General features: G+C 41.9%; 4 protein-coding genes across 4 annotated transcripts in view; 3 read left to right on the top strand and 1 right to left on the bottom strand.

Annotated features, from left to right (window-relative positions):
* Positions 1 to 6,606: 6,606 nt before the first annotated feature.
* On the top strand, positions 6,607 to 17,791 carry rgmb (repulsive guidance molecule BMP co-receptor b). The gene is made up of 3 exons (XM_030061123.1): positions 6,607 to 7,150; positions 12,853 to 13,412; positions 15,655 to 17,791. The coding sequence occupies exons 1-3, from the start codon at positions 7,033 to 7,035 to the stop codon at positions 16,390 to 16,392; spliced, it is 1,416 nt and encodes a 471-aa protein (XP_029916983.1). The 5' UTR covers positions 6,607 to 7,032; the 3' UTR covers positions 16,393 to 17,791.
* Positions 17,792 to 21,358: 3,567 nt separating this feature from the next.
* Positions 21,359 to 32,650, top strand: erap2 (endoplasmic reticulum aminopeptidase 2). Its single transcript, XM_030059614.1, has 22 exons — positions 21,359 to 21,392; positions 21,725 to 21,841; positions 24,030 to 24,436; positions 24,551 to 24,737; positions 25,351 to 25,520; positions 25,653 to 25,791; positions 25,895 to 26,029; positions 26,136 to 26,256; positions 26,397 to 26,551; positions 26,705 to 26,818; positions 27,493 to 27,624; positions 28,163 to 28,294; positions 28,422 to 28,490; positions 28,602 to 28,777; positions 28,907 to 28,986; positions 29,760 to 29,943; positions 30,102 to 30,258; positions 30,388 to 30,572; positions 30,901 to 31,062; positions 31,408 to 31,548; positions 32,007 to 32,088; positions 32,327 to 32,650. Exons 3-22 carry the CDS (start codon positions 24,276 to 24,278, stop codon positions 32,471 to 32,473), a joined length of 2,829 nt encoding a protein of 942 aa, XP_029915474.1. The 5' UTR covers positions 21,359 to 21,392; positions 21,725 to 21,841; positions 24,030 to 24,275; the 3' UTR covers positions 32,474 to 32,650.
* A 1,909-nt stretch (positions 32,651 to 34,559) lies between these two features.
* lnpep (leucyl/cystinyl aminopeptidase) lies at positions 34,560 to 54,328 on the top strand. Its single transcript, XM_030059613.1, has 22 exons — positions 34,560 to 35,010; positions 38,258 to 38,352; positions 39,565 to 39,767; positions 40,468 to 40,579; positions 40,741 to 40,998; positions 41,913 to 42,103; positions 42,364 to 42,502; positions 43,082 to 43,216; positions 43,505 to 43,625; positions 43,821 to 43,972; positions 44,074 to 44,187; positions 44,285 to 44,416; positions 44,606 to 44,737; positions 46,205 to 46,365; positions 46,447 to 46,535; positions 46,642 to 46,825; positions 46,966 to 47,122; positions 48,149 to 48,333; positions 49,731 to 49,892; positions 50,776 to 50,916; positions 51,068 to 51,149; positions 51,794 to 54,328. The coding sequence occupies exons 1-22, from the start codon at positions 34,983 to 34,985 to the stop codon at positions 51,923 to 51,925; spliced, it is 3,105 nt and encodes a 1,034-aa protein (XP_029915473.1). The 5' UTR covers positions 34,560 to 34,982; the 3' UTR covers positions 51,926 to 54,328.
* An 11,647-nt stretch (positions 54,329 to 65,975) lies between these two features.
* slc14a2 (solute carrier family 14 member 2) overlaps positions 65,976 to 67,008 on the bottom strand; it is a 7,731-nt gene continuing 6,698 nt past the window's right edge. The window contains exons 9-10 of the mRNA XM_030060305.1: positions 66,827 to 66,876; positions 65,976 to 66,736 (exon numbers count right to left, since the gene is read on the bottom strand). Coding sequence (XP_029916165.1) covers positions 66,317 to 66,736; positions 66,827 to 66,876 — 470 coding nt within the window. The 3' untranslated portion in view covers positions 65,976 to 66,316. The remainder of the gene's footprint in view (positions 66,737 to 66,826; positions 66,877 to 67,008) is intronic.

Here is a 67,008-nt window from a genome sequence, read left to right as displayed (position 1 = left end):
AGAGGGGCTGGTGAGCTTCCTTGCTTGCCCCTCTCCTGCTCTCTCTCTTCCTCCATCTGTATATCTGTCAGGTTGCGGGCTGCTGGAATGCAAGGGGCTCACCTGTGTTTGGGCTTCTTCCACACAGACAGGTATGAGCATATGGCTACGGTGTATGAGTGATTTATAGATGCTCATACCTGTTCTGCATGTGTGTGTGTGTGTGTGTGTGTGTGTGTGTGTGTGTATGTGTATGTGCGTGTGTGTGTGTGCTGAGAGGATTGTGTTTACCACTGGAGGATCCGGATACCACAGCAGGAGATGGATCGCTGACCATCTGTAGCCTCAAGGCTCAAAATATCTCGGAAGCTTCAGTGTGTGTATCTTGGAGTGTGAGTGTGTGTGTGTGTATGTGTGTGCGTGAATTGACAGAGCATGAGGGTGTAAATATAACAAAATACAGTACATAAACACAGTAACCTGCTTGTGCGTGTGTTTGTGTGTGTATGTGTGTGTGTGTGTGTGTGTGTGTGTGTGTGTGTGTGTGTGCAGGTGGAAGCGCAGAAAGAAGAGAAACGCTAGATACGGGAGATGATTAGACAAGGAGCTGCTTTGATGGTCAGATGTACAGATTTGAAACTGAGTCACATTTTGGTTGAGTTTATGCATTCATTCATAAATTGTTCCAAATAGAACGCAACCATAAAAGAAGTCTCTTATCCCGAAATGAGTCAGAATCACAAGGCGTGCGCTCTTTTAACTGCATGTTTGCGCTCAAACTGGGCGACAAAATGGGTTTCACTGCACAGCGAGCTGGAGGCGAGAGGACAGAAGTTTAATAGCACGTCTTTGTCTCACAGCTGCCAAACATCCACCCTGACCCAAACCAAACTCCAACCCCATGATCCTCATCTGCCCTATTACATCCTTCAGCTGTTTTCCTCTCGCTGCTGTGTGTGTTTTCCAGAATTAAAACAGAGGCTTCGTTGTCAGTGTGCCCGCTGTCTGATGCAGCTGTGTGCACTTCAGATGTTTTTTTTTTTTTTTTTTTTACACAAAGGATGAAATGATAGAAGAAGGAAACTGAATGAGGAGGGTGAAGACGGTAAAGAGATGGGGAAAATAACAAAACGACAAATGCAATAATTTGACAAATCAAATGCATCTTGTTTTCAGTGGTGGTAGCAGTGCGTGTATATTATGTGTGTACCCTACCAATACAGTTAATTTGTGTTGTCAAAAATGTACTGCATGTTTGTATTACCAGAAAGGAGTCTTACCCATTCTCCACACAGATCCAATTTTTACCCCATCCATCATTTGCAACTAATTCGTTCCACTTTTGTCCCTGCATCTGACTGTTTTTTGTTTCATCGTCTGTTTCATTCCTTATTATCAAAGCACTGACCTGGTTGTTTCACACAGTAAAGCAGAAAATGCTGTAAATACTTTTGTAAAAGCTGTTTTTTCCCCTATTAAATCTCTCAAGCATCTGCACCTCCAGAATAAAGTGTTTTGTTTTTGTAATACAAAAGCTGTCCTCTGAGTTGTCTTGTTACATTCAACATGTTTTTTTTTCCCCAGCGCTGTCACTCACACAGAAACAAAACAGAAGTAATTTCATAGATATATCAAACACAATCAGTCGTAACGCTAGCTGTCTTTGGGAAGAAGGGGGGGGGGGGGGGGGGGGGGGGGGGGGGGGGGGGCAGGGTGAGAGAGAAAAAAGAGAGAAAGAGGAGTGGGAGGAATTCAATTGGAGAATAATATGCTGGCATCTTCTCATTTCTCTCTTCTGCATCTGTTTTAAAATGCACGCGATAATTATTTGGTCTTAGACGAGTGTCAGTCAGTGCTCATCAAGGGACAGGTTTTAGAAAAACTACGAGCGGTAAAGGAGCACGTAAGCAGGGGAAGGTGAGAGGGATCAGTGAGATAAATTGCCTGGTTTGTGTTCAAGGAAGCCTCTGAGATCCCAGATTGGGCTAAATTCCTCCCAAACATTCAAACAGATAAACCGGCCCCAGATAAGCGCTCCCTCTCTCTCTCCCACTCTGACACTTTTTGCATAGAGGCACCTGTGTCCTGCAGCCCGCTTCAATCTCTCTCTTTGTTACAGTGAACTGAATGTGCAGACATGGGAGGTCTGATAAGGTGAACTTAGGTAAAACAAGAGTTTGGCCGGGGAAAGAAGCAGAGCTATCAAACAGGCTATTATAGGATTGGGTTTCCACTCGCATTACACCAGTCTTTGATACGTGGATTTTATCTTTTATGTTATCGGCTCACATCAGGAATATAAACACACACACACACACACACACTGCACACCTGCAGTCCCTCCTCACCCTTTCCACCCGCCTTTGAGTCAAGAATAGGGTGTGTGTGTGTGGTTGTCTTTGTGGTCTGGTGGCAGCCGTTGTAACAGACTGCCAAAGTGCGTGAATGTGTGTGTGTGTGTGTGTGTGTGTGTGTGTGTGTGTGTGTGTGTGTGTGTATGATTCATTGCAACACCTTGCCTCTTCTGAGCCTTTGACATGTTTGCAACAATGCACACCTAAAAGACACTCAGTGCTTCTCCAATCTGACCAATCTGGCAGAGATAGCAGGCCTGTGTGTAAAGTGTGCGCATAGACACAAACACACACTCACACACACAAACATGTGCAGGTGTGTGGAGTTGCGAGAGAAAATCTGTTGAATGACGGCCTGTTTGGACGGGGAGGAGGTGCTGGAGAGAGGTAGAAGTGGAGAATGGAGGCAGAGGTGTGGAGGTGAAGACAAGCTGGACGTTTCGAAACAGGCTGCCTTTGTGCCTGAGGCACAGTGTGTGAATGCGTGTGCAACTAGGCAGAGCAGCCCTGGTGAGAGTGTCAATGTGTGTGTGTGTGTGTGTGTGTGTGTGTGTGAGAGAGAGAGAGAGAGAGAGAAAGAACGAGAGGGAAAGAGAGAGAGAGAGAGTTTCATCGTCCTCTGCTCCCAGGTCTCAGCTGTGGTGTAATTGATTAAATGAATTAGTATGAAATATAGAATTAAACTGGTTAAATAGGGTCATATGTTATCTAGGTTGTGTGTGTGTGCCGATGCAGGCGGATGTGTGATTAGAATGAAATATGACATTAGTCGTGATGAATAGCACCATATGTACTGATGTAATTGAATTAAACACTCTGTGCGTCGAGTGATGGCATAAATGAAATGTTCCTCCAGAAAGCCACGTCCTGCAGAAGGAGGGTGGCAGGTTGGGAGGTTGGTCTCCTAGGCCACCTGATCATTGCTTCTTTTTGTTTATTTCCAATATTAAAATCCATGATGAAGAGCAGCTAAGCTCCACGTGTACTTGCACGAGCCTGCTGCAAGCATCAGAACACTGCAAACGACTAATGTTTGCTTGCAAAACGTACATATGGTAGTCTGCCTTTATAGACACGAACCAGACACATATTGCATAAATGCATATGTGAGCATTACAATAAAATGTCTGAGGGGATTTTCTCACTCATGGGCACACACATACATGCACACATACAGACACATGCTCACAGACTTCCTCATTGGTGAGATCAGAGCCCACTGGCACAAACAGGAAGCTAATATAATCTAATATCAGAGTCTGTTTGAGTAGCACACATCATCTCCTCTGGCCACACTTACTCTCAAATGCTCATGAGCTTTATAGTGTGTCAGTGTATGTGTATGTGTGGATATGTGTGTGTGTGTGTTTATTTTACTGACACAATCAGTGGGGAACGAATGCTTATGACCAAACCTACAGCCGGTACTGAAGTGAGTGTACATAGTTGAATCATGCTGGAGTTAAACGACCCAGCTATGACACATTCAGCACATAAAATATCAGCCACAGAGAAGCTCTGTTTTGCTGCATAGCCGTCAAGCTTATGGACACACACACACTCACGCTGAGTAGTGTACACATACACACACAAACAAGTTAAACCGGGGTGGCACAGTCTGGCAGAATGCAGCCACACACACGTACAAACAGCCGCTGCACACACATGCTGAACATGCTGATTCCTCCAAAAACATACAAAGGATTAAGGCACATGGTGTACAATATGCATATTAAGTAATAACGGGTCTAGAGCTGTGCATGCCGCAACGCTTGAGTTGAAACATTTTCTCCTAGATATTTATTTGCAAAAGAAAGTTTAAATAAGCATCTTTGCAAGAAAATGGTTGTGAAGGAACATTTCCTGAATGATAGAGCTTTTTCATTTTGCATTTTTTTTTTTTTTATGTAAGTGGCTCTTTTTTGTGTCTCATAGACCCTGTAAGACTATAACGATTTTGTATGCCAAAGTGCTGTTAAATTAATTTATCTGTCACTGCTGTCAGGACACTTGAAGGATGCTCTTAGACTGTTGTCATCAATCTTCAAATGTGAAATGTATTCTAATGTTGTGAAGTGATATCATTAACTTCTTTGGTGCACCCACTTTTGCTGAGCCTGTGCTATTTACATCAGTTGGTAATTCAATGCATGTCAAAGAACGTCTTTTGACAAGCTTCAGGGAACAGGTATAAACTTTGTCACATTCACTTGTAGGTTTTACAGGTGAAAAAAATGCTGTTGGTGAAAAAACTGGTATTTGATATTGGCATTTTATTGTACATTTTTCCCTGCGTCAGACTGCTGAACGTTAGCATAAAGCATCAGTAAAGAAAGGAGCCCTTGCTCTTTGATTCTGAGGGAATGACACTATAGCCTGTTTTTAGTATTGTTGTACATAGATTAACTTTTTTTTTTCTGAAATGCCATTGTAGTTGCACTTGTGCATTTGGTCCCATTTCCACCATAATCAGAGTGATGCATCACCACCCAAAACTCGGTGGGCCCAGGACCGTAAAATATGTTGCCAATAGGCGCAAACAGTGTTGAAGAGTTTTGGTGGATTATTCCTTTTACTTGTAGTCAATATGATGAGCAAGTTTCATGTTCAGTGTTCCACACCTCGGTATGCGTCAGTGCTACTTTCTGCACTTGGCAGTTTTGCACTACACCGTGTTGACTGTTCAGATTACAGTGAGCACTTTGATGTTTCATTCATGGAGGCTTTCATCAAAAACCATCCAGCAAGAAATGAAACATGGAGCTAACCACTTGATACTGGATACCCTCCTCTATCTTGGCCCAAACACATAAAAAATGCACTCCTACAAACCATCCTGTGTGGCTCATTGGGTAAATGCATCAAAGAGTTTATAAAAAGGCTCTATAGATTTAAATCTAGAGTTTAGCACTGGAAAAAAAAAGGAAGTTACAAGGAAAACCTCTGGAGTCAGAAGGGTTTGCAAGTCAGCATAAACTCACGATTTAGATTATGTTAGAGGATGGTATTTACTTGAGCATAAAAAGTTCAGGGTAGAAAAATGTATTCTGCATCCAAAAGGCTCAGTTTACACTTGCGAGATTTCCTCTACACGTTTATGGATGCTTTGGCTTGTCTGTGTTCAACTCCAGGAGGTAGTCTTGTAAATTTACAGAACATTGCCCCTTTTTATTTATAGTTTAGTAGATAGGAGATGTCAGGGACACCCAGGATCCCATCTTAACGGCAGTGTCATTCAGTCAAACATCTCAATAATTACTGTGGTTTCCCTCGACGTTTCTATTGATCTGCTCAGCACGAAGATTGACGACGTGATGCGGTTGATATTATTTTCTCCGAGGGCACAGACCTTCTTTCTTTGAGGATTTATAGCAGTTAGGAAATGAATGATGAGTCTTGTTTGCATCTGCCCATTTGATTCTCTCTCTCTTTCTCTCTGTGTGTGTGTGTGTGTGTCTCTCTCTCTCTCACACACACACACACAGAGGAGACACAGGCACTGGCATATGGTTTACCTAAATTATCTATTTTCGCAATTACCTGCGAACGGGCGCGGTTATTGCAATCATAATAAGACCATGTAAAACTAATTTTACTTATCGACAATTTGTCCTTTAAGTAAACTGCCGCATCGTGTTCCCCCACATAATCTTGCTCCGGCTGCAGCGTATAGTGTGTAATTTGTTTTATTTATCATGTGGAAGTGATGACAACCGTGTCACTGATGAAAAAGAACTATAGCAGTCCTGTAATTAGTTTCAGAAAGGCGGTGTTGCTACAAATGTCACAGCAGCACAGCGTGATAAGACTGCGAGTGTTATAATGATACTATAGGAGGTTATAAAAAATACTTTAAACTCCTATAGCTTCGCTGCAAACTTAGACTTTTTAGAAATTTGCCTCGTGTTATCAGTTTTCGCTGTTGTCAGATAAAATGATTTAGAAACACAAGATCTGACGTTATTCTCTTGAACAGTGATCTAATGGCATTTTACAACTTTTATCTCTGGCCTCTTCATTACGGAGCAACTCTCTCTCTCTCCCTCTCTCTCTCTCTCTCTCTCTCTCTCTCTCTCTCTCTCTCTCTCTCTCTCTCTCTCTCTCTCTCTCTGTAGTCTGGTAGGCGGGTTTTCCGCCAGCAGGGTTTGGTTGATTCTCTATTGATTTGTTGGAGGGGCAGAGGAGGAGGAGGAGAAAGTGAAGGGGGAGGAGTGGAGGAGAAACCCAGGCCTGGACAGAGAGAGAGAGGGGGAGAGAGAGAGAGGGAGATGTGAGTGTGCGTGTTTGGGACGAGAGGGGGAGAACAGGGTTTGATCCTAAGCGAGGCAAAAGTACGACCATTGAGAGAGTGCAAGTATACAGCCTAACACATGGGGTGTGGATTTGAATAGAGGGAAAGTAAAAGTGTCGTCGGCGTGACTTTGTTCTGGTTACTTTGTTTTTCCTCTCTCCTCTCTTTGCCATTCCCCCTCCGCCCTGCATTCCGCGGAGCAGCTGCGTTTTAATGCCCCTGCGCACCCAAGGAGGAGAGGAAGGGGAGAAGAGTGAAGAAGAGGCAGAAGAAGAAGAAAAAGAACAAGAAGAAGAGGGGGAGAAGAAGAGGAGGAGGAAGAAGACGAAGTGACGGGCCTGGACACCATCCGTGCTCGCCCTTTGGAGGTCTGTCCACTCTCCCCTCCTTGGCCCTGCATGGACGGGGATGGGGAGAGCCGGATGCTGTTGCCGCGGGGCTGAGCGCCTCGCCTCCCCGTCTTTGGTGCGCCGTTTCCGGCCACTGCTGCTGCTGATCGTCGCTCTCTGCTACGGTGCCCACATAGGTAACTCACTTTTCTACTTCTCGCTTGCAACTGTTATCACGCCTGTCGCCGCTAAACCTCAACTCAGTCGGGATGTTACGCACTTTCTCATCCTGTTGTGGCACTAGCAGCGCGGCGCGGCACGACATCTATATCAAGAGTAACATTTATTTTGGTTCAGTTGCTTTTGGTTGTGATCAGAGCGGCTTTATTTGCAGCGAAGTGTTTCCAAGCAGTGTTTGGGCCCAGTGCTGCCTGACAATAGCTCTCTCTCCAGCGGCAGTGCAGTAGTCTGAGCACGGATCGAGTTTCTCCTCCTCTCTCCTGGGCCGTCATTCTCCTGTCTGCCCCTTAATGGCTCATGGAGGAGGGGAAGAGAAGGGTGACTGCCTCTCATCCGCATGTCCATTTATAACTGATTCCAGCTTTATTCAGGGCAGTATCCGCGTCTGATTAGGATTTGTTGGGAAAGCACAGAATCTATATCAGCCCCTCTCAGTGCAGTTTTATTTATTAAAAGTTAGACAGCTAAGATAAAACCACCTAAACTATTTATGGAATAGGGTCTATCTATCTTTTAGACTGACATATAATATGTAAATTAATAGTATGCAACAAAAAATGTGTCAAGCTGATCCAGGTTACACAGTAGGCTTTCTTTCAGGAAAGAGTACAAAATAGTGTTTTTCCATAAAAAAAAAAGAAAAGAAAAAAAAAATAGTTTTTATTTTTATTAGAGGTTGTTTGCCTCTTGGTTATTAAATGGAGCTGAGCAGAGTGAAAAGACATGCACCCCAAATCGAAGCCAGGTGTCAGACAGAAAAGCAGCATGGACGAAAAGTGCAGTCCGCTTGGTGAAAGCTGCTCCCAAGGTGTATGGATTGATTAACACCAATTCAAATGTGATATTTCGAGCACACTGCTATTCATCAGACTATGTGCGTACTTTTCTTCAGTGGCCAAACGGATGTTTTGCTTTACCAACCTCTTTATTTACCACATTACTGGTCGGCCGCACAGGAATTCAACCAAGTTTGGTAAAGACACATTTTTCTCCTGGTGGGAGCTATAAGATGCTGCTGCTTGCTTTTCTCTCCACATCCCCTTGCTAGACCCCCTCTTTTGCCATGTCAGTGTGTTGTGTGGGTGTGGGTGTGTGTAGGAGGCCAGTTGTGTTGTGGCTGCTGTCTGTTGGGCAGTCACACCTCCTGTAATTAGTTTAACACGGCCCAGGCAGCGGGACAAAACGGCCTCAGCGTGCACCCTGGTGGGAATGGAGAGACCCACTTCACATTAAAGACCCTTTTGGCACCTTCTGCAGCACATGTTTCACCTGGAAAGAATGCCCGTTATGTAGCTAGACAGATTGTTTAATTTCTGTTATAACTATTGAATTGCGGTGTCTATTGCAGAATTGCAGTGTCATTCCTATTTCTGTGCCCTGGTCCATGTTTCTGAGTTGACAAGAAGGCAGTGTACCCCTGTCTGAATTGCTGACTATTGTTCGCAGTCCTGAGTGTTAAGTCGACAGAGAAGGAGAGCATAGCGAGCTCCTGTGATGCTTTGTATCTGTATGCTTGGAGGGCTGTTTGTGTGATTTGAGCTCGGTGTGTGAGAGAGTGCACAACAAGGTGATCAATAAGCACTTCAGAAGCCATTCCCCCGCTTGAGAGACGATCTCTCTAGATCCTTTTCTGATTTCTCTGGATAACAGGAGTTGGAGGTTGGGATAGGGAGACAAAGCATCACCAGTCGAACTAATCCAAGCTCGAGAGAATCCGCTTGTGGATCTTTGACCTCTGTCTGATGAAGCCTCAGGAGTACCATGTGGGGAACAGAGGCTGAGAAATGACCGGGGGTGAGGGTATTGGCCTGGGAGTTGGTCGGGGCTGAGAATCTTAAGAAGAGAGACCACAAGAGGGCTCGTGGTTGGAGCTGAGGGCTGAAAGCAGAATGCTGCTGATGGAGAGAATGAAACTAACTGGGGAAAAATCTGACAACAGATGAGGCTTGGGAGGAAAGAAAGGTAGGGATGAGACTATACAGGCCAGGGGGTGGGTTGAAGTGTAAATATGGGGTGAAGAAACAGGTTAATATTGAGGGAGGCCATGGAGGTGCTGGGATGGGCTTTGCTGAGGGTTTTATTGTGTCTGTATTGGATGCGTACACCGGTGGATGAAACAATCCAGGCACTGGATGTGTTGAATGGGCCTTATGCATTAGTTGTTCCCAGTAACATTTAATTCTCCTCTTTATTCTGTTCTTAAGAAAATTTCCCCTCATCTCAACTCTTGTCACCACAAATTACTTATTTATATGCATAGATTGAATTGTCTTGCAGAGCTATGCATGCTTAGCACTCGTGCTTACGAAAGCAGCTTTGCAAGATTATGGAAAGCTTTGAAGAATAGAAATAACAAAATGGTATTTTGGTAACAATTCGATACGTTACTGATCCTCTCGGGGGAACTCTCTTTTCACTCGCCGCTCTCCACGGGGGGGCTTAAGATCAGGGTCAGACACAGAGCAGCACCATGCAAACCGCTGGGGGATTCAGTATCTCGCCCGAGGAAACTTCTGCAGGGCAGGCGCTTGCCGACACAGCAGTTTGAACCTCCAGTCCTCCAGCTGAAGGGCGGGCTCCCCACTCACGACGCCACCCTGCTGGGAAGTGTTGATGAATGAAGGCTTTTGTGTGTCTTTCAGAGTTACTCATGATTCCGATACCCTGTCAAAGAGAATAAACCTGGCCCGATTAGATTGGGACTGGTATTTAGGTGCTGTGGAGAGATAGGAGGTAAAGAGAGAGGCTGTTGGTGCAGCAGTCACAGAGACAATGTGTCCTCAGTCCTCAGACTGTCTGTACAGTAGCAGCAGACTTTCGCCAGGGCTGCGTTTGTGTGAGAGCTGGCATGGGAGGTAGACTGTGTGTGTGTGTGTGTGTGTGTATCTGAGGGTTGGTGTCAGTATTTAACAGGCAGGAGAGAGATTCTAAAGCAGAGTGTGAGTGGGGGTCCATACCCCTCACCCTGCTTTCTAATATTCAGGACACTACTGCCCCCAGTTGGCAGGACTGGATCCCTTCATGCCAGAGACCCAGTAAAAATGAAAAAGAGGAGTGGGACATACACCCACCTGGGTACAAAGGTGTGTGCATGTGTCAGTGGGTGTTATTTTGCAAGTGTGAGGTGCCAGTGTGACATTAAGGGGATCTGTTGATGTGTGTGCTGACTGTGTGGGTGTCTTTCTGGGTTGCTTGGCCATTAGGAAATCCTGCCACCATCGGAAGATCTCTGACTGTGTGTGTGTGTGTGTGTGTGTGTGTGTGTGTGTGTGTGTTTAACGGAGGCACAACCAGCATTCTTTCTAAGATAGCTATTTGTGTGTTTGTGTGTGTGTGTGTGTGTGTGTGTGTGTGTGTGTGTGTGTGTGTGCGTGTGCGTGTATGCGTGCGTGTGTGCGTACGTGCGTGCACAGCTGCCCATACACTGCAGAGCCTCTCTCCGGCCTAATCTAATAGGAGCACACTGTGACTGATGCATTAGGTCTGGCCTCTAATCTCTCTCTCTCTCTCAGTTTCTCTCTCTCTCTCTCTTTCTCTCTCTCTCTCTGATGATCTATCATGTAAAAGGCTGGTTCGGGCCTTGTTGCTTTCAGAATCAATGTATCAATAGATAAAACATCGTAGACAGTTCTGGTCTGAGCTTTTTGAGCTTCAGTGGAGACGGAGAAGAAAAAAGGGAGAGACTGATCAATCCGTTTTTGTTGAGCAATATAACATGAGAACACCTTCTGCTTCATTGCCTGAGGCCATGGCAGAGTTTGTAAACAGAGACATAAAATAACAGGAAACAAAATAAATCCAATGTTAAGACATATTTAATTAAGTTGCCTGGACATAAATCTTTGACTCTGGATTTTATCCATTATATTTATCTTATAGGTTTTTCTGTGTCTCACCCTTTTCCATGTGTTGGACGGTTTAGGTGATCACATGCTAAACAACGTAGTATTTCATAATTACTCCCTACAACTTTTTGTTAATTCCCTTGGCGACGTGACAAATGTTATCTCCCTCTTCGTGGGAAAATATTCTTTATCTTTGTCCCTCTGGGTGCCCTTTGTCCTGATTTATTACACTCACAAAGCGGCACCGCTGATTGATCAACACTTCCAAATAGCGGCATGGTCTCTTAAAATTTTATTAGGTCTGATTGTAACCTTCCAGTAGTGCTGTGTGTTTAAGATCAAAGCCTTCTTCGCGCGCAAGCCTTAGTGATCTTTTGTGTGTCGGCATGCACAAATGTGTTTATTTGTGTGTGTGTGTGTGAGTGTGTGTGTGTGTGTGTGTGTGTGTGTGAGAGAGAGAGAGAGATAAAGAGGGAGAGAGTGGGAGAGAGAAATGCATATTAACTGTCCTTGTGTGAGTAAATCCAGCTCTGTTCAAACACTGCAAAAAAAAAAAAAAAAAAAAAAAAGCACCATCTTAGCAAGTTGTATTCAGTGTTAAAATCTGCCAGTGGGATGAGATTATCCCATTTGATGCCAAAGCACTTTCACTTCTTTCAGGGATTTTTTCAGGGTACAAATATAAATATGTTGAAAAACAAGGCACTGGTGTCAATAAAATGACAATTGATTTAGGATAATACTGGGAAAAAAAAAGTTTATTTAGATTTGGAAACAAGTGGGATCATCTCATTCCACTGGCAGATTTTTTTTCACTTGTTTTAAGAAAAAATAGATTCAGTGGCGCTCTTGTAGCTCACCTGCAAAGAGCATGTACTACTTGCTAAGGCTCAGTCCTGATTGCAGCCCCTTGAGTTCAAATCTGACCTCAGGCCATTTGCTGCATCTCATCTCCTCTCTCTCTCCTGCCTTTCCTGTGTGTCTCTACTGTGACTGTCAAAAAAAGCAGAAATGCCAAAAATACTAAGGAAAACATAGATTTTAACACTTAAAATGAGACTAAAGCACCTATTAAGGTGGTGTTTTTCTTTGCAGCGGACCTTAAAATGAGACCAAAGGACTTAATAAGAGGGTATTTTTCTTTGCAGTGGACCTAAATTACCAGAATTGTTCCTTTAGGGTGGTTTTAGCTTGCCACCCAACAGGGTCCCATTAGTCCTATTAGAGATGGACTGATTATCGGGTTGATATCTGGTATTTTGAGATAATTGGCGTTGGCTGGTATCTGTGCTCATGAGGCCGATAAACAAAAAATATCTGCAGACACATCTGCAGGCAGCCAGTCAGTGTGGATGCTGTGGAACAATGTCAGCCCCCTCTATAATTTTTTTTTTACAAAGCTTAGTTTTTTTGATTACCTGTGGACGTTTGTTTCGTTGATACATTTTTAAACATAATATAAGTACACTGATAGCAGTTAGAGTGCAGCTCTACCTCAGCAAACAGATAATGCAGACAATAACATGAGTGTTAAAGAAATGTTGATTTAGGTTCAGCAATTTTGTGTTTCATTTGTTATTATTAAATTGTTGTTTTTTATCAGATGCAAAAAACAAACAAAAAAGAACAAACATGATGTCAGCACTGTAAGTCATCAGTCCCTGCTCTCGAATTATTGGTATTGGCCATTGAAAAAGCCATATTGGTTGGTTGACCAATAATTCCTGCTGTAATAATATTACCGGACTGTATTTCTGTACATGCACTGGTGCTGACTGTGTGTGTGTGTGTGTGTGTGTGTTTGTGCTCCGCAGGTCAGTGTCAGGTGGCCACCCCTCAGTGCCGTATCCAGAAGTGCACCACAGACTTTGTCTCCCTCACGTCCCACCTGACGCCCTCTGTGGATGGCTTTGACACCGAGTTTTGCAAGGCTTTACGGGCGTACTCGGCCTGCACCCAGAGGACAGCCAAGTCCTGCCGGGGCAACCTGGTCTTCCACTCCGCCGTTCTGGGCATCTCCGACCTCATGAGCCAGAGGAACTGTTCCCGAGACGGGCCCACGTCCTCCACGGACCCTGAGGTCCACCACGAGCCCTGCAACTACCACAGCCGCACCCAGCATGCCCACACACACTCCCACGCGCACACACACTCCCACGCGCACACACACTCCCACAATCCGGGCCACAGCCACGTGCGGCCTGCGTACTTATTCTGCGGGCTGTTCGGGGACCCCCACCTGAGGACATTTAAGGACAGCTTCCAGACCTGTAAGGTGGAGGGGGCGTGGCCTCTCATCGATAACGACTACTTATCGGTGCAGGTCACTAATGTTCCCGTGGTAATTGGCTCCAGCGCCACGGCAACTAATAAGGTGAGGAGAGAGCTGTGAAAAAAGGGAAAGAGGAATTGGATTTTGGTGGAGGGGAGGGGGGATGGGGGTCTAATTTTTTGTATTTAAGGCAGTTAGGCTTTCTTAAGTGAGAGCAGCTGGTATAATCTAGTGTAATCTAGTTCATTTGTGTGAGTGTGTGTGTGTGTGTGTGTGTGTGCGTGTGTGTGTGTGTTTGAGAGACACATTTTCAATAATGACCTCAAAGTTGCTTTTCTGTGCCTCAGAGTAACAAATCTTATCAGTGTGCGGCTGGTAAACACCCTTGCTCCCACTCCCTTCTCTCTCTCTCTCTCTCTCTCTCTCTTTCTCTCTGGCTCGCTTGCTCGCTCAGACTCACAGGTGTGAGGCAAACAGCCTGATCTTGTGACTGTCTCTTGTGACTGAGGCAGTGTTGGAAACCTAACTTGGTTAATGGCTGCATATAGCCTGACCTCTAATAACATGGAATGAGATGTGTGAAAGGAGCCACTGTTTACATGTGTGTGTTTACGTGTGTGCGTTTATGTGTGCATGCGCGTGCGTCATAAGTGGCACCCCTTGCGCTTCACAGTAACCAGCTTAAAGCACTTTGCGTGTTAAAGGTCCTTATCCCTTTACTGAGAGAAATGCGCACACACATACACACAAACACACACACACACACACACACACACACACACACACACTCACACACAAATCACCAAGTGGATGATGTACCACACAAGATGATCCCTGTTGTGTTAAAAAAGCTATGTTGATGTTTCCCCCAGTGATCTGCTTTCCGTACCTTAGTCAATAGCTTTAATTATTAACACACATACACATGCATGCACCCACTTAAACATGCACACACACCCACAGACACACACACAGACATACACACACACGTACACACACATTAAGCAAATAGTATGATTGCTGCCCTGTGGAACTGAAGGTTTGACCTTGTGTCAGAGGTGGGGCAGGTTATTAGTCATGATTATTAAGGACGCACACACACGCACATACACACTAACACACATACACACACACACACACACACACATACACACACACGCACACACACACATTAAAAGCCCTCCAGGCTTAATGGCCTGCCAGGCCTCATTCCTCACGGCTGTCATGTGAACAAAGCAGCCATTCACCGGAACTATGATGCTAGTGCTAACCGTAACGCTCACACCACACCCTTTATCCACCATTGCCTCCATTCACCGCTAGAGCCCTGGGTGTTTTTATGCATGCATGTGTGTGTGTGTGAGTGTGTCGGCATGTTTGTATAGCTGTGCCAAATTACAACTTGTTAAAAGTCATTTGGTCATTTCTCAAATGTAGTTCAGCGAGAGTCAATTACTGGTGTAATGGCCGAATGTTAATGCATGTGTTGGTGTGTGTGTATGTCTGTGTGGGTGTGAAAGAGAGATAGCCTTTAGCTCGTTTCCTCAAGAAACATAGGGCTATGTGCTTCTTCCATATCCGCCCTAGTAAACAAAGATAAAGATATTTTGCCACTTACTTCCAGTGCAGTCTATCCAGCCGATGGTTTCTGGGTGATTTGGCAGGGTTTCCAGTCAGCTGCAGTCTTCCCCATCTCCTAGCACCCCAGTGCAATAGGGCTGGATGGCCCTATTTGTTTGTATATGTTTATTTGTGGAGCTCAAACTGTCAAAAATCTACATGTGAAAAACTCAACAGCACCAGACCTTTCCAAAAACAACAACATGAATACCAGGCATACTCCACAGCCCTCCAGGGCAAAGAGTTTAGTTGGGAACTATTTCCTGTTGAACACCACCGACGAGCTTTCTATCTGCCTCTTATTTGTACTCGTTGAGAGTGGAGAAATACATTTTGCAGGTGTTCTGCAGCAGGAAATATTTCCTAACAAAACTCTTCTCCCCTGAGCTGGGGATTATGCCAAGTATCAGTGCCATTGTTTTTAGAAAGAGTTGTTGCTGCTGAGTCTTTGCAGATTTTTGCTCCACACAACACTGACCATCCAGTCCCATTGTGTTGGGGCGAGATCAGAAATCTTGGCAAACAGAAAATATGTGCATGGATAGAGTGCACCATGGGTAAGTGGAAAATAACTGGTTTTACATTGTGGGTTAACTGCTTCTTTGATTTTGTAACATTGAGGTGCATTTGAATTCTTGTTTTATGAGACAGTGATTCAAGATTCAAAGAAATAACTTAAAGCTTAAAATGCCACTGCACCTCTCCCTGTGTTCCCGCTCCATAGATCACCATTATCTTCAAGCCCTATGAGGGCTGCACAGACCAGAGGGTCTACCAGGCCGTCACAGACGACCTCCCTGCTGCCTTTGTTGATGGCACCGTGAGCAGCGGGGACCCCAGCCACCCTTCCACTGGTGCAGATGGTGGCACGGGGAAAGTCCGAGCACTGTGGATCTCTGAGCGGAGCCCGGGCCGCCACGTGGAGCTGCACGCCGGCTACATCGGCGTGACAGTGATTGTCCGCCAGCTGGGCCGCTACCTGACCCTGGCAGTGCGGATCCCAGAGGAGCTGGCCCAGGCCTACGATGCCACCCAGGACCTGCAGCTCTGCCTGAACGGCTGCCCCAGTGGAGAACGCATTGACCGGGGGGGCCATTTGCCCTTGCCTCTGTCCCCTCCTGCGCTGGGCCTGCAGCTGCAGCAGCCACGGCGGCCCAGCCAGTCCTACGCTGCCCCCCAGGGTTTCGGGGTGGAAGGGGCACGGGAACGCTGCCGAGAACAGCTGGAGGTACAGGACATTTACTTTCACTCCTGCGTGTTTGATCTCCTGACCACCGGGGACGCGAACTTCACTGCGGCAGCATACAGCGCCCAGAAGGACATGGAGAGCCTGCACCCTCACCGGGACAAATGGAGGATCTACCCCCGCGGCTCGGCCACCGCCGCCTCACACTCTGACTCTCATCCTATCAAACGCCTTGCTCTCCTCCTGCTTTGTGCACTCAGCTCGGCGCTGATATAGAGCGTGTGCAATTGATGCTTGCTTGTGTGAGTGTGAGTTTTTGTTTGGGAAAATGTGTGTGTGTGTGTTTGTGTGAGTGTGCGTGTGTGTGCAATCACACCCACGCAAGACTTATGTGAGTGTTTTGCTGAGCACTGATATGGATTCCCCTCCTCAGCATCCTCTGGAGGTTATCTGCCTCTCTCATGCGCAGAGGAAACAGCAGGCTGGGCAGTGACGGAGCACTAGAAGGCTTTCTGTTGCCACCAACAGACTGCAGAGACCGCAGCAACACTAATGGCGTCTTCCAGCGAGGGCCAACACGGCAGAATCAGCCCTCTGTGGAGTAACACCGGAAACACGATGACACCTCAGTCTTTCCTCATCTGCGGACAAGACACCATTGACAGTGACACAAACGTTCCTACGTGGGTGGACGGGTGTGTATCACACCACATGGATATACGCTCCAGATTGTAAATAGTGTGTTTGTCTTCAGTGCACAGTGTCATGGCGTAGGGTTTGATTTTTTTGTGCTGTTTGTTGTGATCTTTTTATACCTCAGACAGAGGATGTTTGTTTTAACAGAAGCACTTTATTTAGATTTTGTTTTTATTTTATTATTTGTAAAAATCCACATCAGTGTTTTTTTCTTCTCGGTCACAGCCCTTTACCCACCAGACTATTTAATATTTCTTTTTGACTCCTGTCTCTACAAGTTCACGGAACTCAGTGGGCTGGCGTTTTTGCTGAAAAGGCATCTTTCTGACAGTAGCTGAGTCAGCTCAGCCTCTGATTTGAAGTCAGTAAATGTGAGTTTTTTCTCTGTTGAATGTATTCTGAATGTTGTCCCAGCAACTGTCACCAATACTGTTTTGTTGCAGTTTGATTTTTGTTGTTTTTCCTCAGCCCTGAATGAACTTTGTGTGTGTGTGTGTGTGTGTGTGTGTGTGTGTGTGTGTGTGTGTGTGTGTGTGTGTGTTTGTGCGTGCGTGTGTGTATGTGTGTGTGTGTGTATTCTTTTCACCAGTTTGTGTCTGTAACAAGCTTGAGTGTGTTGTTATTTCTTCTGAGCTCCATGTAAGAGGCATTTCCGCCTCTTTGCCAAGAAGCTATGAGTGGCTCAGCTTGTTTTTAATGCTCAGCTGTTTTTTTTTTCTTCTTTTTTTTTTTTTTTTTTGAGCCAAAGACAGACATATAGTGGAGGCCATGTCAGGATGGTTTTCATGTACAAAGAGAATCATATCTCCCCACCAAACCAGCACCCACCCTCCCTCACAGTCTCCCTCTCCCCTTTTTGTAAACGTGCTACTGTAGAGTCTGTTTTACCCCTACTGCTAGAGCTGAGGAGCTGCTCCTCCACTGGGAAACATGTAAGAGACTGGAGTGTAGGCAAAACACTGCAAATGGCTGAAAAAAACCCAACAAAAAACAACTGCACAGTGTCTGCCGGGATATGTGCTTATTAAACAACACAGCAGTGTGCTATGGGAAATGTGGAAACACAACAACTTGTTAAGACTGTGAGCCTTTACAACCTGTAACATATGTGCTCCATTCAGTAAACCTAAGCTCAGTTTCTGGCATTGTGATCTCTTAAGTAATGTGTGAGTGTCCGTTTGGTGAAGAGTGACTGGTCAATGTTGAAATACTTAACTTATTTATAAATGTAGTGTCCTGTAGAGGAAATTAAACTCCATATTCTTGCTGTTGGATAATAATAAAAAAAAAAAAAAAGTCAGATGTGATTGTACTGCCACCTAGTGGTATTCTGTTGCTATTGTCAGTGTTTTACTCAAACTATGGAGGTGCGCTAAAAGAAAAAAAAATACATGGAGGAAAAAACTGTGTGCAAGTGTTTTACTTAAAACAACAACAACATCAACAATAAAGGAAAAAAAACAAACCAAACATATTCCCCGTTTTTTCATTTCACATTTAACAGGAACATAAACTGATAAAACAGGAATACAAAAATACAAACTTCTGCATATGTAAACAATGTTTAACTGTGGTTGCCCTCACAATGTTTCTAGTCTCAGTGGCTGGTCAGTGAAATAATTCAGAATGAAAGACAAGTAATAACCTGGAAACATGTACAGTAAACAAATGCATGTACACAGCATACACACTCTCACACTCACTCATCTGTCTGAGGTTAGGGTTTGATCAGATACCAGGTTTGGCCTCACAAAACCACAGCCAGTTTTCAACTGCCACAGCCGACAGCACCTGGGATGTCGAGGAGAAACAGTTGCCAGGAGTGCGCCAAAACATTTGACTGTATATCTCACGTCTCCTGTGATCCTGACAGGAGCTCATACCCCATTTAATGCATGAAACCTTCATATTCAAAGCTTGTTTTAATGATCCTGAGGAAGCTGACCACAAGGATGGAGGGTCTTCAACAGCCTCCAGTGGAAAAATCCTCTCCATGTAGAGACCAGACAAGAATGACCTCCTCTTAATCTCCTCCTGTCTGGGATTGTTGTGTCTTCAAGGTCACAAGGTGCAGCAGCAACTCTTCAGATTCAACGTCTGGAAGGTCAAATATGCTGTTAAGTGCTTTAAAATAACCACTACAGTGTACTACAAATAATAACCCTCAAATTATTCCAACTGGGATGTCTATCAGTTATGAATCTAAAAATGTAACCATCAGTCTACAATTATTAATTACATCTGAAGTACTATGTTTAATGTTACAATGCTATAACTTTGATGCAGTTTGATACACAGACTGATTCTCTTACCACTTGATAACAACATAAGTGGTCATCAGAGTGTTGAAAGCCAGGGTCTTGAAAAGAAGCAGCCTCATGGCCAGGATAATGACCTGGTCAGTGCACAAGCCACGATCTGGAGATGAAACCATACAAACCAACATCTGTGAAGACCAAAGTTATGAATGGAGGAATTTTTAAACAGTCTTTTAAACAATCATTTTTTTTTTTTTTTTTACCTCCTGCTATTTCATTTCCATAGCAGATGTTATCTTCATCGTCATCTGAAATGATAAAAAAAAATAGTCAAATGTTTGATGAGTTGTGTAAAAAGGTTTACTTCACCTGAGAGTAGACACTATCCCCTTGAGCTCTGATTTTCCTTAAAAAATTCCCTCAGATAGATTGAAAGTTTAAAAAAAATTCTATACCGTACAGTTCTGTCACATACATATTCAGTATCCACTTGTTCCAATGTTTCAATCAAATTATTACATGTGTCAGGGAAATATTCAACCCTGACATTGTTTCTTATAGCTGTGCCGTTACATCAGATCTTCTTGTTCATCATTTTATGATTTTTCCCTATGATCTTTGATATCTTTTGAAACCCTGACTAGAATTTAAAATAGGGTTGTGTAGGTTTGAACAAAGTTGTGCGATATGTGTTTGTAATTCTAACACACCAGTGGGGTTTATAAACAACCCTGAGCCCCAGCTCTACCTGAGAAGGTGGCGTGATGCGTCCTGATGACCCTGGGGTGCTGTCGGTGTCTCACAAAGCAACTGTATGATGGCCAGTCACTGGTCGCCACTGTAATTATAGCTACGGCACTGTGGCTGCTATCCCGTCTGTCTCTGGCAACGCTGTAGGGGGCACTGGGCAGGTAGCCATCTGCCGACGACCTCCAGCTGACCTCTAGATACCCTCTTCTGAGGTCACTGACCACACAGACCAGCAGCGTCCAGCCCAGCCGCTCTCCTGACAGGTGGACGGGAGGGGCCAGAGATGCCAGCACATTACCCTCCACCCCTCCTGTGCAAGGACAGCGGGACAGCGATACAGTGTCATGATGCAAAACAGAGAAAATGAGAAGGAAAATGAGACGGTGCTGTTTTGTGACAGTCTGAGTGGAGGCCATACTCTGTCTCAAACACTGAAATGAAATAATGTACAGAAAAAGTCGTCCAGGTTTCACACCAATTATCCCACACAATTATCCCACACATACGAACAAGTGTAAAAAAAAAAAAAAAAAAAAAAATCCCCATCATTTGTCCTTGCACATGCTGTTGTCATGTGAAAACCAAGTCCAACATGCACACACTCCCACACATACACATGCATATAGTTTCTTACATAACATCTTTTCAGCTCTAACTTATCTCTTTCTATCCCCCTTTTTCTTTCATTTCATGTATGTGATCTGTTTTGCTTTATTATTAGTATTAGTGTTAGTATTATTATCATTATTAAAACCTAAACTCTAATCTCCAGCCATGGTGATTTTTATGTTTTAATTTCATACTCCTCAATGGGTTGGGGGAAAATCCACTACCCCCAGTTTTATCAGGCCTTTTCATAATCTGCTGGATAAATTCAAACATTCATGTTGATCAAATTAAAACTTTTACTTTAGTGTTAGATTAGCTGTAGTTACATTAATTGTACTCTTATTTGTTTGCTGTCTTTGTAGGTTCTCTCGTTTGCTTAAATTGAGTTTAAATGCTTCTTGGTTCAGACTACTGCCCAGAAACAACCCAAATGATCAGCTCTTACCTGTCCATAAATAGATGATTGGAAGGTAGAAGAGACCCCGGGCCTTGGATGGCTCCGTCATGTCAGTCAGACTGCGATGGTGGGAAATACAGTGTGAGGAGTGAGGAGCATTCCTCTGTGATCACTGCCTTGTGTGTGTGCCTGTGTGTGGGGTGGTGTGTGTACGTGTGTGTGTGTGTGTGTGTGAGAGAGAGAGAGAGGAAGGCATGCTTTTGGGCTATGCCCTGGCACCAAATACGGGAGCACTGCATTGTGGGGAATTATCAACTCCCAGTCATGTGACCTTTCACCCACCATGGAATCTCCCCTGAGAGAGAGAGAGAGAGAGAGAGAGAGAGAGAGAGAGAGAGAGAGAGAGAGAGAGAGAGAGAGAGAGAGAGAGAGAGAGAGAGAGTCTCAGCCTCAGAGTTAGTTACCTATCTTGATATATCGGGGAGGCAACCACCCAGAACAGGGCAGTGAAATGTGGACGGTGAAACGTTGAGGAGACACAGCTGCCTACGGCTGTTAGATCTGAGGTGAGAAACTGATCATATCAACACACACACACAAACATCGACAATATTCTTGTGGGGCACACCTGCACACACACACACACACACACACACACACACACACACACACACGATAGGGAAATTGTTTTGTTGACAACTTCCTGTAATGTTTGCATTATCAGTGTTGGCTGCAGTGTAAACCAATACACTGTTACTAGGTAAACTTCCAATGATATTCTTTAACAACAGCAAGTTAACCAATCAGACGACAGAATCTCTCTCTCTGTCTCTGTCTCTGTCTCTGTCTCTGTCTCTCTCTCTCTCTCTCTCTCTCTCTCTCTAACACACACACACAGGAACACACACACACACACACCAGCAGTTTTCTGAGCATGACAAATGGGCGGGAACTTGAAGAGAAAGTGAAACTCAGCAGTGGAGACACGAGGAGAGGATGACAAAGCTAAACTGAGGTAAAACAAAACAACTTTCTTGGCATTTCTTTTCACAATCTGTGCTCGAAACACAACACAAGACAAACTAACAGGAATACCTGCACTCGTGCTGCCCTGCAGTGGATGAAGTTACTGGTGAAACTGTTGCTTGTTGAGACCAGCACATTAAGCAACATGGTGGTCATGTTGGTGCAGTGTGCATCCCCATTTGAACTGTAGCTGTGCTGCTGCAGCTGTTATCACGTTACAGTAATAGCTCACCTTGTTTTGTCCGCATGGAAAATCATGGGGTGAACTTGTTACATGTCTGAGTTTCCTTCAGGGCGAGATTTGTTTATGCCTGGAATAGCACCTGAACTATCACCTAATTTGCGTTCAATCATTCACTCTTAAAAGAAACTGCACACAAGTCAAGGATTCATTAGATATTCATGTGGTTCAGGACAGTCAAATCAATATTTGTAAGGTTGAAAACCTGTTCTCTAGCTCGAAACTAGAGAACAGAGACTCAAGCTGCTATAAAGTGATACTAATACATGAAAGTTTCTGTGGACCAAGAGCATGTGTGTTTGACCTATTTTGCTAAATTGAGCTCTACAGTACTGCTGTCAGCTCAGATACATTATGCATGATTTTTATGATCTCTCCCAATTCATTTTCTGTGGAACAGCTCCAGAGTCAACACGTGATGTTCTGTGCTAGGGGTTTAGGTCTCGTCTCTGGTGTCTTCACTGTTTGTAGAGCTTGCCGTGCTCATATCTAACTCGCCTGTGTCCTTCAGCTGCATTTCAGAGTCACAGTAGGCCTCGCCAGAGCTGCCTGCTCGCTCCAAACACAGATTTATGTATGAGGAAGATGCAGCCTCTGCTGAGTTTGGAACCACCTCTAGCTAATCCACAATACATGTCTGTTGTTACACTGGTATTTTTTGGATATGAAGGTCAGCTCCACCAATCAGAAATCACACTAACATTCATCTTGCACTCAGCTCTGTTCTAGTTTGTGTGGTTCAGACAGAGAAACATCAAAGAGGTTCCTGTTTGAATATTATTGTTCAAGAAAAACAAAAAATTCATTGAGGTGTATAACTCCCAAATTTGGATCTGGCGTTAGATCAGATGAATATTGCATTAGATTAGTTAGTTGTGTCTGGCCAATGTCTGCTGAGATTTGGCTTCAAAGATGCATCTCCTTCCTCTTGGCTCTGACAGGGAGGATGAAGCATGAATTTGCTGTTTGCAACAAACAGTGGCGCGGCACTTTGTTCTGTCAGCTGTGGTAAATAAACATTGATGTGACAAAATAACCAGGTTTGAGAAGTGGAGCTATGAAATTTACTATTCTGATTTTAGAGCTAAAAATAATTGATTGATTATTGATTCAAGGTAGACATGATGTGTACATCCAAATGTTGCAGTTCTTTGAGTAACAAGCTTCAATGAGGATTAAAATCAACCAAAGCCAAAACAGACAGAACCGAACCCAACCAAGTAACTGGTTCTTGTTGAGCTGAGGGAAACCTGGCTGTACAAGATTTCACAAAATATATTATTTATTTTGGGATTTAGATTTTTATACAACTTCCAGGATTTTGTGCTACGAGAAACATTTGTATGCATAGTAATTTTCCCTCAGCAGAGATAGCTATAGGTTTCTAATTATTAATGCACATAATTTTCCCCTCAAACTACATTTCTGTGAAAACAAGAACAAGATCAATGATAAAATCACTATTCATCTCCTTCAGATATATTAAGGCTAACAAAGGCTCAGCGTGGTCTTGCATGGTTTGGCTTGGCATGAGGGTCGGCAACGATAAAACATCAAAATTAACAGCCGATGATTCAAAGATTCATTGCTCCATTGTTTCATTGGTGAAACAGATAAAAAGTAAATACAACTCACTCTCAATACAGAACAGTGCAGGCAATCTTTTCATGAAATAAATACAAATTAAATAAATAAATAAAAGTAATATCCCTCATATTCATCCATCCAGCTCTATCAAGGCTTCATAGTGAAGATAACAGCAAGACAAACCAAAACATTATGATGGTCAGAGGAGGGAAGGCAATTATTCTCTAGTTTCTGGTTTTGATGTTGATGTTTGATTGTAAGACTACAGGGAAATGTAGGAGCTACATGATGTCGCTCCTCTTTAATATACTGATGTGCCATGTCTTCATGCCTCACTCTTGTCTTTCAGATTGAAGGAAAACAAAGTTCTGGGGATTTCACAGCATAAGCTTTCCTGAGTGTTTTGCTCCAGCCGTATTGTGACAGTCTTACAGAAAAACAAATCTTCCTGTGGTCCAACTCAAGCAAACCAGCGCTCACCTGAGGAGGTCATTAGCCGCTCCTCATGTTTGTGATGTGACCGTCACCTCAGTGCTTGCTGTCACCTCGGTGGGGGCAAATTTCCTATCAGTGAAAAAACGACACTTCCTCAACAATGGCGTTGGTGAGACTGTTGGTGTTTTATCTACTGCTTAAATCTCCCGTTGGGTCTCAGCCTATGCAAAGTCCGCAGCACACGTCAAGCACTCCCCAACCCACTGAAGAGCAGGCTCCTGGCAGTCTGTCCTTCCCTTGGAGCCGGCTACGCCTGCCAAGGTACTGTCCTCAGTAATTTGCCCATAGCCATATTGGAAACTGACAAACCTTTATGGAAATCAGTGTTGTTGAAAATCACAGAGTAAAATAGCAACATGGGCCTCTTCCTCTTAGGTACATCATTCCCCTCCACTACCACCTCCACCTGCACCCCAACCTCACCACTCTCAGCTTCTCTGGCTCGGTGCGGATCCAGATTCACGTGGAGAACAACACAAACTGGGTTGTGCTGCACAGTAAGGGTCTGCAGATCTCCAAGGCCACCGTTTTGGATGAGAATCTAGCTCATCTGTCCGACCAGGTAGCTGCTAATTCACTGCCGTATCCCTGTAGGTTTTTTTCTCATCATTACCCATAATGGACCCAGAGTGCACTGACACTGATTATACCAACACTCTCTGCAAATAAAGGCTGCAAATATTGACTGGATAATTGGATTACCTATTTTTCATCAAATCAGTGAAACTTATTTCATTTCAAGGCAACTCAACCATAGCCTACAAGTTAAAATCCACCTTACATAAATGTTTTACATAATCTATTTATTTATTTAGGTATTTTTAATAGACATTTATTTATTCAGTCATTTATTTATTTATTAAGTCAATGTATTTGGCCTAACAAATGTTGTCTCCTAATAATGTACTTTAACATTTAAAGGAAATGGTACATATATGTACCTTTTACTGCTTGGGAAAATAAATGTACCTTTTTGCCTCTGGTGCACATAATTACCTTGAGGTCCAATAATTACCCCTAGGTGGTACATTTGCATAGACTGTGCCTTAGGGGACAGAAATGGACTCCTGCTGGACCCCTGTTTCTGATAGTGAACATAAGCCCTCCATGCATCTCTGTGTTACTCTCTTAAAAAATACTTTGGAAATATTTGAACCTGCATTGCTCATTTACAGGTTCTTCCTGTCCTACACAACCCCAGCCATGAGCAGGCAGCCATTTTCTCTCCCAGGGTGCTCAGCAGGGGGCACAAGTACTTCCTATATATTGAGTTTGGGGCAGAGCTTGGAGATGGTTTCTATGGCTTCTACAAGAGCACCTACCGGATGAGCACCGGAGAGACCAGGTAGGACTGTGTGGATTATCACTGCTCACAGCAGGCCTGGCACAGCTTCACACACACACACACACACACACACACACACACACACACACAGCGTTCCTCGGTGTAACATCCTGATGTGGCTGCCTCTTTCAGAACCTTAGCTTCAACTCACTTTGAGCCGACGAGCGCTCGGATGGCATTCCCCTGTTTTGATGAGCCTAGTTTCAAAGCCAACTACTCCGTAAGGATCAGAAGGAGCCCAGAGCACATATCCTTGTCCAACATGCCCATAGTGAGTGCATTGCGTTTGCATAATTCTCTGTCATGAATTGCTGTGTGAAACATGTCTTGTCGAAAGAAGGTGCTTGAGTTAAAGACATTTCTGTGTGTTTCAGGAGAAAACAGTTGAACTGAATGACGGTCTCCTGGAGGACCACTTTGCTGTGAGCGTCAGGATGAGCACCTACCTGGTAGCTTTCATCATCTGTGACTTCAAATCTGTCTCTGCAACAACATCTTCGGGGATAAAGGTAGGGACTTGGGCAAAATGTTTATATTCTTGCCTTGCCTCTTGATGAACAACTATTATGGGAAAAAAAGATCTCAGTTTCTTCATGTACCACTATGCCTCTTCAGGTGTCCATCTATGCTGCTCCTGAGAAGTGGCAGCAGACCCACTATGCTCTGGAGGTTGCTGTCAAGATGATGGACTTCTTTGAGAAGTATTTCAACATCCTCTACCCACTACCCAAACAAGGTAAACTTCTTTTTAAATTTCTAGGACCCAACACAACATTACCCCTCCGCCATGCACTGATTGTGTTTCTCATTTTCTCTTTCCCATGCTCTCTTGACCCTGTTGTTCTCCTCTTCCTGACTGTCTTATCCCTCCTTCAGATCTCATAGCCATTCCTGACTTCCAGTCCGGTGCGATGGAGAACTGGGGTCTGACCACCTACAGAGAGACAAGCCTTCTCTTCGATCCCCTCACATCCTCTGTTTCTGATAAACTCTATGTTACCATGGTGATTGGCCACGAACTCGCCCACCAGGTGAGAGTGCGACACGGTGTTTGCTCTCTAACAAGAGAGAGAGGATTTGTTATTTTTGTTTAACTTGTACAGCTCAGATGTTCACAACTGGGTGTTTTATCACATAAATGCTAAATACTGAGCGCTGATACTCCATGTTTGGTTTGCCTGCAGTGGTTTGGTAACTTGGTGACCATGGAGTGGTGGAACGATATCTGGCTGAATGAAGGATTTGCCAGATACATGGAGTACATTTCAGTAGAGGCAACCTACCCTGAACTCAGAGTGGTATGTGCTATCTTACAATTTAGACATAGTAATAAATAGTTTAGTAACAGTAATAGACTGATATTAGAGGAAAACAGCTGATTACTCTTCCCTTTCATTGCAGGGAAAACACAGTGGTGAATATATCTAATTACTGGAAAAGGGGAACAATTTAAAACCACATGTAAAATTTCAGTAGCTTATTTCTCATAACACATGATGAATTATGTTGCTTAAGAAAAACTCAGACATTAAAAAAAGGTTTCAAGCTATTATTCCTCCTCAAGTAGTCACACCCACTGGGCACTCATTAATGTGAATTTACTTGTGAATTTACTACCATAACCTGCCTTACAAGTTATGGGATATCAACTGAATGTTTATTATTCTGTATCAAGCTACCTTTACTGCGATCATGTACTGCAATCACAGCTAAAAGGAACAAGCTGACACTTATCCAGTGAGGCTGTCCAGTGGCATTCTGTGAAATATAGCAAATCACTAAAGCGAAGCTGTGCCAAGGCAGGTTGAAGCAAAGTGGGTACAGCAAAGTGGTAAATTATAACTCACCACAAAATCAGTATTTCAGTGCCCTGAACATCACAGATTGGTGTGGTGTGATGTTCCTTGGGTGGAATTTTCCTTAAAAGTCGGGAGTGAAGGATGATGGTTTTGTTCTGTGTACAATCTTGCAGGAGGAATATCTACTGACGACCTGTTTTGCGGCAGTTGGGAGAGATTCGTACGACTCTTCTCGGCCGATATCCAGCTCAGCGGAGAGCCCCACTCAGATCAAAGAGATGTTTGACACAGTGTCCTACAACAAAGTATGGTTGTAATCTCACACTTCCTATACTTTTAATGACACAGGGAATTTTGCAACTGTGACAGCATTCTGTCAAGGAATAATTGTGGTTTGTTTGTATGGATCTATTAAAAAAAAAAGAGAAACAACACAGAATATACAGTATCCACTTATAAAGCAAATTGGTGTTTTCCTCTGTTCTGATTGGCTGGGTCATGTTTGAAGCAGCTGATAGATAGATAGACCACGCCAGTAGGATTTGAAATTGAAACAGTTTATTGTGTGATGAAGAACGGCGATGATGTAAGTGGGTGGACTGAGGGTCTAGACGGAGGGATGAGGGATGACGAGATGGGCAAAGGGGAGAGGAACAGATAAGGTGTGCCTAAATACTATTGTGTGAAAATGGGATGTGTTCAAGGCGCGATCTTTGTTCCTGAACTCAGTTAGAAAACTTCATTTTGTTCTTCACATTCTGCCTAACAGCATGTGAAACCAGTATAAATCATGGCCTCTTGTGTCTTATTGCTTAAATAAAGTGTTCCCGTCTTTCCAATCAGGGAGCGTGCGTCCTCCACATGCTTCGATACTTTCTGACAGATGACGTTTTCCAGAGCGGGATTGTGCGATACCTCCGCAAATACAGCTACAGCAACGCACACAACCAGGACCTGTGGGACAGTCTGGCTAATGTAAAGACACATACCAAAGACAAACTACATGTCGTATATGATTTCATACTTTGTCAGTGTCTCGTTAGAGATTAAGAAACATACTGATGTTCATAAATGAAGCCCTCAGTTTGATTTTGTTCTTTAGACATGCTCAGAAGAGGAATTCATGTCAGGAAAATACTGCTACAGCAGCAGCCAGGCCTCCAAGAACGCGGTGAATAAACATACTGACCCTAACTACTGACCTTAAATCACTCTGCATTCATAAGCTCCTCTTCTCAATGCAGCTACATGGTTTGATCTGTGATTTGCTGTTGTCCTCCAGTACCTGTTTGCAGGAGAACACCTGGACCTGACAGCCATGATGAACACCTGGACTCTGCAGAAAGGCATTCCCTTGATAATCGTATCTAGGAATGGGTCTCGTCTTCTATTGAGACAGCAGAGGTTTCTGCGGACGGTCCTGCCCTCGGATCCTCGCTGGTCCACACTGCAACAAGGGTGAGCACTCACGCACACATGCACACATGCACATACACACTGCTGTCAATACTATCTTAACTACTTTGATTTTAGGTAATCTGCGAGGTTGAATTAAAGTTACATAACATGGTCTATTGTCTTGCACAGTTACCTTTGGCACATCCCTCTGACATACAAGACAAACATGTCCACCACCATCCACCGACACATGATGACAACACACACAGGTAAGAGGGAGGGCAGACATGCTCAATGAACTCATATGCAGAGATATATTTATCTTAAAGGAATGCTCCATTTTGGGCAAAACATTTTTCTGACTTTTCCAAACTGACTGACAGACAAGATGTTTGATACCATTTTCACCTCTGTATGTCCAGTGGTTTGATTCCTGTGGGCAGCATTTTGTGTTAGCTTAGCGTAATGACTTGAAGTCTATAGGACACATTAGCCCAGTGCTGCCAAAGTGAAAAAAATAAATCTTACAGCAACTCCGAAGCTGTCTTATTTACATAGTGCATCTTGTGTTTTTGAAATACATGTCTTGGAATTAAAAACAAAACGAGATGATGGAACTATAACCGCTGAACATTTTTATACTTGCATCTATCACAGTGATCCGAGCACCACTAGGAAGATCCAGCACAAAATTACTGAAACAACACTATGTATTTATTTATTTATTTAATTCTACGATGTGCATTTCAAATACACATGGTATGTTGTTTAATTGAGACAGCTGCTGAGTTGCTGTAAGGTTTATTTTGTTACTTTGATGGAACCAGGCTAATGACTCCCATAGACTTTCAGTTTTTATACTAAACTAATTAAGCTAATAGGAACTGAACCAATGGGCACACAGAGGTGAAAATGGTATCACACATCAGCTGAGTCTGTATAAGTCAGAAACTGGGTATTTTGCTCAAAATGTTGCAGTATTCCTTTAAACTTGCTATTAAATGCCATTTTATTTTATTTTTGTTATTTATGTGTTATCCAGACAGTGTGGACATAGGTGAGGGAGTGGGCTGGGTGAAGGTGAACACGGACATGACGGGGTATTACATGGTTCACTACGAGGGCTCAGGCTGGGATGAGATGACCAAGCTGCTGAGGGAAGACCACACAGCTCTGAGCTACAAAGACAGGACTCATTTGATACACAATGCCTTTCAGCTGGTCACGTAAGTGTGTGTGTGTGTGTGTGTGTGTGTGTGTGTGTGTGTCCCTGTGTGTGGGTATGAGGAAGAATTTTTGTCTGTGCATTTAAAGTTGGAGGTAAACAAAACAACGTCCCACCTGAAATGGCACCTAACTTGAAAATTCTTCCATGTCCATGAAGGGGGGGTCAGCTGCTGCTCAATAAAGCTTTAGACCTGATTGACTACCTGCGCTCAGAGACACACACAGTCCCTCTCCTTGAAGGCCTGGGCTATCTGGAGGCCTTTTACAGACTAGTGGAGAAAAGAAATGCACCTGATCTAACACACAAACTAAAGGTAAGAGAGCCAATGTAGAAAAAAAGCCACTAATCTTTCTGGTCTCCATGGTAAAAAAAGCCAGTGTTATTAGAAAAGGCGTCTTGAAGTCATGTGTGACGCTGTTTTTCTCCACATGCTCTGGTGCAGACGTATATCCTGCGTTTTTTCCGTGATGTCATCGACCAGCAGATGTGGAGTGACAGGGGCTCTGTGTCAGAGCGACGGCTGAGATCAGAGGTCCTCTCCCTGGCTTGTCACCTGGATGACCCTCCCTGTCTGGAGCGAGCCAGTCAGACCTTCAGAGACTGGCTCCTGTCCAACGGGACACTCAAGTACATCTATGCACATTTTTTCATGTTTTAACACATGAATATATGTCAACACAGATACATACATTTGATTTTAAAAACAGTGCTGGACAGGTAATAAATAGAAAGGAGGATGCAGACCGAAATGTTGACTTAATACAGATACAGTCACCACATACAAGTCTCCAGTCTCCTTTTTCTTTCTTTTCTCTTTTTTCTTTTTTCTATGCCAGACAGGACCATATTGTTTGATAATGCATTATGCTCAATTTCAAGCGACATTAAAACTGGTCAGACCCTACTACCATAACCCTAGCCCTGACATGCACATCTCTGCTTGTGTTTACTGCAGCCTGCCCACAGATGTGGCGGAGACAGTGTATTCAGTTGGAGCTCGGGATGAGCATGGCTGGGCCTCCCTCTTCCACACATACACCATCTCCCTCTCTGAAGCCCAGAAGGAAAAGATCCTCTCAGCCTTGGCAAGCAGCAGAGACACCAGCAAACTCCACAGGTACACTGACTCCCGTCTGTATACTGTTAAAAAAAATATGTAATGGTGCCACCAAGTGGTCAAAATGAGGAATTATACCAAAAACATAAACAAACTCCCATGCAAGAGGGAAAAAGGAAAAATATCTCACAGTACCATTTTCTCCAGACAGTCTCTAATGTTTTCTGTTTTAGTATTAGATAAATATTTTGTTTTTATATTTTATTCTTGGTCAATATTGCAAGTAAATGACATCAAGTGAAGGTTTGTGAAAGGTAATGTGGTGATAATTGCTTGGAAGAAGAGTTATGTTATCACCAAAAGGGTGTGTGTCTGTGTGTGTGTGTGTGTGTGTGTGTATTATAGACTACTGGAGTTGGGTCTGGAGGGGAAGGTGATTCGTTTCCAGGATCTGTCCTCACTCGTCCTCCTGGTGGCCAGCAACCCCCAGGGGCATCACCTTGCGTGGAACTTTGTCAAAAAGAACTGGAGCACGCTCATTCACAAGTCAGTAATATGTGCAGTAACAGAGTTGTTGTACATACAGTAACAAAGTTTTTTGACCTTCCATGGTTTATGGTATGAAAAATTGTTTTTTTTTTTCTTTTCTTTTTTGCTTTGGAGACAATGAAATTATATCATATCATGTAGGCTACACATTATACTGTATAAACAATGTTTTTCTCATCAAGGTGTTGTTGAGAACTGGTTAGTGGAAAGAGCACAGGCCTGTTAGACTGCATGCCTTTCATAGATGCCTATGTGCAGTCTGATAGCAACTGGCACCAGTTTTGATGTGAGAAGGACCTTCACGTCTTATCTATCTCAGTTTGATCAGGACTTGTTCTAGGGGCTCCATCTTAGTATCAAGGTGGTCTGAAACTACGTCTTGGAAAGCTGGGCGGTAGATTCATATAGCAACTGGTTTTCCTCCATCTCTGTCCTCTCGTCTGTCTGTTCTGCAGGTTCCTGTTGGGCTCCTCTTGTATTAGAAACATCATCATTGGCACAACAGGCCACTTTTCTTCTCCAGAGGAACTCACTGATGTAATACTCTCTTGTAGTTTCAAATATATACAAAATGTTCTGTATATACAGTTATTGTTTACAAACAAAATGTGTGCTAGCAGTGTTGCCGTAACGTAGTGATGTGACTATATATGGATAATGACTAAATACATTGGTAGCTCTGCACTTTTCAGTCTAAATTTCCTATTGTGTATATATGTTTGTATGTGTATGTGTGTTATGTTTGTGTCTGTGCATGGATGTGTGTGACCCCCAGGTGCAACTGTTTTTCGAGTCCATCAAAGAACAGGCGTCTCAGCTGAGAGCGACTCAGGTTGCCCTGGACAATGTGCAGAAAAATGTTCTCTGGGTACAAAGGAACCTGGGAACTCTGAGGAACTGGCTGGATGAACAGATGAAGTAGGAGGACGGTGGTGGTCGAAGGATTTCACAGAAGAAATACCTGGAAATAATTTGAATGTATGTTTATTTGTGTTTTCATTTGGAAATTGTTTTGTGCTCTGCACTAAAAACAAGTTTGTAAGTTTTTACATTTCAGGGATGTTTCAAAGATGTTTTTTATTTGAACAATAAAAGTGATTGGTGGAAATGGGACCCATGGGTGCACCTATGTAGTAGTATGGAAAAAGAGGTTCAAACATCTGAGTCCACCAACAAGAACTGTTTCTTCATTAATCAAAGAATAACAATTTTGTTACTTGGAGGATAGTTCCTCACAAATACATGTAATTAAAACAGATACAAATCAAGATTTTTAAACTTTTAGACTGAGAAATTCTCATATGAAACAGAAATATACCATATCTGTATGCAGGTATGTTGTTTGCATGTGATTTGAAAAGGTTTTCTCAAATTGTGGTAATATCATATACAAGCCATATTTCATTTAAATATTAACACAGTTTAAAATGCGTTGGGCTTTTAGCAAGTAGTTACCATATATTTACTCAATTAGTATGCTCATTAATGCTGCTGCTAATGCTAATGCTGTAACTTCAAAAAAGTTTCAGTTTTTATAGAACGTCAAAATAGCTTAGTGTAGCAGTTTGGGGCCGAATTGTGTTTAAAAAAAATGATCCTGGTGCCAAACTGCAGCTGTTTCTATGGAGACAGCACAATGTTTGAAAGCTTTTAACAAACCAAGTCATTTTTATCTAAAACAAGAGCAGGCATCCCTTCACCATCTGAAGATCAGTATGACAAATAAGAGAAGCTATTAGCTTTACGAGACAGCATTTACAGCATTTACATCCAAGATACAATGCCAAATGAATAAAGAGACACTATGACTCTGGTTGGTGAGAGTAAAGTCAAAAGACAGCAGACAAATTGCAGCCTCAATGGGCGAGAAGCAATTTCTAAACCACCAAAATGTCAAAATGTTTAGCCTACAAAAATTTCACTGCTGAACACTGGAAGAAAGTCTTGTTTATAGATTTAATCACAGTTTGAGCTATACCATTGAAATCAGAGAACTTATATGAGGAGACAGCGGCATGGGAGGTTCATACAACAGTGCATCAAACCTACAGCCAAACATGGTGTAAATGTTTTTGCCAATCCCAGAATTTGGTGATCTGCACAGAGCCAACTATACAGCGACCAAAGAGCCTCAGCACTTCATCATTTAAGACATGCCATCCGCTCTGGAGAAAAGCGATGGCACGTGGAGGAGGGCTCATTTTCCAGGACAATGACCCTAAACATGTATAGAATCTATGCCGGGCCTGCATGAACTGCTGACTTGCATAGCTTTCCCTCCACAGTCACCAGACCTCACTGATCATCTCCTGGAACATTTGGAAATGTGAACCATACAGCACAGGACACATTGGGGATGCTCTGAAAGATTTCTGGAATAATGTGCACTCTCAAATTCTGCAAAAAAACTTTGAGAATTGATGCCAGAGAACAAGCTGTAAGGTAAACAGTAGATAACCAAATATTCAGAAATGTTGATTTTTCGGTAAATACTAGTGTTTTTATTATTATTATTATAGTTGTTGTCATATTAGTAGAAAAATGTAACCTTTTAAGAGAGGCATATACTTTGAGTAAAAGCTTTATTAGTTTCTGGATAAGTGACGAAACAAAAAGGTCCTTGTTAGTGGTTATTACTATTATAAAGGCTTGTGTACTCGTGTGTGTGTGTGTGTGTGTGTGTGTGTGTGTGTGTGTGTGTGTGTGTGTGTGCATGTGCGCATTTGTGTCTGAAAGAAATTCCATTCCTAAGCATCTCCACGCAAATGCTGAGTTGATGGATTCTTCACCAAATAGACTGTAAAGGGCGGTCATTGTCCCTCTCTGCTGTTTTGTGGTGTGCTAAATGAAACATGTGTCTGTGTGTGTGTGTGTGTGTGTGTGTGTGTGTGTGTGTGTGTGTGTGTGTGTGTGTGTGTGTGTGTGTGTGTACAACCCCAGCCTCTGTTGTGGCCCCGCCCTTCCGCCGTAACATCCAATAGAATGACAGCACTGTGTTTTGATGGAAGGCTGTCAACTGGTCGGAGACGAAGGAAACTGTCACTTGTTCGCGTTGTTGCCAACCAATGTGAAGTTTAAATTGTATTTATACTTTCCCATCACACAAGGTTGAACTTCGAGGCAATTCTGCTGTATCTGCATAACAGTCAAACGACGAGCTATGGCCAATAAAGTTATGGAAGCTAGCTAACGTTAGCTCTCTAAGTAGCTAGTGACAATTGTCAGAAGTTCGCTAGCTCCGTGCTAGCTAGCTAGCTCCCACGTAGTAACGTTACGATACAGTGGGACTCGGTGGCTATTTAACGTTAGCGTCTGAGAGCTTGCGGTGGGTGAGTGGTCCCGCTAACAAACATTGGTTGAGCTGCTGTAAACGTGTAGAGATTGCCTTCTTTTGGACGTGAAGAGACATACGCTTGTCGAGATATCCTAACATGGATCCCTTTGACAGTAACAACACGGGTAAGGAAGCAGGATGTCAGGTATTTACAGTAACAGAAAGCTAACAGCAGCAGTCTGGCTAACTAACGTTAGCTGCAAGCTGAGAGTGACATTCATTTGAGGACACCTACTTAGAGGAGCATGTTTTAGTTTTGACAAGTCAGACTAGAGCTTGCTTTTTCATAAACCACTGCAGTACCAGTGCAATATCCGTGTGTTCATTTTGGTAGAGCACTGTCATTTGTTTTCCCTTTGAGCACACAAACCAGCTGAGGCTGTTCATGAATCGTGTGGTTTGTGTAATTGTGTTACATTAATTTGAGCTGAACAACCCCAAAAGTTTGGACACATTTAACAGGTCAAAACGTGGTGTCTTCAGAGGTACGTTGCCACTGTCCAGATTTAAACTGACCGTTTTAACCTGGCAGCTGTTATGCCTGTTGGTTTGATAATAGCCCATGTTTTGTTTTGGTGTAGAGAGCTGATAACACTTATTGGCCCCCAGAAACAAGTCCCTTTGCAATTCCTGCTATGGCCCAAAGGTTATTTATCAAATAATCTGGCTTCTCCTCACACAGCAAATTTTAAAAAGAGAAAAAAACATCAGGATATGGCATGCTTTATGGAACATGATAGCTTTACCATATACCATATTCCAGTAGCAATAAAGCAGTTTATTTCTACAAAAGTTATTTTGTAATATTTTTTGATGATGAAGAACTATGCAAATTCTTATTTCCTACAGTTCTTTCAGTTTCATGGCCCACCTATACAGAGTGTAATATATATCTCTGCTAGGCGGCTGCCTGGAGGACATCACATGTTTGGTCCTGTGTGTGTGTGTGTGTGTGTATGTGTGTGTGTGTATCTGTCTGTGACTAATCTCACAAACTACTAGGTTTGCACAGTCTGCCTGTATGATGGAAGAACCCCTTGTGGATGTTGTGGTTCAAAACCTTTGCAATATGCTTATTTTTGCTACTTTTGCATTCTTTCTTCATCCACTGTCTAGCCTGCTCAACCACTGCTGTTATCTCTTCCTCTTCACATACTTGTAGGTCACTACGCCACTCTCTCACTTCAGTCACTGTCTAGCTTGCTTATGTAGTTTTGGCTTGCATGTTATCCTGTTGTGGCTGTGTTTGTGGGTGAGAAAGGAGTTGCCCAGAGTTTACACAGTGCTGTCAAGAAAGTCAACAGAATACAGAGCAGACATGCGGGGAAAACAACACTAAAAAGTTTCAAAGCAGGGGGTTTAAATAGGTCACACAGCCAGATGCCTCACCACTGTAAAAATTGATGTGCAAAACAGCCGTCACTGTTTCATTTGTCAGCAGTCTATTTGCCTAATCTTTGCAGGTCTTTAGTGTCTGTGTGTGTGTGTGTGTGTGTGAGAGAGAGAGAGAGAGACTTTTTAATTGTAATTTTAAATTTTGCTATTTTAATTGGTGCTCTTCTTGAGAGAAATTTCTGTCGAAAGCCTCGTCACTTCTGGCGAAGAGCCAGATATGGCGGGCCATAGGTTCATGACCACTGTTTAATGTGTATAATGTGTATAATGTGTGTCAGAAAGTAAAACGCATTCAGAGAGAACAAGAAAAAGCTACACTCAAAAGGCTTTGGGAGTTTTACAGTATACTTTCTTCACTGTACTATATTATATTTGATCATACAGTAATGTTATTCGGAATTTGAAAAATTGTTTTGCTGCTGAGTCTCTCCCAAGTTGTGCTCAACACATAGGGTGGCCTATAATCCGGGAAAGGGCAGAGACGCCTGTTAGAAATGTGCACTCTACTGTGGGCACTCTTCTAGTTAGGTGTTGAGACTCTATTTTGTCTGTCTGGGGTCTGTTCTTACCTGCCGTGAATTAGAGAGCATGTCTCGGAAAGTCTGAGAACTGTGGTTATGTGTTAAGTATAAACAGGAAGTTAGGAGTTAGTTAGTTAGGAGTTCATAAAAAATTGATGAGGTTGTTATGGGTCTTATTTTTATCACATCTTTGTCTGGACATTACGTATTACCCAGTACTTAGCCTCTAGTCTATTAATAGACATTCATACCACAGCAGGCTGGACTGGACATAGAGATGGTGATAGTCCGTATAGTGATAGCATAGGATTATCAGAAACACTGTAAAATCCAGGCAAAGAGCTTCACATGGCAGAATTCACTCACATGTCTGCACTTCTTTTTTACATTTCTAGATTTCCCCTCTTGTTAAGTTTTTGAGACAGGATTGTTTGGTGTCTTATTAGTAACTCAATTTTAGGTGTGCATGTGTTACACTCTGTATTCACTGGGTGCTTATATTCTCTTTGTCCCTTGCACTTAAATCCATCATCAAATCAGAAGGAAACTGCATTGTCGATACTCTGTAAAAGTATGAATGGAACGTGAGGCATAAAGGGAGGCTTGCATAGCATGGTGTTTTACTCCTTAAGTCATTATTGAATTAGGAAGTTGGACATTTTTCTGATTGTTTGAAGAATGAGAGAGGAGAGAATTCTGCTGCCAGAAAATCACGAGTTTGGAAGAGTAGACATAACTTATGTCACATTGCTGAGGACACAGGTTATTCTATAGACATGCAGGCTTTTTTCAGAACCATAAAATGACATGGAACAATGCATTCTATCAGTTTTCTTCACATTTGCTTTGGCACTTGCAGAATTTTTGTTGATGTGGGCAGTTGGAATAATTCTGGTTCTGAAATTGGTCAGTGGATTTCTGTTAGGTGCTGGAGTTTCTGAATGGCTCTAATTGGGTATGTAGCTATATGATGTTATGTGGACAACTCTAAGCTGTAATTGTAAAACAATAGGGCAGATGATGAATTTTCATTGTATTCATATGGAATACTCCTAGCTCTGGGGCATTTTTGAGGTTTTGGGACTCTGTGTGTATGAACATTTATGTTTGAACAGTTTTTTGATTACTTGAAAGCTCTTGTCTAACTAGGGTGCTGCACCCTGTCTATATAGGTCAGAGAACCAGGAAGTAAGGTTTACCAACAGGAAACCAGGAGCCTCAGTCAGTGCTTTTTTAAATGGCGCTTTGTGCTGCCTGCACATTCAATGACAATGATAAACCTTTGTGCTGTCTTGGTTATAGCTGCATGGCTTTTACCACATTTCTCTTCAGAAATGACTGAAACTCCAGAACCTTTGCACATCATTTATGTGTGAGGCAATACATGTTATTAGGTTTCCACTCTGTCTTTCACTTCCTTCTCATTTCCATTTTTGTACCTTTGTCTGTGTTGCAGAGCGAGCTAACCTGCCAAGGAACATGATTGAGAACAGCATGTTTGAGGAAGAACCAGATGTAGTAGATCTGGCCAAAGACTCTGCAGCATTTCCGGTACTCTCATATCTTGTTAATGTCATGCATTAGATGTTATCAAAATTGCAGTATGGTCAAGTGCAATATCCAAATCCCCAGGGCCGCAGTTTTTTGATAAAGGTAAAATATTCAACAAAATGTCATTTTGAACTAATGTTGTGCCGCTGATGCCCTGGCAAACAAATCTAATACTCCAGATGCAATAAAACATGTTTGTTTGGCGCAGACCCCACCAAGAATGACACCATCATTATTTTTATGTTTTTTGGGGGCTCAGTGAAAATGAAAATTGTGATGCAAAAATGATCATTCCCACTAAAATGTGAATCATATCAATCATATCACAATCATTATATCTGTCAAAAAGACAGCAATATGATGCTTTTTTAACTGTATCGTTCAGTCATAGTTTATATTTATATCCTACTTGTTGGAGTGCCAATTACATACTTTTCCCATGGTGACCAGTCAAGTTTCATCTTATCCTTATAAAGCACAGTTTCCCAAAGGTTGACAGTTTACCATAATGGCGATGGGATGTGTGGATGGGGGATTATTGATAATATATTATTGAGTTTTCATTCAGTGGGCAAGGTAACACATATTTTCAGGCGGCAAAGCTTCTCAGTGTAGTATAAGCATTTGCAGCATAAGGTAACTCTTGTACTCTCATCTAATTTTCAAGGCTACATTTCAAAGTGCCTCTCCACTTAGTTTCTGTCAGCAGACACTGCACATAAAAGTAGCACAGATGCACTGTATCATAGATGCTGGTCTTTGTAGTTTGCAGCATTAAATCTTAATTGTTTCAAAACTACATCAGTTGACAGCTTTATGCATTGTCACACCTGAAATGAATCCAACACCAGTTCACTTGTTGTTGTGTTGTTAATTTACCTGGATTGGCTGCCCAATTATTAAGACTGTATGGGAAATACTTCAAAACTAACCTATACAATTAGAGGCCTGCAGAGTTTCTCAGTCAAGCAGGTCATGATTATCCACATAAAGTTAAATTGAGGTCAACTGGGCTTGTTTATAGATTCTTGAAGATGTTTCACTTCTCACCCAAGAAGCTTCTTCAGTTCTTACAGACTGGTGTGGAGTTCTAGGTATTTAACCTGCGCAGGGGAGAAGGGAAACGTTTTCAAGAATCTACAAACAGGTCCGGTTGACCTTGATTCAGGTCTGTGTGGATATAGAACACAAGCTTGTGTGTTGTTTCTGCAGACATTTCCAGCTCTTGACCCAGATGAGGTGGTGTATGAGCCCCGTAGCTCTCGGTTGCTGGTGCGAGGGCTGGGAGAAAACGAGCTGGACGAAGAGGAGGAGGACTACGAGTCATCAGCCCGTCTGCTGGGAATGTCCTTCATGAACCGCAGCTCCGCCCACAGGCCCAGCTCCTCCCCTTACACCAGACAGGCCCCGCCCAGGTAAATCAGGTTTTACAGTACGATTGCTACCACATGATATTTTTGCATCCTCCTCTATCCAGTGTCTTAAAGCAGACTGCATAGTCAGTCATTTATCATGTATAATTTTAGTTTCTACAATTAATAATTGCAGAATTTGATTTGTAAGCATTATTTAAATTCAATTCACTGCCCATTAGAATGCAGTCTGTACTGTCACATAAGTGTGACTAAAAACCCAAACAACTTTTTTGATTGCTTATGTTTCCCATGTAAAAAATCTGAAGAATGTTTTTTTATAGCTATAAAACAATGTAGGTATTTCTGGTAAATGCCAGAATTGCAGAAGCTCTTAAGCTGCTGTCATTCTCCGCTTTCTGAACTGTTTGATGAACTGTTGTCTGACTGAAACTGCAGTAAACTGATGTATTAGGCTGCACAAAAATCTCTGCATTAAGTGTGTTATACTTTGGTACAATTTGAACCGTAGCTGAAAGTAATAAACACAAAATAGGTAAATCTCATGAGTAAATAATCTACTAAGATACTAATCGACTATGGTTTAGTAATGTATTTAATGATGCTAAAATACTTAACAACACTTATTTTTTTGATTTGTTGAGAAACCAGGAAGTAAAATTCCTTATGAACACTTGTACACATGGTTATTTGCTTTTAACCTTGGTCAGTGTAGCTAATATTGGCATCTTATTTGTCACAGGTCATGTTCACGACCCTCAGCTCGTACCATGGTTGTGTGTGTGTTATTCCTGGTGATTGTGGCCTCCATGACTATGGTTCTTTACTTTTTACCGGGGTGTACTTTTACCAGGGTAAGACAAATATCCAATAGTTCTGCAGGTACCCTTTGTGAGCATGTGTAGGTACCTAAGCATGAAATATTTTTTCTATACATTAGTTAAACATGTATCTATTATAACACCATCTTCCTTTTTACTTCTTTCATACACACACACGCTACAACCCCTTACAGACGGGTTGTCCTAAGTCCAACAGCACCACTCCCATTGATCCAGCCTATCCTAACTCCACCAACGGGGAACTTTTCCCTTGGACAGAACTCCGGCTCCCTGCAAGCATACGACCTTTACACTATGACCTCACTTTGAACCCTGACCTCAAGACCATGACCTTCACCGGCCATACTGTTATCAGCATGTCTGTGCAGCACAACACCAAGCGCATTGTCCTGCACAGCGCCGAGCTCAACATTACCAAAGCTACGTTTCAGGTGGGACTGCCAACAATTTGAGTGTCAAATGTGACCACAGAATTCTAGGCATGATTAAGATATCTTCATGTAATGTGCACAGCAGGGATGTAAACAATAAGAAATTGAACTTCCTAATTGACAGCCGTGGTTTCTCTGTGCTGTGTGCGTAATGATGCCACACTACACTGAAAACCAAAATTATTGACAGATACATTTCTGTTGTATTTTGGAATACGAGCATAGTTGTATGTGTAGGAAATTATGCCAAGAATGTTTTACTCACACCCATGGTTTCTTCATAGAAAAAAAAGAAACAGACCATACAGTATAAACTCAGTAAAAATTATCTTTAAAAACTAGGAGTCATTCCAATGCTATACCAGACCTTCTCTATTCTGTCTTTATTTTTATAATCGCTTGATGATGAGTCTAAAACAATGTGATTAAACACTGTGTTGTGTTCACTGTTATTTTCACAAAAACAAAAGGTGACAAATCTCTCAGTCCAACTGAACTACAGCTGGGTTGAATTATATGTCCATCATGACAGATGAAAATGAGACATTAGTCATGTCAGCAGTGCTGTCCAGTCAATGGCCAGTTCTTATTGACACTGAATTGAAATGAACCGACACGATGGATCAGTGTTCAGGGCCACGTTAATAAGAAGTCTGTGATGTAGTGTCAGATGGGACTGAAACTTTTATGGAAATAAGCTATTCACTTTTTGTTTGCATTATTCACATTTCAGATTTTAAACATTTAACCTAGGTATTTGTTTACATCCCTTGTACACAGCTTACCTGCCTATATGTACTGTATGCAAATATTTCTGTATTTTGTCTTTGATCATCAAGGAAACTGTTTATTAAGCCTAAACAAATATTCAGTCAGTTTCGTGTAGCCTTTCACTGTGACTGTCTGTCTTCCAGCTCGATGATGGGAAGCCCAGTGATGTGACTGTGCTGGAATACAAACCCAGACAGCAGATAGCTGTCAAGTTCACTGAGGAGCTGAAGGCAGGCCAGCACCTTGTTTTAACCCTGGATTACTCTGCCAACCTGTCACACAACTACGATGGTTTCTACAACAGCTCGCACACAGACAAAAATGGAGTTAAAAGGTACACATGACTAATAAACATCATTCTAAATACTTAAAAACATCTAAAAGACATGCTGCATTTTATGACAAACCCTCATGAAGAGTATCCTGTGTCCTGGTGGCATATCTAATTATCTTTGTCTCGTCTCATGATCAGACACTAACAAAGCAGAAGTGCTATAAAAATGTAAAAAAGACCATGCTTTCTGTGATACCGATTTTACACCATTGATCTTATTCAGTTTCTGGATAACCCTCTCCTCTCGCTCTCATTCCCAGTGTCCTTGCTGCCACCCAGTTTGAGCCACTAGCAGCTAGGAAGGCCTTCCCTTGCTTTGATGAACCGGCTTTCAAAGCCACGTTCCTTGTTAAAATCAGCAGAGAGAGCGGCTACATGACTCTTTCCAACATGCCGAAGGTAACATTACTTAAGTTAGAATCCTTCCATCCCACTCACTGGCTACGTTTCTATTTATTTGATTTCAGATTTTCTTCACTGCACTCTCAAATCGACAGAGGTGCTGAAATAAAGACTGGCAATATTTGACAGCAACTACTATAAGACTATAATATATGTATTTAAGTTTCAATTGTTTGTAAACATTGACATGATAGATATTTCAATTTTGAATTTCAAATGCGTATATAAGTTTGGAAACAAAGTTCATTTTCTAGCTACTGTTAAACTATTAGCCAAATAAATCCCAGAAATGAAGTGATTTCATATTTATGAATTTAAGATTTATATTTCATATTTATGGGTTTAAGATTTATATTTCATATTTATGGGTTTAAGATTTAGTACAAACAGTATTATTATTTTTGCCCTCATGTATAGATAGCAATAGTTAGCAAGAGTCACATTGCATCATTGTGTCATAATTAGCGTTGGTTAGCACAGACTAGTGTGTGTAGATAGGCTTAGATGTGATGCTGATGGTTTACAAGCATTAGGATTTGCAGATGAGTCACACCCCTCCTGTGCTGTCTGCCTCAGGCTAAAACCACAGAGCTTCCCAGTGGCCTCCTACTGGATGAGTTTGAGAAGAGCAGTGTCAACATGAGCACCTACCTGGTGGCTTTCATTGTGGCCAACTTCACCTCCATCAGCGAAAATGTTTCTGACACATTGGTAGGTCTGACAGAGATATTTTCCGATCAGCTCAGTGCTGCATACTCCCTTGGGGACTGAAAAAAATGGAAATCTGTAATCCTCATTAGAACTGAATAGGAGTTTCATTGTCCTCCAAACCTGTACAGTCATATTTCTACTCCCTGACTTTAAATCCACAAGGCAGTTTTTTTTTATATCAGCAGACTCATCACATAGTTTCCTTTTTAAGTTATTTATTCATTCATCTTATGTTGTTGCTGACAAATAGTTTAGATGTGTATATTGTTATGTTTGTGTATCTTTTAGGTGTCTGTGTACTCTGTGCCAGACAAGAAAGAGCACACTCGCTTTGCTTTAAAAACAGCTTCCAAACTGCTGCAGTTCTACAATAACTTCTTTGACAAGACGTACTCCCTCAAAAAACTAGGTAGGCACACACACACACACACACACACACACACACACACACACACACTATATCTTACAGGCTAACCCTAACCCTAACCCTAACCCTAACACACACACACACACACACACACACACACATGCATAGACACGTCAGTTTCCACCACTATTGTCTGTGTTCTTCTTGTCTTATGACTTCCTTTCTTCCTTCTCTCAGACTTGGTTGCCATCCCAGACTTCCTGGCAGGTGCCATGGAGAACTGGGGTCTGATCACTTTCAGAGAGACCAGCCTGTTGGTGGGCAATAATTCCTCTCGTCTTGAGCAGCAGTTAGTTGCGTCTGTCATCGCACATGAGCTCGCCCACCAGGTACCTGTGTTTTCAGGCGTGTGTGTGTGTGTGTGTGAGAAAGAAACAGAGCAAATCGAATGTGTTGTCGTTCCTAATATTGCACTGATTTACTGTCACAGTGGTTTGGAAACCTGGTAACCATGAGCTGGTGGAACGACCTGTGGCTCAATGAGGGCTTTGCCACTTACATGCAGTACATGTCACTGCAGAGAGAATTTCCTGAGCTAGACACTGTAAGCACACACATCTGATGCATAAATGACTTAAATTATATGCTTGACTATGTGTTTGCCCTCTGTATTTGTCAGTGAGTTGTATGTTTATTTGCAGGATAATTTGTTCCTGGCAATGCGGTTCAGAGCTTTGGCCAAAGACGCGTTAAACTCTTCCCATCCAGTGATAGTGAAGGTTGATACGGCTGAGCAAGTGCTAGAGATGTTTGACTCCGTCTCCTATGAGAAGGTACACTTTATTCAGACAATTTAATAGAAAGATACATGTTTACTTAGTTACTTTATTTATTTATTCTTTCAGCTATCCAGTCATTTATCTTAGGGGCCTCTACTTGATGTCACACTGACTGACATTCAGAGTATACATTTATGTCTTATTTCTCCAGCCACTGTATGTTTGAGTCTCTTTTTCCTCCAGGGTGCATCCATTCTCCTGATGCTCAATGCTTCACTGCCAGGGGAGCAGTTCAGAAAGGGCATCATAGAATACCTAAGGAAGTTCAGTGGATTAAACACAGTCACGGAAGACCTCTGGAACAGCCTCACACAGGTGTGTGTGTGTGTGTGTGTGTGTGTGTGTGTGTGTGTGTGTGTGTGTGAGAGAGAGAGAGAGAGAGTGTGAGTACATGTTTGAGTGTGAGTACGTGTTTGAGTGTGTATGTGTCTGTGTGTCTGTGTGTGCGCGTGTGCATGCACGCATGTGTGTACGTGTGCATGCCTAGTCATAAGGCATTATGGTTTGCTGCTATATTTCATTCTCTAGCTCTTCTTTCCAATAGACTCTCACTTTGGCTACTGATGACTTTCTCTGCCCTCTGCTGTCTGTTAGCCAGCCATCTGGCTAAAGGATTGTCTCATGACAGCAGTAGCATATGGCTGTTTTCTTGTCATCACAGTAACTTGTTATGTGCTGTTTTAGAAACCACATTATCCACATAATAGACAGAAGACCACTGCTGGTGGTTGTTGATGATGCAATTCTTTTTTGAGCCCTGGAGAGAAGATTATATTTTTGCTTTTCCCACACCATAGAGAGGGCACAGTTACAGGGACAGATACAGAACAGCACCCCTTAAGTTGGTAGGGAGTCAGTGTCTTGCTCAGGGACACAAAGACAGCAGGGTGTGTGATTCCCTATAGGGGACATAAATCTATGGTTGAACTGCAATCTACTGACACATTATGTCACATGTAGCCCCTGTTTATGCTGTACTTGTACCAGATGCTCATAGGTCAACTGGGTGTTTGCCACAATGCTGCTATTCTTTTTGAAATTTGAAAGTCATTTACTGTTGCACCAATGATTAAGTCATTTTACATAGCAGAGGCAGCAAAATATCTAAAAATCAGTTGGGCTAGCATATAAGGTTAACAGCAATCAAAAAAGAATGCTTAGATTTTGGTCATTTATATGCTACAACAAGAAAAGAATAAAGGTGATTTAAAAGGCGAAAAGAAAGGACAGTATTGAGAATCTACTCAATGCAAATATGTCCAGTGTAAAAAGCCTTATAACTTGATTTTTCTTTCTTTTTTTTTCTTTAGTGGTGAAATTTGCATGACAACACAGTGGCACACAGTGACAAATAAAGACTCCTTAGTAGGAGACAAGAAAAACAAGAAACAAACAACAACAAAAGAATACAAGTGAAGAGACAAAACAAAACAAACAGACAATAAAAACAACAACAATCATGATAGTTAACAACATGGAGCAGCTGCGATCACAATGCATTAGGGAGTATATATATAGGTGTGAGTGTGCATGTGTGAGTTTGGGAAAACAGAGGGTATGACATTGTTATAGTGTATTAATAAATCGAAATAATAATGTAATAATATTGCTATACGTCCAATGTCCAATATAGTATATTATAATATAATACAATATATAATGCAACATAAAATATAATGTGATATGTTAATACTGTATAAAATAATAAAACACAACATAACATAACACCAAAAAAAGTGTTTATTCCACTGGATGAATCTAGATTTCTCCTCTTGCCCACAGGCTGAGGTCACTCCACAGCATCAGAGTGTGTCAGAGATGATGAAATCATGGATGTTACAGAAAGGCTTCCCGTTGATCACTGTCAGTCGCAGCAAAGGTCAAGTGACCCTCACGCAGGAGCACTTCCTGCTCACAGCTGACAATACCACACGCAGTTCCAGGTGGGTTACATTATCACACACACACACACTCTCTGATATACACCAGAACCTGTAGCTAATTGTGTTTTGCACTATCCTTAGCTTGTGGCACATTCCTGTGACGTATGTGAACGACAGCTGTAGCTTGGAGCCTGAGTGCAAACAATTGTTCACTCTGAAAACAGCGTCAGGTAAAACAGAAAGTATTGACATGCTACATTATACTTTTTGTCTCTGATAACCTGATAAGCATCAGATGGCTAATAACACTTGTGTTGTTTGTATGTGTGTTTTTAGGGACTCTGAAGCTGCCAGACAATGTGAAGTGGCTTAAATTGAACTACAGAAACACAGGCTTCTACATTGTCCACTATGGAGATGAGGGCTGGAAGGCTCTGATAGATGCCTTGAACCAAAATATCTCTGTTCTCACACATGAGGACCGTGCCTCACTCATACACAACATGTTTGCTCTATCTCGGTATGCATGCTGTTTTCTCAGTGGAGTTCAGTGATAAGAGAAACAGAAAGTCGAGTATTTTTCCAATACCTCGACTTGAATTTGAAATGTTTTTCCTTCTCTCTCTCCCTCCCTGTCCCTTTCTCTCTGTGTTCCCCCAGACTGGGTCGTGTTACCTTCCGTCAGGTTCTCAGCCTGTTGAACTATATAAGCAATGAAACGGACACTGCTCCTGTGACTGAGGCCCTATCACAGCTCACAACCATCTACAAGCTGCTTGACAAAAGACAGGAACTGGGCTTAGTGGCCCGCATGAAGGTACGCACACACATAATGTGATCTCTAAAAATGATTACAAACACTAAAACATGTTTTGAGATGTTTGAGAACTGATTGAGATGTGATATCTTAGTGTTTTTTGACATAAAAGACAATTTTACCCAGCTTTACTTTCATGTATGTGTAGGGTGCTGTATTGAAAATTCTTTTTCAGAAATTTATATGAATGTTTATGGATGTTTCATAGTGTTTTACTTTTTTTTGTCTTATGTCATCAAACTGATTTGATACATGCTCCTGGCCCCCACATCCCCCTCCCCATCTCTGCTCTCTAGAACATTGGATTTTTCAAACTAGTAGTGTAGGCAGAGAGGAACTGAAACAAGGGCTACTGTCACGCTTCAGTAATAAAGCTGTCTGGAGGAGAGGAAATTGTGTTTACTTTCAATTTGAAGAAACAAGATACACAAAGCCATATGCCTGTCAGAAAACTAAAATTCTCCTGTACCCAGCAGAGAACAAACCCATCCTTACTATTTAATTTCCATCCTCCTCGTCTTCCTACCACTGGCCCACTCATACCTTTCTGAATTTACTTATTTGACAAACCAGCTTTTAAATCCATTACATTTGTTAAAATGCATTGCTTTATGTAAATCACATAGCTAAAACATATACACTCATACACATAAATGTTTTTCCTATCATAAGCTAACTCAATCAAAATTGCATTTTTTCATATCAGTATAACCTCGTCACATCGTCACTCGCAAGACTAATCAGGAGAGCTAATAGAAAACTGCATCTACTCAAACAATCTTTTGTTGTTTTGTTTATGAAGTCAAGACCTTATGACATCTTAGTAAAAAACAAAAACAAAAAAACAGCTCAGCTAGAAGCTGACAGCCAAAGAGAATGTAAAACCAGGTCAGTCAAGTACCTTATTTTGTGAGTTGAAGAAAACTGCTGGAATGTTTATGCTGTTTTTACATGTGCACTACAATGAAGAATGTCTGATATACAAGTACATATATATATATATATATCTATATCTATATCTTACAGGCATACATCCTTAATCGTTTTGACTCGTTGATCTGCAAGCAGACCTGGGGAGAAGAGCTCAGTGCGTCTAAACAGAAGCTGCGCTCTGCCCTGCTGGAATCAGCTTGTAGTCTGGATCACCCCTATTGTGTTCAGAATGCTACAGAGCTGTACAAGCAGTACCTTGAGTCAAATAGGACCAAGCAGTAAGTAACAGGAGTACCAAAACAAAAACAAAAAAAACAGAGGAAAAAAACATTTTCTGCACAATTTTAGCCTAAAGATTTTATTTTGAAACTCTTAAGATGTAGCAAGAATGTATCCTTCCTAATAGGGCTGGGCAATAAGGAAAAAAAAAATCACAATACTTTTGACAGAATACCTTGATATCAATATCATGGCGATATTGTAGGGATGACTATTGATGCTGTCACAAATTCTTTACACTGTGAGATTTTTGATTTTAAAAAATCATAAGTATGTATATATGATCACCAAACAGGTAGAGGCAAATAATAGAACAGACAGAACAGTCTAGGAAGTTCAAAAAATGTCATCGCTTTACTGTAATGCAGCCTTTAAAATCAGGAAAAGATAATGTCATATCACGATATTACTTTTTCCAAAATCCTGGTCAATAGCACAATTAGGGATGGCGAAAATGGAAAATTTTCTTGGTCGACCACTGGGCCTCATTAATCAGTCTATTTCGGTTAACCGAAAATATTATTTGACTCTCTGTAAAGTTTACAGACAGTCAAGAGCACGACCGTGTCCGTTCTGTACCACGGATGTCCCGTCAGCAGGCCCAAAACCAATTGAGACATAAGATAATATGGAACACCATTCATCCCGAAGTCAAATATTGTACATAGCCTACATGATATCCTACAAACATTATGTAATTTACGCATGTTGCTTACCATGGTGTAGAAGAAATCTCTCTCTCCTCGGGAAAAATATTGTCTCCAGATTCCTCGATGAGTCTGCTTGGTGGTTTTATGACTCTTGCAGACTTGCATGACATACTTTGATCAAAACTATACGTGATCACCATAAGCTTGGCTCGTTTCTCCGGTCTGACTCTACCGAGCTGTGCTCTGAGCGTGATGACGTAATCCAAGCCCGGCAGAGCATCCCGTCGCCATGTTTACCGTATTAAACTGTATGTGGGTTCATGAACCACTTCTTAGCTTTCAGGAACAGTTGGAATTTTTTCGATAGAGCAAACTTTATGGAAGTTACGGTATTTACAATATGACATGCGCATTTGTGTCGGCGACGACACGTTCGGCTTTAAAATTAACCGACAAGATTATTCGGTTAAAGTTCAAACGGTCAACAACAGGTCAAACGGCCACCGGTTAGCATCCCTAAGCACAATATCACTATAAAATCGATATATTGTTCAGCTCTACCTCCTGATATTCTGGTGTATACAGGCACAGTTTTTAATTGGAAGTGATCATAATATAAACAGGGCTATGAGAATGTGACTTGATTAAATGGATATCTGGCATTTGTGATATCTGGCATAAGAATAAAACTGAAATTTGATTCAGTTAGTCATCTAAAGTGTGTGTGTGTGTGTGTCTGTCTGTAGGATCCCAGGTGATCTGCAGCGACTGGTGTTCACTGTGGCCGCTCGGTCAGATGAGGGTTGGGTTCAAGTGTTGCAGATGTATGCACATGCCACCTACGATGCAGAGAAGCGTAAGATGCTGCAGGCCCTCGCATCCACTCAGGACACACGACGTATAGTGTGGTTAGTGTCTATATATATTCATCTATCTATACTCATAGACTCAAATGTCAGTATAACCACTCACTCATGGCTACTTTCCTCTTGCCTGTCTCTCTGCTTGCCTGCTAATGTTACCTGTCTGTCCACCCATGACTAATCTTTACGTCTGTTTACCAGTGTCTTACTTTGAGCTATTATTTGCTTTATCGGCTTAACTCCCCTCATATTGTACTTACTGCTGGATTGCTGCTCTTTATGCTTGTTGCCTGATTTGAATAATTGTTTACCCATTCGGATGTCTTTCCTTTTTAACCTGCTTTCATTGCTCTGCCCATCATGCCTGGGGAGTTCAGGGACTTGAGCAATTAAACAGCACACAACAAAGTAGACCAAAGTATATTTTAATTCCACAGACACTCATATGCTGCTCCGTAGAAGTTAATAATGGTTGCACACATTTAGGGGAACTGTCTCATGGACATTAAAAAAACATGGCTTCTGAACAGGTTCATCTTGCCCTGTGTCTTACTATAAATGTCATGGACACATAAAATCCACCTCACCTCCTAAAACAATGCTTGACAGTTGGCATAAAATTTTATATGCCTTGATATGATCTAGAGCATGACTTTACTGTGGTGCACAGAGGATGTGTCAGATAAGCTCAGTTGACATTCAGCTGACACTGTTCTTGTTTATGGTGTGAACATATTTTTAACATAGCTATATCACCGACAAAACTAAATGTTCTCAGAATATGGGCATGAACGGCGAACAGTGATAAAGGGCCATACAGATAAAGTTGATTTTAAACCACTCACAAGTCATACTCTACAGCATACAATACCACGAGTGTACTGTTAGGGTTGTTGATATACTAAACACAGCATCTCTTTCTGTCCAGGATCCTGAAAGCAGTCTTGAATGGGGAGACTGTCCAGACCCAGGAGCTGCCACTGGTTTTCAGCACAGTGAGCAATGGCTTCGCTGGCCACTTGTTCACCTGGAACTTTATCCAAGAGAACTGGAACCGCCTCATAGAGAAGTAAGTGGCCTCTGTGAGTCTCACAGAAGTTGCCATAGAAGAGATATACTGTGCATGTTATCTCACTTAATGGCCTGAGAATACATAGATTGGGTAGTGGTAGTTAATTACTATAACTGATTTTTTTTTTGTTGTTGTTGTTTGTATATAGGTTTCCTGTGGGTTCTTCAGCCATCCAGAGCATCATCACGTCCACCACCTCCCAGTTCTCTACACAGGCACACCTTGATCAAGTATGTGTTTGACATGTTTTCTTTTTTGTTTCAGCTGCCAGCAGGAGCCAGTATAAGCCTCTGTGATGGTTGGTAGGTTTGTTTGGTTCAAAACAAGAATTCAAAACAAAACAAAGCAAAGCAATACACCGTGGATGCTAAGATGTAGGGCTGTAGGATACAGAGATACGAAACATGGAAGTTTCTCAGACAGCCACATGGTGCTTTAGGTTACTTTATAGGGTAGGCAGAAAAATAACAGAGAAAAGAAAAAATGGCAGTACTGGTCAGGAAGTTATGTGATAGTGAGAAAGCTGGCAGCAGTGGGGATCCAACACATACTGGGACAGGTCCGTGAAAAACAACACACAAAGTGGCGTCCAAAGGAAAAATAAAAACCCTGTTCAACTCTGCAGCAGATAGTTGGTGCCAGGTATGCAGACCTTTACCATTCTCTTCCTACTTCTCACACTGAGGCAGCATGTGATGGGTGGATGTAGGGCAAGACTGCAGGGCTATCGGCACGGCAGTGGAAACATGAATGGGTTTTGTTCTTGTCGATTGAGACCTCAGGCCATTAGCACCATCTGGCTCGAAGATCGTCGTAGTTCGCAGTGGCATGACAGTGATTTCCACTAACAATAATCATAATTTTGTGTGTATAGGTTCAGGGTTTCTTCACCAGCCTGAAGGAGCGGGGCTCTCAAATGCGGGTGGTCCAGGAGGCCTTGGAGACCATCAGGCTGAACCAGTGCTGGATGGACAGGAACCTTCCCGCATTCCGACAGTGGCTCTAATACAGGCTCTCCATCAGTCTCGGCCCCGTCAGCTGTTGGCCTGGCAACTGGGGCCTGTCATCACGACAAACAGCAGTGTTTGCACTATTGTAGGACTGTGTCTCTTAACTCCCTTTAACCAACGCAGAGTCCTGCTTCAAGCCAGAGGTTTGAACTCTCCCTGGGTGGAAAGGGTGTTTTTATTTTGTGTTCTGACATTGGTCCTGTGAGTTGTAGTTGCTAGCTCAGGGTGGCTCTGATTGTGTGTCTGACAGGGTGCTGTCAGAGGCCAGCTCACACTCCTCACTCTTTACGCTGTCGACCAAATTCTCTTCTCTTCTATGGCTGTCACCTAAACCTCATGCCTGAACAGACAATCGTGCTTTTAGTGAACAGTGCTTTGCCTGCACTCCTTTGCTCAGCCTGTTCACAGGCACTTAGGAGCCATGTTAACGCCACCTCAGTGAAAAGAGCAAGTGTGACGAATGTCAACAGTAAAGTGTGTGTATGTATTTGCAGGTTTGGTTTCTCTCTCTGCCACAGGATATAGTGGCAAAAGCTTGAGATTGCTACTTGAGAGATAAAGTTAATTTTAGAATTCAAAAACCATGCATCATTGTGTTATGCAGAATCTGTACAGAAATAAAATCTGCTTGCTATACTGTGCACAAAAACTCATGCAACCTGAAGCATTTACCATGTGAGTCGTGGTTTGGCTAGTAGATTGGTTGACTGATAGGTTGAAATACCCAACTTGTGTTGGTATCAATTGAATGTACTGAAAAACCTCCCCACTGTGTACAGTAGATAGTGTACTGCACAGTAGTGCAGGTTTAATTGAACAACCAATGTGTCTTAGGTGAAACCAGGCAATGCACACATGAGCCAGATGATTAATATCTTTCTTTTACTCCCATTCATAAGATCCGTTTTGCTCTGATTGAACTTGTATTTGCTTTTCTGTTGCGTGGAATGCAATCATTGTTCAGAGTTATTCTCAAACTCAGTGTGCTTGTAAAACTGTAATTATGATGTAAATATGCCCACGCTACAAGCTTTTTTCTCCACTATTTTGGATGTTTTGTTTTGAATGTATGCAGACTTTAAACATTTCAAGATTTGCTTTTTGCTATGTATATAGCGTGTAAAGGAGAGATGTATACCTAGACTTTGCTCAAAAGTCTTGGTCAAGTACTTTTTACTGTATTTGTTGATTTAGACCACAGCAGGGAGGTCATTTGCTGATGAATGTTTGTGCTTTAAGGGCTAATGTGCATACTGAAGATATAATTAATTTAGAAGAACATCTATATTGGGAGTGACTGATCTCTGTCCAGCAGGCTGTTGCCTATGAAATTAGCCACATAAAAATAGAAGTTTTACTGTTACTCCAATGTTACCCAGTTGCTCCCGTTGTGAAGAAATGGGACTATCTGTAGATTGGGAAAATGTTCTCCATTTTCTCTATGATTTAAATATTTAAGATAAATGTTTTGCAAACTACTGTCCCAAGATTTTATTTTATTACTTTTTCAATCATCCTAAATCTTTGGTGAGCGGATATTTCATTCTTATCACTCCAGCAGTTTCCGACTAATTTTGGATCTGATCTTCAGTAGATCTGGTTCTCTGTCATTTGCCAGCCAAGTTATTGTATACCTCTTTTATTAGTTAAATATTATTTGGGGGCTTTTTAAAATCCTCTCTGTGTTATTAAGTGTACAAACTGCTATGGTACTCTACACTCAGCAGGATTTTCAAATTTCAAAAGTAAAACTAAGTAAATCAGTCTTGGAAGCTCTCATTGCTGTCAAGATCTGCTAAGGGGTTACTGACAGTGTCACCTTTGACTCAAACTGACATAATGAGTCACATCTCTTAGTCATGACACAGCTTTATTGTCATGCCACAAACTGGGTGTGTAGAAATGTCTGATTGACATTTAAGAGCAAGTCTTTAGTGTCCTGTCTGTCACTAGTCATAAGTCATTTATTTTCCTGCAGTTTGTTTTAAAGCAGTCCCTTATTAGAGGGAACAGGGAAACTTTAATTGTCGGGTAGTCAAGGACACTGCCCTTAATATGTGATGTGTAGTAAAGTCAACTGAAGCTGTTGGGAAACTGATCTAGCATTTTGTTTTGTATAAAAGAATGTTCATCTGTGAAGTCAACTGCAATAAGCTTTTCAAAGACATCCGTTCCTAATGGCATTCATACTGATCAGGTACAGGAGTCAGGCGCGGAGTTTAAGTTGCTGACCTGGTAGCATTACTTGGCCGTAAGAGAAGATTGTATTTGGAGCGCCATCTCTTTTGTAAACCCACTCAGATTGTTTGTTTTCGCACTGAGGTGGAATTCTGCAGAAACTATTGAAATTGTGTGGCTCCTCATGTCAACTAAATATAAATAAAAATTGTTTTCTGAAGCTTGTGAGTTTCTTGGTGTTGTGATGTATCGAAACACTTGATAAGTATTCACCTTTTGCACTGACACTCATAACTGGCTGACGTTGCATGGAGTTTTTTGGAATGTCTTGTACATGTTGCTACAACTTGACTTGATTCAAGCTGTGGCCAATTCAATTAACCATGATGTAGAGTGATATGCATACACTATGTCAACACAAAGTTTCACAGATGACGGTGCATGACGGAACAGAAACTACCCTGAAGTCCAAGAAAATGTCGGATCCAGAAGCAGAGCTGTGATGAGGCGTGCATCTGGGGAAGAGTATAAAACACTTCCTGAGGTGTTCCAGCTTCAGAGGAGCACAGTAAGCTCCACTATTAGGAATTAGAATTGGCAGGAAAGATCTTAGGGAGGAGACCAAGAAGCCAAGGAGCTCAAAACCACAGATCCCCTTGGCTGGGAGGATGAGCTTGTAGAGGGACAACAACAGTGTAGAGTAAAAATTCTCAAATATGGGAAGGAAGACACTCATGAAGAAAAAGGCTCGACAACAAACCTGTAGATCATGAAAAGGCATTTAAAGCTCTTCAAACCATGAGGCAAAGGTTTCTGTGGTCTGATAAAACCAAATATCAGCCAGAATAGAAAGTGCTGTTATGCAGAAACAGGACGCAGCTCCCCACCCATACCTACAGTATGAAGCATCATGCTGCAGGGCTTTGATTTGATTTGAACTGATTTGATTTTTTTCAGCATGGCATGTGAATCTTTTATATAAAGTTGAAAGCAGCTAAAGGCAGGCAAATTCTTGAGGAGATCTTCAGACTAGGGACAGTGACTCCACACACATAACCAAATCAATGTTGGAATAACTTCAAATGAAAGTTCTTCAGTGGCCAAAGCCCATTGGAAATCTGTGCAAATAATTCAAGATAAATGATAAGATGCTTGACTGACTTCCATCAAATCAGTGAGGAGAAAATGGAAAATAGCACCCAAATGCAGGTGTGACAAGCCTCAAAGCTGCATCATTTTGACTAAAGAAGTTGAACACTTACTTTAATCTGATTTTTGCTCTTTCATTCTCAATAAATTAGCAATAAATAAATGAATAAAATAAAATGCATTTGAACATCTAAAAACAAGTTTTTACCCTGCCTTATGGGGTGTTTTTTAATCAATTTTGAATTAATGCTGTAACACCACCGGATCACAATAAGTGAAGCGGAAATACTTTTTGAGGGCACTGAAGATGACCTGCTGTTCCCATGTGGGTACCTTGGGACTCGGGCTGCTGTGTTTCTCACAAGATGTTTCTCAGTTTTACCACCAGAGGTCTATCTAGCTCTTTTGGCAACTTGCACAGTCGCAGTCCAGGCTCTTGAGGTTGGTGATTATAAAGTCCACTGGTCCTGATAGAATAGACAGTAAAAACGGATTTTAGTGACCTTAAATTAAACTTGCCCTGGAGATGTTCTGGAAAATGATAATCTGCACAAAAGTAACCTTATATGTCAATCCTCTGGGTCTGAGAATGAAAATAAAGCCCTTAAGTCAATTCAGAGACTGATTTTTCATGTTCACCAACTATGATAATGTTGCTTGTGCAATTTATTATGATGCTGGTGATTTATGGACTTCAAGGTGTGTGTGTGTGTGCGTGTGTGTGTGTGTGTGTGTGTGTGTGTGTGCGTGTGTGTGTGTGTGTGTGTGTGTGTGTGTGTGTGTGTGTGTGTGTGCGCGTGCGTGTTTTGTGAATGTATTTATAGAAGGCTGTTTTCTGCCTTGAAGACTTGGCTTGGCAGAGTGCCAGACAGCTGGAAGTCATCATAGTGCCAGGATTTTCACTCACATGCTTTTTCTCTCTTTTATGTTTTTTTTTTTTTTTTTAATTTATTTATTTGTTTTCTTAATAATGCTGAGTCCACGAATGTGCAGGATTGGCCGATCATAAGATTCAAAGACAAATCGAGAGCTATCTGTAACAAACTCTCTCTGTTTGAAGGAAGGAGAACTCTTACTTTTTTCTCTCTCTTTCTTTCTTTTCTTGTTTTTCTTTTCTTCCTTTTCTACACAGTCATTTGGCCATATCAACTCAAGCTTGATGCCCTGGTCTCTGTTTCATGTAATGCTGGTGTCCCACTGTGGAACTGCATGCATGTCCGTGATGTCATATAACGTCTATCTATGTTAAATCACTTATGTATTTGTCTTACTTTACCCGTAACAAATATAGAAATGAGGGAAAAAATGTTATTATCAGTATTATCAGATAAACAAATAAATGAATAAATAAAAGAAAAAGAAGAAGGAGATGTTACTCCTCCAAAATGAATACAAATGACAAGTATTCTGTTTTTCAAAGGTTTCCACCACTTTGCCTTCTGTGGTGACAGCAGGCAAGAGGTTTTGTGTTTTTCTTTTCCAGTCTTTTATTTTGTTTGGTTTTGGGTTCACAGCACCTTGTGCTTGGCAGCAGGGACGGTAAGACATGTGTCACTGATTAACACACCTTCAGCCACAGAGAACAAACCAGTCCATCACTCAGTTTGGCTGGAATGATCATGTGCAGACTCCCGGACCTCCATGGCACATGACTGCCCATTCCTCCCTGGAACAGTCCTTTGCCAACAGATAACATTTCTAAATGAGGCCACCAACCTGTGCACGCGACAAAATCACATCAAAGAGGAGTTTTTGATAGATGCATCATATGATATACAGATGTTTTCTTGGCAGTATTTTTTAAACGCATACACAAAAAAATGTATTTTAAAATAATACATTCATTACAATAAACACTTTGACTATCTCTATCTTGCAATTCATGTTGCTGCAGTTAAGGCATGTAAGTATTTGCAATCTGCTTTCCTCAAAATTAGCTGTATTTACATGAATCCACATGTTTTCTACCCATTTAGAATTTAACCAAGCCAAATGATATATACTGATATAAAACCAGGAGGTATAAAGAGGTATATTCTTTTAATTAGACCACAGTAGCAACTTTGACATTGCTGGTATCCTGCTTTTTCCATATTGCAATATCCTTTTTTAAAGAACTCCATGGCAACACTAATGTTAATTTACATAGAAATGCATGGGTTACATATGTGCAACATACCTTTTCATATGCTAAAATCAGCTGTGAAAAAAGAACGGCTGTGCTCCAGTTCAGTTATTGTTATTGAACTTCTGTAGATGCTTGTAATTTTTATTGACCACAGGAGTATCTGCAAGCAAACCTGACTGTCATAATATTGATATTAATCATCTTTGATGTTTGTCACCTGGTTAGTAATATTAGCTGTGTTGTAACATGATTGTCCAGTGCACGTTTTGCAGGCAACCAGCCCAAGGCCCAGACCACATGACAGCGCAGTAGCTGGCATGGCTCCACTGATTCATTACACACACTGGGAGAAGGCCTCCTGCTGACAGTGAGCAGATTTAAGGGTAAAAGTGTGTGTATAGAGATAACCTGCCCTCACAGCAGTGTACAACATACAAGATCACCTTACTCTGATACCCCCATACCTTTAGCTTCACAAGCCACAGGACACAAGGCTTTGCTGCATGTACTACAGATTGTTTCGTAAGAACATGGGACGTGCCAATGTGGCCATGTACCGTCAGAGTAAAGTGTCAGTCATAAAAGACTATTGACTCAGAGCCTGAATTAATGAACTGAATTACTGCACCGCTTTTATAAGATTTGTCATAAGTAAGTGTCAGAGGAGTTCAAACGGATGTACCTGTTCCTGGAAGAGGAGCTGCAGGTCCTACTCACCCTCAGAGAACAATATACTATTATTGTACTTTTTTTATGGTAACAACAGCAAGACCTGAAACAATGAAGAAAGAAAGAAAGAAAGAAAGAGAAAAAGAGAAAATGAAGCATGTTCATGCACACATGCAAGCAAACACAGGGGGTAAAAAAAATAATAAGAAAACAGGCAGAACTGGAGACAGAAGACAGTGAAGCAGGTACACAAGCCACTGACTCACTGAATGAGATGATGTTGAAGGACAAGGTGAATACTGACAGGTCTCCTTAACTGTTGATGGTGAGAGAAGATAAGAAGGGCAAATATTTTACAAAACTAGAGCAGGCCCCCTCACATTGTAATATATAATGTAAAAGACTTAAAGCTGCTTCAAGTGCTTCATAAGATCATCCTCTGTCAGTTTTACCTCCAGTGCCATGTTTCCTCATTCCAAACCCTTCTACATGTTCTTGGTGTGTCACTGATAATCAGATATAATTTTTCTTGTCACGTATTGAGTAACACAGACCTGACGATACCTCAGAAGCTGGCATAGTTCCACTGATTCATCTCAGACAGCGAGACACCGTCCCTTGCAGAGTCAGAGAGTGAACAGATAGTTACAGATTGATTCTTAAGAACCTGACAAGTGGTAATGTGAACACATCCTTCCACAGAAGAAATCTCATTCACAAAGAAGTTTTGAGTCTGGACAGATTTATTACATATCTCTGCTGATGTCACACACACATACCAACAGATATGTGTAAGTATCAGTGTACAGAGTGTCAGTGAAATAAGTACATATAGCCTACTCCAGCAGTAAAAACCAAACAAACTGGTATATGGGTCATGAGCAAAGGTATGGCGCTCCGAGCAGTGATGAAAAATCATCTGCAAAATGACAAACTGTGGTCATGTGCATGCAAGACTGAGGAAGTTAGGTGAGAGATGTGAACTCAGATAAGGACTGTTGAAGTGTCAAAGTGTAAAAGAAGGTTGTTGATGTAGGGAGATACTCCACATACAAAAATGTCTGAGGCCACCTACAGGGGGCGACGTAAAACGCTAAAACTATGTTAGTAAAATGAACAAATTTTTTGTGCATTTGTAAAAATTACCACATCATGATATAGAAAATACAAATTTCTGCATGAAATCTGGCACCAACTAGGAAAAAAATGGTCTCTGGCTAGGCAATCATTAAACACCACACTCTTGTGGAAGTCTTCTGAAAGTGACATAATTTTACTTCCATGGATTTCATGTCAGCTCATAATTATGTCTTCATTATATTGGGCTATGTAACAATGGCAGTAATAGCTCAGTTACTCGTAAATATTTTGAGTCAGATGTGTGATCATTTTATAGCACTTAGACAGGCTGACTGCCAGATATTCTATTCTGTTTAGCAAGTATACTGCCCCCAATGGCCAAAACACTATACTGCACTATTTTTTTTTTTTTTTTTTTTTTTTGGTCCCAGCAGCAGCCGATGGCTGTGGTTCAACCTTTTTTCTCTATAGGCTTCAGGTAAACCATAAATCCATCCAGTTCATGACAAGGCATGCACCCTGTAGGCAGTTTAGATTCAATACTTCACTTGACCTGCATGTTTCTGGACTGTGGGAGGAAAGTGAAGCATGTGAACATAGACAGAATATACAAGCACCACACACAGAGAGGACGAAAGCTGACACTGGAGTCCCAGTGTTAACTAGTGAGCCCCTGTTCCCCAACAGCTTCATGTCTGTGATGTGGTGAGCAGCTCCCTGTCTGGAAAAGCAGGATGGGGGATCAGAGACTTTGACTGGATAAAGACCCTTCAATTGGAAACAACAACAACAATAAAATCATAGCTCTAGTAGGCCCCATCAACTCCCATATCTTTAGTGTCTTTAGTCTTTAGTGACCTCATGCTGCCCTAGTGAGTATAAATAACAACTTCAACCAAACAGGATATAGTGGCCAGATAATTGCTGAAAAAATGTGAAGGTTAGGTGGAGAGTCATAAAATCAAGGGAGCTGGAGTGCTGTTTCATGTTGTCTTGAATGTGTCCAAAAGCTTTTAGCATGTGCAAAACCAAGGACCAAACAAGAAGATTGTCTTGCACCCTAACCAGGCTTTGAGCACTGGCACACATTGTTGGAGTGCCCTATGTGCACTAATTTCAGTCTGGGTGAGAGGAAAATGCCAGAACATCGATAAGAAGATCACCCTGGGCAAAGCATGAGACTTCAGATGTCATATGACACAAGATGTGGGCACGTATGCTCAGACCTTTCTAGAATAAAAGTGCTGATCGAGAGTCACTATCAGGTCATGCTGAATAAACTTCGTAACTTTCCAGGCTGGCTGGTCTCAGATCACCTTTTTCTGAGATGCTTTATGTGTACGGGCTCTGGTTTTGTCAGTTGTCATCAGATGTCATCAGTCCAACCTCAATCTATCACCACTGACCCGATTCAGTCACAACACACGCTGACAGCCAACCGGCCACACCGACCTTCACCATGCCACTTAAATGAGGAGAGCATGGTGACATTATCACCACAGTCACACCCCAAGACCAGCATTTGCTGCGTAGGCATCAGATTGACCTGTGTGATCCAGCTGTGATTAACTCAATGCATGACATGAAAAACGTCAATCTGATCATCGGTGATATACAAAGAATCTTCAGGAAGCCTTTGAATGAGGAAATGCAAACCCTTACGCCAAGCAGGCAGCTACTGAAAGGCAGTGTGCATGCAGTTAGACTGCAACAGGAGGACGCTGAAATATTTAGCTCCTGTCACCAGCACCAAGATCTGTTTTAAAGGTGGTCGTATTAATGTCAACATTCAATTCTGGTGCCAAAACAGATACAGATTTATCCAGCACTTTTTGGATGTTTTTTTTTTTTTTTTTTTTTTTGGCATTCTGGTTGTATTGTTATCACACAAATAAAATAGGCCGATGTTTTGGGTGGGACTGTTATTTTTAGGAAGTGTGCTCAGTGTTGATTACAAGTTGTTTGCAGTGCAGAGGATACAGCAACAGGGCTGAAGTTACTGTTAGAGGTAAAGACATAAATGAGCTTTTTGTGGCATTGGACTACAAAGTAAAATTGCAATTTACTGCATTAAGCCTTTAGTAAATCTTATTTTTCTTAGTACTTGCAGAAAAGTTATATTTCTAAAACAATTTCAATCAATCTGTCAGACTTTGCAATACTTTTTATGCCTTGCAGCGCTTACTAAAGGAAGCTTTTCACATTCAGCCATGGAAGGATTAGTCTCAGATGTTTTGATAGGCTGTGCCACTCTTCAAAAATGTTATGACAGGAATTCACACGTATCACTTTACCTACTTGTCTCGCAAGATGTACGATGGTCTCTCTAGGTTTCCTCTCCTGATTACATAACAGCTGCAAGTACGATTAACTTTGAGGAATGCACAGGTATTAGCATAGCTGGATTCTATTATTGACGCACCACGATCACACTTAATACACACTTAATGTAATAGAAATACATGAAAAGAATGAGCTGGTGCACAGAGCAAGTTAAGGTGGTCAAAATATGGGCTAGAACTCCTTTTTGAGTTTCAGCATGAAAATCTGTTTGTTGTGGCAATTTGGTTGCAATTTTGCTAGTTGCCCCTGAAAAAAAAAAAAAAAAACAAGTTCGTCCTGCTCCTTTATCTGTTGTGCCACAAGGACATATCTGATGATTCAACAAACTCCTTCATTTACTTAATATTTAAGACATCTCTTGATAGTTGTTCCTCAGGAATAACATCAGAGTTGAAGTCCAGATTTCAAGATGATGTTGTCAAAATGATGAAGTATGGATACATTTTTTTTTTCATAAAGTACATAGGTATAATCTGAATGATTGGCTGAAAATGTGTCACAATGTTGTGGCACTATGAGGGCATGCTGGCATGACTGTCTCGGCTCTGAGGCGGCACGCAGAGGAGCAGCTCTGGTCATTCATCAGATTTCATATCTATTCTAACTCCACTAGCTAGGGTGTGCAGAATGTACATCTTCCTCACAAAATCTACTGAAACTGTGTCCATGAATGAACTTGAACCGCTAACTTAAGGAACATTTCACTGATTTTCAACCTAAACTCTATCATACTTCTGTGGGTGGTACATGTGTGGAAGAAAAGCTCAAGAGCTAACCCCAGCAGCCGTGGTTTCCTCTGCCATTGGAGAGCTGCAGCGCCTTCGTCAGAACCATTTGCAAATTGTGTGCTACAGCAGCTTTTTTTTTTGAAAACGAGTGATGGAGTCCAGTCAGCCTTAAAAACATTGCACTGTTACTGTGAAGCACATGGGCAAAAGTGACTGATGTTCTTTTGGAGTCACATGTTTGTCACATATTTGTGGCTGCTTAGTTGAGGCCGCATGCAGCGTGCAGCACATGCAGGCAGAGGCAGCAGCTGAGGGAGAAGCCTCGCTGGCTGTGAAGACGCTCAGCAGGACTCTTGTTCTCCTTGTGTCTGGTGGCGTAACTACAGGCAGCTACTTCACCGCTGTAATTTATCATTTATTGTTGGTCATTAATTTCAAATAGAGCTGGAATTAAGTGTGGGAATTGTTTGCTGAAGGAGGAATGGCTGTGCTGCCATAAGTTCCACAGTGCAAAAACACAGTAGCATTTTTACTGTTTATGTCTTTACTGTAGTTTTTTTTTTTTTTTTATCATTCTATAATCATATCACATATATTGGCAAAAATGAAATGATGGTAAATAATTTTCACTTGATAAATGCTGAATAATGTACCTGAGTCACAAGGGAAGGAGGTGCACAGTGCATACTGGGTGTTGAATATCAGTGTACATTGTTTTTTTTTTTTTTTTTAGGCTACAGCACACAAATATAAAGAAAAAATCTTTGCACAGACTGTAGAAAGTCACAGTCTTTGCATAATGCAACCCATTTCAGTGGTAAAACTATTCTTTAGTACTCCTCATCCTAAGCTATGCTGTTCAAGTGAAGGCACAAGTACATTCTGGTAAGCCAGGGGATGAAAAGGAGGTTATGCTGGAAATTCTCTGATGAGGTGTTTCACTAAGTGGATTACCACAGCAGCCAGAAGTAAGGGTCATATCTAAGATCAAAGTCTTAGCTAACTTCACTGGAAGTCAAGTGAAAGTTGTGTGGTCCATAAAAGGCACTATTTGTTTCCTGTTTTTTTTTTTTTTTTTTTTTTTAAAACACACATTTATATAAGCTCTGGATGTGTTGTTTCAAAACCTGCTCCATGCCTCTTATTATTAGAGGTACTTTCCTTGGTTATCTGATGTGTCCTTACTGTTATCTCAGTAGCTGACGCTCACGCACCGTCTTCTGGTGAAGTTACATAAGGTGTTGTTACTGTCAGTTGAAAACCTCATATCTCCAATCTGTAAACTTGTCAGGACCTTAGAAACACAGCCTTGTTTACCGCTGTACCGTTTTGTACTTTTGAGGTCATCCGGTGCCATTTAAAAGGGCACGGCATATCCTTCAGGTAAAGAAGAAGTGAAACATGACAATCATTATAATTGTTAAGAGGTTTGCTTGTGGCCTATGTAAACTTGTACTGATGGAAATAAATGGTACTATGTGAAGGTTTTGTACAGCACAGCACAGCAACACCTAGCCATCAACTTTGAGGTTTTGTTTTATATACTGCTAATATTTAATGCACAGCTTTTACTATTTTATGGAGAAATTCTCCATGTGGTATTGCCTCTAAAGTTATGTGAGTACTTTTTCTATCCCACTTCTTTTGATGGGGCTGAGGCCCCTATATCCCAATATGTGGGCACCAGCTTGGAAATGCTCCAGGACACTGGACCGACTGAATACAAGCATCTGGCCCTTCCAGTTCCTCTGCAACAATGAGTGCACACGCTGGTCAGATTGATTTATGAGAACACACACACACACACACACACACATACACACACAGACTGAAAACAATACTGAGCGTGCCTATGGTTGAACAAAAAGTTTCTCTTTGCAGCATCGCCCCTCCCCCAAATGTTTCACACACCATTTCGAACAAAATGAAATCTTGTGGGACAGCACTGATTTCTTGCTGTGAATGGAGTCAGGCAGGGGGCGGGGTCATAATGTTATAAAGGTGCTGCATGCGCTAATTCATGTGCTTATTTCTTTGGCTATTTATATGCTATCTCTTGCTGAACAAAAGATTGCAATCAATTTGTTTAGTTATACAGTAACTTTAGCCAAAAATAATTATAATACGGTTGAATCTTTGAGACCCTATTTAGTGTTTGTATTGCCAAAATTGTAACTGGTGCCATGTGGTAGCACAGCAGGTGGGCCAAAACACAGTAGACAGGTGAACAGGAGTGGAGAATAGAGAGTAGAGCTTAAATTCACTGCCACGATGAATCACAGGAAACAAGGAACAAACCACTAGGAACTCAGATACACAAAGCGACTCAAGAATACAGGCAGGTGAGACAGGCACCCGGGAACAAGGCAGAGCTGAAACACATCGATCCAGCAACACTGAACTGGACTTAAATATGACTGAAACTAATTAACTAATCAGCAAACCAGGAGCAGCTGACAAGACAGGAGAAGAGGAAGGGAACTTTGAAACACAAAGGCAGGACCAACAGGACATTGCAGGGCAGGTGTGGAGGGAAACCAACTGGGCAGAGCTACAGGTAAATATGACGGACACAAAGAGCACGAACAGAGCTCAAAGTAACAGAAAGACAAGGCAAAGGAGTGAGGATGACAACGGAGACAGTGTTTGGGCGGGCAGCCAGAGCACAGAGAGCCAGGGAGGCGATCACTCTATGGGCCTGAGAAACAGTGACTGTCGGATGCTGAGTATCTGTGACCCCGGGGCGCGGATCAGTGGCGACTGCCAAGGAAGAGGCAGATGAGCTGGTGGGGCCAAGGAAACAGCAGCCTGGGCCCTGGAACTGGAACCAGGGCTCCCGCACAAGTTCACAAATACACAAAGTCCAAAACAGGATCGTGGGTTTTTAAGAAAATCCCTGGCCTGTACTCTTTCCTTGTGTTTTTTACTTTTAGATATTGTATAATTACAGGTACTTGGCAGTTGGTTAACACTGATTCACTGGAGTTATGCAATTTTCTTTTCACATCGTAACACTATAAACTGTCAATCACGCTGCACACAGGAAGGATGAGCGCTCAGGTTATGTTGCCAGTAATTACATTGCAACAGTTTTTTTTTTTTTTTTTTTGGCCAGAGGCTGACAGAAAGGTCATTGACAGGCAAAATAGGGCATGCTTGACCCACAGCATACCCTGCTGACCTTTCAGTAAACTAAGCTAGTAATGTTATGTCGTTTGCTACAATGACCAGGTAAAATAGAGGACACTCGTGAGCACAGCCATCCTGAGCAGGCAGTCACCACACCAAAACATCTGAGAACACTATCTGAGTACGCTATAAATGGCAAATTAATGACCTTACAAAGATAAGATAATTTTTGGACTCACTTGTCAAATCAAATTTGTTCAAACTTGATTTTGGAAAAAGTGACAGCGCTACATTGATAATTCTTCTTGAGCCACTTATATGTTACCAAAATGATGTAAATTTACCCACTGAATTGTAAATAAACTGTTTGTTGGCCGACTTATATATCTTTATTCATCAGTGTTTTGGAAGATAAATAACTAGATACACTATAACATCTACATGCAACTGAGGTTTTGTTCCAGGACCAGCTTGGCATTCATTATTATTATTATCAGTATCTAACTAAAGCATATAGTTTCCAAAACACCTTTCAGGTGACAGAGAATGAGAGGCATTAAAAATATTCTTCCTACTTCATCTGTAAATGGTTTTAGATATAATGAGTTACAAAAGACCTGAAGACAATCTTTTTACCCGGATGATGTGCAGCTTTTATTAAAAATATAAAAAAGGAAAATGTTACACTTTTTAAATGGTGTTCCTTCTTTTTATAACACTGAGTTTTTTTTATATAAGAAAAATACAAACATATCATCACATTTACATTAAGAAAGTTTTACAGAACAAAATAGTTTTACAGAGTCATCCAGTCATACCATAAACCTGAGTCAGCAAGCAGTAGAAACATGGCATTTCAACAAACACAAACAATACACAAACTTCAAACTTTGAAAGGATTGCTACAGATAGACTTTATATCCTTCATACATCTAGGAGCCATGCAAGAATCATTCTCCCTGGCCAGAAATGTGGTATTTCCATTAAACAGAATCTGTGACGGTGACTTCGATTAAGTTGTTGTTCGTGTCTTCTTCCTCGGTCCCTTGTTGGCCCACCTCCGACCCAGGGTCTTCAGTGTGTGTGTCCTCATTTTGTTCCTTTGACTCGTCACTCGCTGTTTTCCCCTCTTCCATTCTCTCAAGCTCCAGCCTCAGTTGTTCTTTCTCGTTGAGCCTCAAGTTTTCTTCAATGGCTTTTTGCTGCTCCTCTTTCTCCTTCCTCTCTTTCTCGCGCTTCTCCATTTTCTCCTGTTTCTTGAGCTTCCAGAAGAAGCCCAGGTTTTTCTCGGGGTAGGTCACCTTGGCCAGCGGCAGCTTGAAGATCTTTTTGGTCTCCGCGGTGATGAGGAGGAAGGTCAAAGCGGAGAGGCAGAAAGGCCACGTGCAGGCTGGCAAACCAAACTGTAAAAGAAATAATATATTAACTTGCAGTTAATGATTGTTTGACATTGGCTGATACAGGAGCGGGTTTGAGGGAAGTTGAGTACTTACTGTAGACATCACGTTGGCGATAGCTGAGCCGAGGTATGCACAGAAGAAAGCTGAGGAGAGGAATAGGCCCAGTGAGATGTGACTTACAAATGACTCGTTACTCGCTACAGTGTTGCACATCATTACACATCACATCATTACAAACTGTGCAATTACACTGACTGAGTTTTTATATTGTGTGT

The sequence above is a fragment of the Myripristis murdjan genome, chromosome 9 (assembly GCF_902150065.1).
Source record: "Myripristis murdjan chromosome 9, fMyrMur1.1, whole genome shotgun sequence".
NCBI classification, from domain to species: Eukaryota; Metazoa; Chordata; class Actinopteri; order Holocentriformes; family Holocentridae; genus Myripristis; species Myripristis murdjan.
The sequence above is the reverse complement of the archived record's forward strand: the minus strand, read 5'-3'. Positions and strand labels throughout refer to the sequence as shown.

What these genes read in the sequence shown, in the direction of transcription:
- rgmb (XM_030061123.1), top strand. Translation starts at nt 7,033, where the DNA reads ATGGGGAGAGCCGGATGCTGTTGCCGCGGGGCTGAGCGCCTCGCCTCC. An exon ending in CTGCTACGGTGCCCACATAG is followed by an intron (nt 7,151 to 12,852) that starts GTAACTCACTTT and finishes TGTGCTCCGCAG; the next exon opens with GTCAGTGTCAGGTGGCCACC. An exon ending in GCGCCACGGCAACTAATAAG is followed by an intron (nt 13,413 to 15,654) that starts GTGAGGAGAGAG and finishes CCCGCTCCATAG; the next exon opens with ATCACCATTATCTTCAAGCC.
- erap2 (XM_030059614.1), top strand. Translation starts at nt 24,276, where the DNA reads ATGGCGTTGGTGAGACTGTTGGTGTTTTATCTACTGCTTAAATCTCCC. An exon ending in CAACATCTTCGGGGATAAAG is followed by an intron (nt 26,030 to 26,135) that starts GTAGGGACTTGG and finishes ATGCCTCTTCAG; the next exon opens with GTGTCCATCTATGCTGCTCC. An exon ending in AATGCCTTTCAGCTGGTCAC is followed by an intron (nt 29,944 to 30,101) that starts GTAAGTGTGTGT and finishes ATGTCCATGAAG; the next exon opens with GGGGGGTCAGCTGCTGCTCA.
- lnpep (XM_030059613.1), top strand. Translation starts at nt 34,983, where the DNA reads ATGGATCCCTTTGACAGTAACAACACGG. An exon ending in AAGACTCTGCAGCATTTCCG is followed by an intron (nt 38,353 to 39,564) that starts GTACTCTCATAT and finishes TTGTTTCTGCAG; the next exon opens with ACATTTCCAGCTCTTGACCC. An exon ending in AAAATGTTTCTGACACATTG is followed by an intron (nt 43,217 to 43,504) that starts GTAGGTCTGACA and finishes TGTATCTTTTAG; the next exon opens with GTGTCTGTGTACTCTGTGCC.